The sequence below is a fragment of the Cyclopterus lumpus genome, chromosome 6 (genome assembly GCF_009769545.1).
Source record: "Cyclopterus lumpus isolate fCycLum1 chromosome 6, fCycLum1.pri, whole genome shotgun sequence".
NCBI classification, from domain to species: Eukaryota; Metazoa; Chordata; class Actinopteri; order Perciformes; family Cyclopteridae; genus Cyclopterus; species Cyclopterus lumpus.
Genome location: NC_046971.1, coordinates 8310834 through 8380241, shown reverse-complemented (window position 1 = coordinate 8380241; position 69408 = coordinate 8310834). Strand labels below are relative to the sequence as shown.

General features: G+C 40.5%; 8 protein-coding genes across 14 annotated transcripts in view; 3 read left to right on the top strand and 5 right to left on the bottom strand.

The window, feature by feature from the left end:
- tasor2 (transcription activation suppressor family member 2) overlaps window positions 1-11081 on the bottom strand; it is a 19625-nt gene extending 8544 nt beyond the window's left edge. The window contains exons 1-17 of one of the 3 annotated variants that reach the window (XM_034535260.1): window positions 10627-11081; window positions 10195-10343; window positions 9970-10065; window positions 9809-9881; window positions 8403-8494; window positions 8167-8304; window positions 7888-8021; window positions 7781-7797; window positions 7447-7546; window positions 7237-7331; window positions 6998-7104; window positions 6503-6575; window positions 6296-6367; window positions 4057-6204; window positions 2918-3671; window positions 2264-2711; window positions 1895-2029 (exon numbers count right to left, since the gene is read on the bottom strand). In XM_034535260.1, the coding sequence (XP_034391151.1) occupies window positions 1895-2029; window positions 2264-2711; window positions 2918-3671; window positions 4057-6204; window positions 6296-6367; window positions 6503-6575; window positions 6998-7104; window positions 7237-7331; window positions 7447-7546; window positions 7781-7797; window positions 7888-8021; window positions 8167-8304; window positions 8403-8494; window positions 9809-9881; window positions 9970-10065; window positions 10195-10343; window positions 10627-10660 (4665 nt within the window). In that variant the 5' untranslated portion in view covers window positions 10661-11081. Of the gene's footprint in view, window positions 1-1894; window positions 2030-2263; window positions 2712-2917; window positions 3672-4056; window positions 6205-6295; window positions 6368-6502; window positions 6576-6997; window positions 7105-7236; window positions 7332-7446; window positions 7547-7780; window positions 7798-7887; window positions 8022-8166; window positions 8305-8402; window positions 8495-9808; window positions 9882-9969; window positions 10066-10194; window positions 10344-10449; window positions 10599-10626 lie in introns of those variants that run through there. The other 2 variants (XM_034535259.1, XM_034535261.1) reach the window with 2 other exon arrangements.
- Window positions 11082-12675: 1594 nt separating this feature from the next.
- On the top strand, window positions 12676-19149 carry LOC117732361 (ankyrin repeat and SOCS box protein 13-like). 2 transcript variants are annotated; one of them, XM_034535263.1, is made up of 6 exons: window positions 12676-13680; window positions 14653-14852; window positions 14930-15080; window positions 15727-15861; window positions 16496-16687; window positions 18104-19149. In XM_034535263.1, exons 1-6 carry the CDS (start codon window positions 13638-13640, stop codon window positions 18283-18285), a joined length of 903 nt encoding a protein of 300 aa, XP_034391154.1. In that variant the 5' UTR covers window positions 12676-13637; the 3' UTR covers window positions 18286-19149. The 2 variants fall into 2 exon arrangements, with proteins under 2 accessions (XP_034391154.1, XP_034391153.1); XM_034535262.1 differs by having other exon boundaries at window positions 16475-16687.
- A 1772-nt stretch (window positions 19150-20921) lies between these two features.
- Window positions 20922-27788, bottom strand: LOC117732120 (neuroepithelial cell-transforming gene 1 protein-like). The gene is made up of 12 exons (XM_034534829.1): window positions 27477-27788; window positions 26248-26314; window positions 25948-26007; window positions 25199-25306; window positions 24926-25093; window positions 24753-24815; window positions 24562-24658; window positions 23734-23810; window positions 23384-23641; window positions 23050-23220; window positions 22772-22958; window positions 20922-22140 (listed from the first exon to the last, which is right to left on the bottom strand). The coding sequence occupies exons 1-12, from the start codon at window positions 27623-27625 to the stop codon at window positions 21806-21808; spliced, it is 1740 nt and encodes a 579-aa protein (XP_034390720.1). The 5' UTR covers window positions 27626-27788; the 3' UTR covers window positions 20922-21805.
- Window positions 27789-44897: 17109 nt separating this feature from the next.
- LOC117731974 (extensin-like) lies at window positions 44898-50913 on the bottom strand. Its single transcript, XM_034534557.1, has 9 exons — window positions 50734-50913; window positions 47844-49824; window positions 47634-47748; window positions 46776-46956; window positions 46646-46660; window positions 46358-46468; window positions 46204-46274; window positions 45242-45377; window positions 44898-45135 (listed from the first exon to the last, which is right to left on the bottom strand). Exons 1-9 carry the CDS (start codon window positions 50809-50811, stop codon window positions 45112-45114), a joined length of 2712 nt encoding a protein of 903 aa, XP_034390448.1. The 5' UTR covers window positions 50812-50913; the 3' UTR covers window positions 44898-45111.
- Window positions 50914-51605: 692 nt separating this feature from the next.
- slc35b4 (solute carrier family 35 member B4) lies at window positions 51606-56331 on the bottom strand. The gene is made up of 10 exons (XM_034536031.1): window positions 56084-56331; window positions 55229-55342; window positions 55032-55134; window positions 54875-54924; window positions 54679-54760; window positions 54434-54494; window positions 54035-54144; window positions 53829-53904; window positions 53598-53673; window positions 51606-53042 (listed from the first exon to the last, which is right to left on the bottom strand). The coding sequence occupies exons 1-10, from the start codon at window positions 56158-56160 to the stop codon at window positions 52793-52795; spliced, it is 999 nt and encodes a 332-aa protein (XP_034391922.1). The 5' UTR covers window positions 56161-56331; the 3' UTR covers window positions 51606-52792.
- A 4435-nt stretch (window positions 56332-60766) lies between these two features.
- Window positions 60767-63164, top strand: golt1bb (golgi transport 1Bb). The gene is made up of 5 exons (XM_034535076.1): window positions 60767-60944; window positions 61447-61538; window positions 61630-61808; window positions 61899-61980; window positions 62598-63164. The coding sequence occupies exons 1-5, from the start codon at window positions 60920-60922 to the stop codon at window positions 62634-62636; spliced, it is 417 nt and encodes a 138-aa protein (XP_034390967.1). The 5' UTR covers window positions 60767-60919; the 3' UTR covers window positions 62637-63164.
- A 316-nt stretch (window positions 63165-63480) lies between these two features.
- Window positions 63481-65541, top strand: LOC117732630 (spexin-like). 2 transcript variants are annotated; one of them, XM_034535682.1, is made up of 6 exons: window positions 63481-63676; window positions 64134-64205; window positions 64301-64346; window positions 64433-64489; window positions 65220-65303; window positions 65375-65541. In XM_034535682.1, the coding sequence occupies exons 2-6, from the start codon at window positions 64143-64145 to the stop codon at window positions 65419-65421; spliced, it is 297 nt and encodes a 98-aa protein (XP_034391573.1). In that variant the 5' UTR covers window positions 63481-63676; window positions 64134-64142; the 3' UTR covers window positions 65422-65541. The 2 variants fall into 2 exon arrangements, with proteins under 2 accessions (XP_034391573.1, XP_034391572.1); XM_034535681.1 differs by having other exon boundaries at window positions 64430-64489.
- A 702-nt stretch (window positions 65542-66243) lies between these two features.
- The window catches only part of ldhbb (lactate dehydrogenase Bb), a 7025-nt gene continuing 3860 nt past the window's right edge, over window positions 66244-69408 (bottom strand). For 2 of the 3 annotated variants that reach the window (XM_034534755.1, XM_034534756.1), the window contains 6 exons: window positions 68597-68714; window positions 68322-68495; window positions 68047-68220; window positions 67824-67941; window positions 67251-67374; window positions 66244-66692 (listed from right to left, as the gene is read on the bottom strand). In XM_034534755.1, coding sequence (XP_034390646.1) covers window positions 66525-66692; window positions 67251-67374; window positions 67824-67941; window positions 68047-68220; window positions 68322-68495; window positions 68597-68714 — 876 coding nt within the window. In that variant the 3' untranslated portion in view covers window positions 66244-66524. Of the gene's footprint in view, window positions 66693-67250; window positions 67375-67823; window positions 67942-68046; window positions 68221-68321; window positions 68496-68596; window positions 69388-69408 lie in introns of all 3 variants that reach the window. The other variant, XM_034534757.1, reaches the window with a different exon arrangement.

Genomic DNA, 69408 nt, shown 5'->3' with positions numbered 1-69408 from the left:
CTGCCATACATGCGGATGCATCAGTGATAATCAAAGTACCCAGTTTGGCATTAAATTTCCTTGCTTTTCTGTCCACTTATCCATTTTATACCCACCAATCACACAGAGCCCTGATACAATAAATAAGATATATACAGGCATTCCTTTTTCAGTTGGTTAAATCCGAGTAGCAATCATACAGTACATCAGCACCATGGTATGCACAGTCCATCTGGAAAATGTGTGCATCACCAGAGTGCGGCACAAGACAGACATGTCAGGCACTGCACAGGGCTCTTGGAAATGAGTACACAAACTTCAATACTCTTTCTAGAGCAGGCCTGGCCAACCCGCGGCTCGCGAGCCTCATGCGGCTCTTTAACTAGTTTCATGCGGCTCTTCAGGAGCTGTCACATGACATGCGTCAAAAATGCTTGGCTGGCGCTGTCATTCACTCCCCCTACAGCTAGATGGCACACTGACCATGTAAGCCTGTTTGAGTGACGTCAAACGAGCGACGAGAGAATCTTTGGTGTGACATCATTTGTGTTGTAAACAATTTCCGTCAAGTTACCTCTTGAAATGACAGGGAAAAAAAGCACAGCCAAACGAAAATATGAAGAAGAACACAGGACGTTTTTGCCAGAGTGGGAGAGTTTATATTTTTTTGTTAAACGTAATGGCATGCCGATCTGCCTTATATGTCACGCAGCATTAGCGCATTTCAAAGCTTCAAATCTTCAGCGTCACTTCAGCTCACTCCACCCTAACATCGAACAGGAATTTCCAAAAGGGACTGAACTTCGCAAGAACAAGTTGGTCGCTTTGAAAAGCCAGGCAGAAAAGCAGGTGCAGTTTTTCCAAAAATGTACGAAACACTCGGAGACCGTAACGCTTGCATCATATCAGCTGGCTTGGAACATAGCACGGGCTAAAAAGCCACACAACGAAGGGGACTTCATTAAAAAATGCCTCATTGACGCCTTTGAAATCTTGGCTCCTGGAGACGATTTGAAGAGGATTGTTCAAGATAAGGAATGCCAGAAGTCTCACTAAGCAGCATAGTAAGAGAAAGATGTTATTGAAAATTATTCTATTATTGTTTGTGGACTTGCTTGAACTGAGAGTTTGTGTGTGTGTGAGACAGTGCACACGTTAACTGTTGAAAATTACTGATATTATCATGTTGGTGTGGTTATTTTCATTAGATCTGGCTGAGCAGAGGTCTGTGTATGCGTGCATACATGATTAAAAGATGATGTTCATGTGTACCCATGTGTATGATGTGGCTCTTTGCAGTAACACAGAAAAAAAAGTGGCTCTTAGTCTCTGACTAGTTGGCCACCCCTGTTCTAGAGTATGGTTTGTACAGTGCAAACCATTGGGGGCATCAGAAGATGGGATGGACATCCATTAGATTACCCATTGGGTAAGATTAAGGATAAAATATGTGATTGGATATCTCTGAAGCATCAACTGCAGATAATCTATTTCTGCTCTTCCATGAGTATGCATTGATGATTGAGGTGTTTGCTTGGGAGCTGTGTTGTCAGGGACAATAGTTATTGGAAGGGTCTCCCATTGCCAATTGACCCATGTCTCTAGGCCAGAAAAGGAGTGATTTGAACACCCTTATGAGAAAGCCAAAATAGGACATAGCCACCGTATCCAGAATATGGAAAATGGGCTACGCCCCGGAGAAAAGTCTTTAGAGGATTGCCTATCAGCTGGGGCTGGACCGTGCCTCAGTTCCCCCCTCCCCCATAAAAATAGGAAGGGCCTTTTGTTTAGGGGTCACCACCCAGACAGAAAGGAATGGTATAGTACATGGGTCGTTTGGCAGCAGGCAAATGTGAAGGCCTTGTCTAGTTGATCACTAACCACTGAAACCAGCAATCAGTATGTGGAATGTCACCTTTGGTGGAAGGGGTTGAGGCAGAATAGCACCAACTATACATAGTTGGGCACATCTCTCAGGTCCTGGATAGAAGCTTGACTCTCCTTGGCTGATGTCATCCAGGGGGCTTGCCTTGTGGTAATGCCTTGTATGCTGATGAGAATAAAAGGAAAGCCACCATTATGTTTGTTCTTATGTGCCAAATAGCTTTTCAGAGTGTTTATATCAGATGGTGGTACAGTAGAACCTGGTAGATTGTCAATCAAAGTATCCATTACTGCAAACAAAACATATCATGTAATTGTTTTATATTCAAAATACCATTGGACAAAAACATGAAATGCATAATAGTTTGTCTTTAATGTAACATTACGATTGGATCCCAACCTGTATTGCATTTGCCTCCTGTGGTCCCACAGATGACTTGAGTGCGTTTAATATTTCACTTGCTTCTTTCCGATCAATGGACGCAAAAGTCTCTTTTCTTTTTGCTTGTGGATCTGGACTGACAATCTCTGCATTGGTGTTTCTTAGTGACAAATCCAAAATCCCCGATCCTTGGTCCAACATAGAGTCTTCTTTTTTGCTGAAGTCCAAAATCTTTGAAATCGAAGTGTCTGTAATACTCGGGAAAGGTGCAAATGAATTGGCCTTGAGCTCAAACGGAGCTTGAGCCGATGCCATTTCAATGGACAAAGAATCACTCTCTTCTGAAAATGGGGATGAGTCAAGATTAAAGAACCTGGATGTTGACCGGCTGTAGAACAGACCTATCCACATGTGGACGATGAGCCGCACCTCTTCACTGGTGTCTTGCATGGAGAAATCCCAAGGGCTATCAAAGATGTGAAATGCACAACAATTAGCTCTTTCAGTTGAGTAAGTGATGATCATCACATCTCAACTTTACCACATATTGACAGCATGACCATTGTCAACTAGATAAACAAGTATAGCACTAAAATGATGTGAAGTCTAAAGATACATTTTTTACTATTATGTTGAGATTCCTTGTATAAATAAGTAATACAATGTACATACCCATGTAAAGCTCGGACGATAGTTCTATCCTTAGAGTCATTTGAAAACTTGCTGTCCAGATCAAAGTCATAGTTTTCTTTCCATTGCTTTGTGACTTGGATAGATCCATCCTTGTTAACAAAGGTGCGGGAGTGTCTGAACTTTCTTCTGCGCACCAAGTGTTTTTTCAGGTATTCTGGAGTTCTGTGGTTTTGTTCACTACTGTCTTCCTTTCCGACAGAAGGAGGTAGAGTTTTAATTTCATTGCCATACATTGTATGGTGATGGCGCAGCAGTCTAGTAGAACCACTTAAAGGGGATACCTGGAAAGGTGTACCTGGCAAACCCAACAGTAGAGAGGAAGACGGGGGCAATGAGTAAGCATGTTCTTTAGATACCAAACCAACCCATTCACTGACTTCCACAAGATGGTTTGGTGAAGTAGACTCAAGAGGCCGCATGGGTCTAGCAGCAGGCTGTCTAAGCAGAGAATGAAGAACTGACTCTTGCTCAGCACTGGTATGATCTTTCGAAAGGTCACACTTCTTCAAACTTGTCTCAGTTTTTCTTTCAAGTGCTGGGTCTGGTTGTGGTGGAACCTGGTCATTATTGGCACTGAGTGCCAAGTCAGCAAGTAAGCTCAAAGCATCTGTAGATGAGCAAGCACTGTTAATTTTTTTCTTAACAGTCTTCCTGACAGAATTAGCCCTAGTACACTCTTTGAATTTGTGTTTTTCACTGGCAATACAAGTTGGGGTTTGAAAATGCAACCACCCTGTGAAGACAAAACAGAGGAGAGAAAAGAGAATGAAAATAAAAGTAGCACATTGAAAGCATTTGAAATATACTAATGTATTACTATCAGGAAACTGTCACCAACTTGTAAACTATGTCATCGTTTCAAACAAAAGGGATTGGTTGAAAAAGCCAATAACGCCACATTTGGGTGCAGATGTATAGGATAGGCAAAATGTAGCACAAGCCAGAAGAAAGCAACATTAAATGAAGAACTTGCAAAGACTTAGCAAAGCAAAGCAATGCTAAGGACAGATGCAGAGGTAACAGATCCAAGAAAAGGGTCACTTAGTTTTGATGGCATGCTCAATACCGAGATGTTACAAATCATAAGAATCATGCAGAAATGTATAGATATGACTTACATTTCTGTTTAACATATTCCGTAGAGATGCCTTGATGCTTTTTGAGCGTTTTAATCCTTCCCCTTCGCGGAAAGATTGGTGGAGGCCTGTGTATGATTTGAAGTTGTTTGTCTAAAACAGTTTGCTCTTGTTGAATATCTCGACCGTCGGTTTTCGGTATCTTATCTACTGTCTCTCTAGGGGTCAGTCCTAATGCATATGCAAAAATAGGGTCAACTGAAAGCATCTTTGAAACTTCCTTGACACACACATTGGTATCCTGGACACTTGTAATTGTATAATTACTCTTCAGGTTCCTAGCTTGTAAGTCAACTTTGCCCTTCTTGAGACAGGGTTCAGTGTCTTGGGCAGTATCTGCAGTCGTTTCCTCTGAGACGAGGAGATCAGTTTTTCTCTTTCCTCGTAGAAGAACTGATTTTAATTTACTCAACAGAAATTCACCCTTTTTTGCAATCTTTCCCGGGGAGAGGGTATCAGTGTGTTTTTCTTTAACTGCTTCCGAGGGAGGAGTTGCTGTGCCATCAGTCCTTGAAAAATGCTCACTACTCTCTGAATTCAAAATCAATGAACCCTTGCCATCATCTGACGGTACTAAAATGCTGTGTCCAGGAATAACATTGTTGACAACACGTTGAAGATGGTTCCCTCCATCCTTGGATGTTGTGGCCTCTGTTTTGCCCACTGCTGTCTCCTGAGTAGGATCGGACTCTTGCACTATTTCATCCGAGTCATTCACAAAGGTATCAATCAACATTTTTTCAAGACACTGTTCATCTTTTGTAGATTGAAGTTTATCCTTTAAAAACTTAATCTGATCAGCAAAATCTACAGAGCCATGAGGAACCAAAATTCTTCCACATTCGCTGATGACCGGCTTTAAGTCCCAGCGCTCCGTTTTCTTCCTCAGAGGATAAGCTTCAATGTCCATAGAAATTGTGCTTTCCAAGCTCTGCTGTCCAGGGTCTGTTTTTTTCTCATCTGGTACTGCTAATCCAATAGAAGCCGAGTTTACCTTTTCATTTATTGATAGTTGTCTAAATTTGCACATTCGCATTTGTACTTTCCTTCGATCAACATTGGAAGGAGGACTGAACTTAGGGTGGCCTGATGATCCCTTTGCCCGGAATTCCTTCCGACTCTTCAAGTTGTCATCCTCCACTGGTATTTGTAAACTGGGAGTTTCAACGCAAGCTTTAGATACCTTCTTCCGACTTTTGTAATGTCCCCTGCGTCCCCTCCGTTTGTTTTTTGTGAACCCGGGACAATCCAAAAACTTTTTGGGTGCAACATTCACCTCCTTCCGACAGTTCACTTCTTCTGTTTGTAATTTGGCTGTTGAAAAAACAGAAAGCTGAAAGTAATTTTGCTTTGTGGCAGACACAGTACTAATCATACTTAAACCCTCATTAGTGATAGTTTGCTCTGCTGAAGTAATGCTGACAATCAGCTCTGCAGGAAGGTCATCTGATGTAGAAGGAGTCAGGAGATTTTTTGCCCCCATGTCATCAGTTTTATTTAGCACGCTCAGCTCAGATTTGGCAGTGTCTTTGCTTGTATCTCCAACTTGCACATCATCTGGTACAACATTTTGTGGCACAGTTATGAAGTCAACTTGTGATTCTGTGTTTGTTATACAACTGTCCACAGGTGTTTCACTGTTTACAGGAGATATCTGGACTGTCAACTGGTCTTCTGACTCCATGCTAACAGATTTGTCTGGTTGCTCCTCAGGAGATGAGAGACAGATGTAGACATCATCATCAAGGTCTTCCATTCTCTCCTCTTGTCCAGCTGCCAGGATTTCTGAAGCCTTGGACACTGGCAGTTGAAAAGAGTCTGGTTTGTTCAGGTATGACCTGAAGCTCTGCCATGCCTTGTTAGTCCACTCCGGAGATGAGTAGAGGTGCTTGTGAGCATCCGGCACATCATACTGATCAGGAAAGATGCTGACTTCTCTTGTGGGACTTGATGCCAACCCAGGATTGATCAGTGCTGCGTAAGTCTGCATATGCTGCGCCAAGACTTCACAGAATTCTTCACTTGGGTCAAAAGGTGTTTTCTCAACTTCGGCCTCTGCATAACTTAGCACTGGTAGAACCTGCCGGATTTCAGATGACATGGCAAACTTTCTCTCTCGAAATTTAGTGTCTGTGAAAAATGTAGAAAGTGTACCTGTTAAATCTTTGCTTTGTATTTATAAAAAATATCAACATCCACTGTTAACATATGCTGTAATCACCTCTCTGTATGACTTGTGAGTTTGGAAACACAAACATGCCCTGCAGGACATCAGTAGCACTGGACCCAGTATCTGAAAAAACAAAGCAAAAATGTCTCAATGTAGCCGATATGAAGCTGAATCGTGTTTGTTAAAAAGAGATAGAAATCAACAAGTTTTTTTGTGTAACTGACAGCATAGTGCTCCGTCATAATTTTAATATCTTACCATCATATTTGAGGAAATGGGAGGAGTGCAACAGGATGAGAAAACCACCATCATTCAGCTGAATAGTGAGAGCCTGTGGGTGAATGAGCATTTTTGTCAGTTTTTGGATGTTAGATAGCAAGTAAATTCAACAAAAACATTATAACGTAGCACAATAAAAAAAATAAAAATTTTTAAAAAGACTGCGGAAGCTAAAGACTACAAACTAGACAGAGAAAATGATGAACAATTTAAAGAATCAATTCATAGTTTGTCAATATTTGATAAAAAACACCAATCATTTGCTCATAACAATTGTGTTAATGTTAGGGTTTGTCTTGTTTTCTGCATTTGATATCAGTTTAAATGGTATACTTTTGGTTGCTCACTTTTAGACAAACCGAATAAAACACAACTTTGAGCTCTAATAATTGTGACGCATATTTGTGACTATTTTTTTTATGGAATGACTGAATAAGCACTGCAATGTCTGGATGACTATAAACAAAAACTCACAAGATCTTTCTCCTTGATCTCCCGCAGAAGTAAAGAGAGAGAGTGGGTTTCCTCAACCTCAGAAGACACCAACTCACACAGACTGAAGTATAAGCCATCCAGAAAGACTAAAAGACATAAGAAAGAGCCAAACTCATTAATGAAATGTTCAATACATCAAAGAATTGTGTTGAGACATTCCTTGAAGATGTAACTCTTGTGAAATATGGCTAATTTTTTTCAATTTTCTCATAGCACACCTTCTCCATAAAAGCAGGTTTCAAAGACCGCCCTTGGCAGCAGCTGTCGCAGATTCAACATGGAAATGACTCTGCGTATTTCAACAATGGGTGGCCTTAAATGGAAAGACAAGACAACGCACAGACAATAGGTACAAAATAAACAAAATGATATAAGACATTCAAGAATAAAAAAATGTGTGCATTTCCTATGTGCACATCTTAACTTACAGTACGGCAGGAATCAAGGCCCCTGCTGTAGATCGCAGCCCAACCTCATAGACCTGCGGGCCTATTTGAAGCTGACCCCTCCACGGAAAGTATTGACAAACTGGGGGAAGAAAAAATGAAATAAAACAATTATATAACAGTTTTTACTTTGTCAGTAAATGGATATTGGTGTAAGAATATTGTTTTAAAATATTGCAATGTATCTATTCACTAGACAGTAGCTGTATATGAGCTGTTTATTGTGCCAAACCTCTTGGAAGTGCTATTGTATTTCTTTTTGACAGCAATATGTATGGCGAAACACTAGGTTTGCCTTTAATTACATGTTACTTACCGATTTTTTTCTCCTCACTGAAAAGAGAAATCAAGAAACAATTAATCAACCTGACTTAAATTCCATTTCATACAAATTGAACATAGTTGAGTTGCTGAAGTGAGTACCTTTTCTCCTGTGATGCTTCGAGTGTTGCTTTGGTATCCGTATATGAAAATGACACAATGGCAATAGGACAGGCAGCGCTGGGAGATTGAGTCGTCACATTTCTTCCATCATCTAGCAGCTCATACATGTAATACTGCAGGGATACAACAAGACACACTTGAGCTGCCTGGTGTCTATGCCCATGCTTTGCTTATCAACATTTAGATGTGTCAACATACTGACTGCTAAGAAAGACAAATTGCATGTTTTTCCATCACTAGCTAAATGCCTCTATTTACCTGAGTTCTCTCAAAGGCAAGAAAAGAGCTAGTTTTGGAAGATACTGAGGGCAACTGTTCGGACACATGACAGTCAAACCCCACAGTGGGCGCAGTGAAGTTCTGGGTGTAGTTCTCTAAAACCCTTTTAACTCTACCCTGTTGATAACAACAAAAGGACAATGATGTTGTTCATTAATTGTTTAGTTTTTTTTTGTAAAAACACAATGACAACTATTTATTTCTCTCCCCAATACCTTTGTCAGCCTGATGATGGCAACGTATCCAGACTTCCCATGATACCAGCGGTTAAGATCCAGACAGTCAGAGTACATTGATATGTAAACACCTGAGTAAACACAAAAAAAACTTAACTTAATGAGAGTTAAATTATAATAATTAATTCATAACTTCAACGTGCCTTTCCAAATAACTGAATGTCCTACAGCAGCAACGCCACACCCTGAAAGACAAATGTGTCACAGCTGTCAAGGACACACCACACCATTAACATCTGAATAGCCTCACCCACTGCAAGTTGAACGTGAACTCAAAACAATGTTACATTAAGCCATTATGAATACATTCTCTTCACAAGAGATTTTAAGATAAAAAAAGTCCAGGAGTGAAAACTTTGATACTTTAGACAAAAGACAAAAGTTTACTCGCACTAATAATCAAGCTTTTAATTCTTAGTTCCCAGAAGGCAAATCAACAAACTGTATTGATTCCACAAGGAGAAAGTGTAATCTCCCAACAGCAGACAGTACCTCTAATGGTCACCAGATGATAGGATTTTAATAAGTTACTTTCACTACTTTGGATGTATCTTGGTGAGGACTTTATTAAAATACATTGACATATGAATGCGCATAAATAAGAAACCTGACAATGAGTCCATTCAGTGAAGTTTTCACAGGTTGCAAGTCTAAATGTAGGAGTCTTAACAAAGAGTCAAACATAAAACCTGCTTTGGCAGGATGTGTTTGACTCAATAAACGCGTCTGTTATGTGAAGGTATTTGAGGAAGTCTCTCATAGTGAGTAGCATTGCAATTAGCACAGGAACTTAAACAGAGAAGAAGAGGCAAGGATGAGAAGTGCAACATAACAACCCATAGCAAGGAAACATTTAAAATGTGAAGTTATAAAGCAAAACATCATAGAAATTATGTTACAATTAAATTAGAGCTATGTTACAAGGAAACAGCTACAGGGAAACCAACAATAAATGCTGAATTCCTATCATGTGCACCAACATTTAGTTTCCGTTTCCCAGCAGATATTCTTCCACTTTCATTTTTATACATTCAAACAGCCATTTAACTTGCTTTCACTTTCAAAGGCACTAGTGAACCAGACTCTCAACATGGACCTTGCCTTAGCTCGATCTACATTCCAGATACTTTGGACAGGCTGCATGCATGAATAAGGCCATCAAGGTAATATATTTTTAATCAAGTAACTAGTAAGTAAACCATGTAATATTTTACAACAACTGTTGTTTAGACCTCTAGGTCTCCACTTGGTCTTTCCTGCATTGTAATATGACCTCTAGGTTGGTCGTGTCAGAGCTCTCCGGACTAAGATGTCGCTGTGACCTCACTACGGGTTTACATAGAGGCAGTATGAGAGGAGGAAAAACTTAAATCACCATTATTTACCTTTCGAAGGATCTCCAAGAGTTGTACATGTGCTGTTTCCAGGGAGCACACCAATTTCACTTAGTGCATTCGCCTTCAAACAAATACAAATGAGCATAATCACTGGGATTTGTTTGAGCATGATGGTTTTCTCATGTGTACCAGCGTTTCAGTGTTTTTACCTGGTTGGTATCTTCAAACAGCAAAAACCCATAAGATTCCTTCAGGTCCTCCTCTGAATAACCTACTTCTCTTCTCTTTTCTCGGAAAGCATTATACTGATAAAAGAGAAGAAAGAAGAGACCAGTTTGAAAGCTGGAACACCCTCTGACACTAATAATTAAAAAAGGTGAACATATTTAATGACGTCTAAATATTGGTGAATGAGGAATAAGATTTGGACTGACCTTTTCTTCAAGTGCTGGATTTTGTACCAAGACAGCAGACTTGTACCTGAAAGATTGTTTTGACTCCTCGTACAAATACGCATTTTTAAGTGGAGCCAAAATACTGCTTTGAAAGACGTCACATTGTTCTGAGACAGGTACTAAAACACCTGGAAGAATACACAAAAAAATACAATCATTAGCATTACAGCAAAATCGCGTTTTCGCTTTTCTTCAAAAAAGGGAAAAGTTTCACAAGCCTAGGACTTTGTGTACCGTGACACACGACACCGAATGCACGCTTCCTTCTTTTAGTCTCATCATACATAATCCCACAAACAGTTTGGGGGCAAATACATATTCGATGCACGTTTATTGTTAATCTTAAAGTGAAAGTTACACGCGGAGAGGCGAAGAAGAAAAAAAAAAAAAAAAAAAAAAGAAGCTCGTCACCTTTACTCGAGGTACCACCATTCCCACTTTCCATTGCAATACTTATGAAATCTGTCGTTCTCCCTTCGGCCTACGTTGAAAACAGTTGTCTCTGTTGTTGAACATTACAGAAGACATATGCAGTCCCATGAATCCTGCGTCCGGGAAACCTTTCGAAGTAACTTGAGCTTTCGCCGCAATTTCCACTGACATATTAATGCGACAACCAGGAAGTTACAGAACATAAGCCCCAGTCTGAAAGCGGAGAAAGAAAAACATCCACTTAAATCCACTCATATCGGGTAATACGTCCTTTTAATTAGGACAGATCCTCGGTCTTCACACGGTGGTGGTCCGCGGGTGAACAGTCCCGTATCGAAATAGAAACAGAAACCTATCGAGGGGAAACCTCCATCTTGAAAGTCTCCACCAAACTGGTCGTGTTAGTGAAGCTAGCTGCGCTTGCGGTTCTCTGCTCCTGCGTGTGTGTGTGCGTGTGGGTGTGTTGTCCTCTTCTCAGTGAATAATTAATTATTGCTAGCTATAAAACGAACTGACATCGAACCAAAAGACAACCTGTGTTTCTACCCGTAACGTAAACAGCCTGTTAGGTTATGGTTATGGTTTGGATTACACAAGAAATATACAGTGTGGACATTGTTTTTGTGTGTGGTGTAACTCTAGAGCTTGTGGGTGAAGTTGTAGTCCGAGCTAACTGCTAACACACGTTTTCCAACACTCACACTGAGGCAGCACCAAACTTAGTTTAATTTCTGTATTTATAGAAAGAAACCATGAGCCGACAGCATTTGGATTTGATGACCATTCTTCCGGTGTTTGTCATTAAGCGCTCACTAACTTGGTAGGAGGTTATTGTTCGGTGACCCAATGTCCCAGTTTGTCCTGAGTGTCCAGAGTCCAGACTATAAAAACATCAGAAATGCCCCTGCCAGGAACAACATGTCCTTTTTTTCACCAAGATTAGAATGATGTTTACCATGTTCTGCTATATAGCAATAAACAATAGCACACCTACACAAGTGTGCGTACATGAATGGTCACCCCTGGTTTAATGGCCTTTAAAACGCCATTAGACAATGTTTTTAATGTTTTAAATTGGTGCGTAATATGAAATGGTTTACTATTGCTAAACCAAGTGAAAACCAGGAAGACCCCTAATTATGAATCTCTTTGCAGCTTTATGCAATATTTATGCAATATATACATGGTGTTGGTCTCTTTATGGTGTATGGTTGAGTCTTGTGGCTCTCACTGCGAAAACCATAAACTGAGTAGATGTCGTCTCTGTGATATCACCCGTAGGGGTCTGAGGAACCTTGTGAAGTTTAAAGTAGGTGGCTGTTGTCATCAGAGGAGACAGCAAGCTACGGCAACAACAGTCACTCAAAGCGGCCACGCCCTCATTTATACATTTGTATAATTCACATGGGTGAGTGTAATAAGAAACCATCCCCCTTCAGTTGTCAAGAATGAGGATATAGCTGTAGACAGACAAACAGGTTTTTCTTTGTGCCAGTCTGTAAACAGTATTTTCTCTGCTTCAACGGAGATCAATTCGCTTTCAGAGCCAGCCTCAAGTGGTCATTTGAGGAACTGCAATATTTGGCACTTCACTGTTGGTTTAATTTCTCAGCACCTGGAGGAAAACATGGATTCCATGGACTTGCAATCCATGTTTGCCTTTTGATTTTTGTATTGCAATAAAAAAAAAATAACAATGACCCCCAAAGAGTCACGACGGGAATTATTTTTCTGAACTGCTTTTGTGTTGCTTCTGGATATTTTCTCATTCCATAGGAACATTTAGTGTGTTGGTACAGTCCATGCTGCCAGTTCAGAGAAACACTCTCCAGATACAAGGGTAATGTTTGTTGGCAGATTGATGTCAGAACAACCTGGAGCTGAAAAAGCCCAAAATTGAGGAGCCCCCCAACACTACCCGCCCCTCACCATACTGTGCACTGTGTCTGCGGTGGAGACCTTCAGGTTTCTGGGATCCACAAACTCCCAGGACCTGAAGTGGGCCTCCAACATCAACACCATCCGGAAAAAGGCCCAGCAAAGGTTGTACTTCCTGCGCCAACTCAGGAAGTGCTGATCCTGTTCTACTCCGCCATCATCCAGTCTGTTCTCTGTTCTTCAATTACTGTGTTGTTTGGATCGGCCACTAAACAGGACACGGACAGATGACAACGGATAGTCAGGTCTGCAGAGTGTAACAGGAGTCAAATTCCATGTATGTGCCCACATACGTGGCCAATAAAGCTGATTCTGATTCTGATTTGTATAAAATTGTAAAAATGACACTTTCCCAACATGAAGTCATGTAGATGCTGCTGTTGAAATGCAAATATCACAACCAGTACAAATCCACAGCCACACAGCACATCATGGATTAGCAAGTGTAACATAGCTAGCTGGAGTTAGCCACGTTAACCACAAAATGAACAAACACACACAAAGCATTCATACCTTTGCACTTGAAAACATCGTCTGTACAGTTTTGTTTCATGTTGCTTTAGCTAGTCGAAAGCTTTATATTAATTGGTTAACTCATAGGTAGCCACAATGTAAGTAACTAGTTGTGCTAACGTTAGTTAGTTAGTTAAGCTCAAGTTTCATGCGGTTCTCATGTCCATGCACCAGCAACCGGTGGGAGGCGAGTAAATACATTTTCTTCTTCTAATTTCTTCTGCATTATTAAATATAAATACACTTTTTAAATTTTTTTATTATTGGTATTTATTACTTTCTATTTTCAGTTAATTATTTTTACTTGAATGTGGGAAACCGTCTCCCTATTTTTCAAACACCCAGTCGCCTACATATCCCAGAGTTCAAAGCCCTCGTTTGTTTGGACTGGACCTGAGCTGCTCTCACTGAGCACCCGGCGGCCCTGCGTGTTTTACGATAATGCTGGCAGTCTCTCTCCTCTTGCATCAAAATGAAGAGCATGTCTGGCTGAAGCTTCGTGGTTAACGGAAAAAGAAAAGAAAAAACGGTAACATGAGATGGAGATCACTCGGACCAGACCGTCCTTGTATGGAGAAATCGGTAAGTAGCTTACAGTTTGTGACCAGCAGTAACCCAGTGGGCTAAGCGAAGGACCGGATGGGGCTGGTACACTCATGGCTGGTAGCTGCAGTAGTGATATTAGCGTCACGGTGGCTGTCTGTTCAGCTAGTGAGGTGAATGAGAGCTAACTACTAGCACGCTCTCTTAAAGTGTGAAGGCATGACGGAAAGCTGTAAGCTCGTTGCGCAGGCCAGCAGGAACTGAAGTGCAGTTATATCGGCTCTTTCACAGCAAATGTAACATACTTAAAGATGTATATTCATCGACTGTATGATCAATGGAGCCAATAACACACACACACACACACACCTTACGATGCAATGCAATACAACACACCAGTGCTGTAGCTCGTGATGGTTTGTATTATGCCCCTTTTCTGTGCCAGGTAATGTAGCTAGATGAACATGTAAAACATTTTTGATAGGATGAAGACTTAAATATATCAGAATCAGAACTGATTATTGCCAAGTGCGTTACACCTACAAGGAATTTGACTTAGTGAAAGGTGCATAACAATAAACAAAAACAAAAAACCGTGCAATAACATAATACATCGTTTAAAAATATGAAAATGTACAATATAAATATGTGAAACAAACATAAATGTACGTTAAAACAAGTGTATTATCAAAGTGGCAAGTGTATTTTAATCTAAGAAAAAAAAGAAGATGTGCGAACAAGTCTTGGCGTGAAGGCAGATTGCAGCCAATCACCTTCTCAGAAGAGTGAATGACAGCTGCAGTCAATGTCATTTTGTTCTCATGTTTATCACAAATTCTAAGAAAAGCTAATTGTGGATTATTTTTAGGCTAAATAATAACAAGTCATATTTAAGCTTTATGACTGAATTAACTTGACTAGAGTTCATCATAAGTCAACATGCAGACATCCAGATAATGTACGCAACATGAATAGAAAGGCTCAGTATTGTTTGGCTTCACATATTTGCAGCTCATGGGCTTGGATTCTGGACAGACCGGTCAGCAGTGCATGAGGCCGCTGCACAGGGCAGGGCCCTTCAGTTGCAGCAGCTGATCGAGGGAGGCGCAGCAGTTAATATTGTGGCAATCGACTCCATCACCCCCCTGCATGAGGCGTGTATACAGGGACAGACCCAATGCGTCAGACTGCTGCTGGACGCTGGCGCACAGGTGAGATGGCGTCAGAGATGTCGATGGCTTCCATCATCCGTGCATGATTGACTGTATTATGGCTCTATGTCTTCCAGGTAGATGCTCGTAACATCGATGCAAGCACACCGCTGTGTGATGCCTGTGCAGCAGGTAGCCTTGAATGTGTCAAGCTGCTGTTGGAGTATGGAGCAACAGTTAATCCTCCACTGTTTACCTTCTCACCGCTTCATGAGGCTTGCATGGGAGGTGCGTCTCGTTGTATACAACAAAACTGGCTTAGTTTCATCAGCCAACCCTGTTTCCAAACAGTGTTTGTACTGGGTCAATGCAGCTGAGAAGTGGGGGAACTAATTATGTTTTGCGGAAAAGTGAAGAAAACCTTCATCAAAGCAGGCTGTAACCTCATGACGTTTACCAGTGTTCTTCCTAAATAGTGCTGGGAGCCCATTTAGCTCGAGGCTAATTTAAAAACATAATACAGTACCAGAACTCTTGATTATTAATTAAAAGCCTTTCAAGATGTACCAATGAATCAGAAACCAATTGCCCAATTTCCTGGAAGCCTACGGGACAAAAGTAAACTGTATATGCTGTCCTCGGAATTGGAACGCACTCGAATGATTGAAGCATTGCTTTGAAAATGAAAGGGATGAGTAAGAAGAAAGCTTGAAAGTGAAACTCCGGACAAAATCTATTCATGCTGAACAACAGCTTTGATACTCTGTGAAGGAAACCACAAAATACAGCCACCTTTTACAGCCTACAAGAATTGAGTGTTGGTATACTCAAGAGACCATTTTTAGTTGGAGTACGATATCTACATGAACTTCTCTTTTTTACTTTATTTTTTACTATATTTACTTTACTATATTTTTCCTGTCTCTCACAATAGGAAATTCTGATTGTGTTCAGCTCATGATTGATCAAGGAGCTTTTATGGAGGCCCATGACTGCCACTATGGGACACCGCTACATTTAGCCTGCGCAATGCAACATTATGACTGCGCTAAAGTTCTCCTAAGTGGAGGTGAGTTCAGGGTTGTCTTCTGCACACCACAGCTGGGTCAAATGTAATATGTTTGGGTCAAAACCGGGATATGGACCTTTCACAATTTGAATGTCATGTTTTGGTTGTCACTAGTGCTTTTATATATTTTTTATTTCAAGGCAACAACATATTTTAAAGATGTTTTGTTCAGTCATTAGGAGAAGAGTATCTTGCTTTATCAATTAACCACTTTTAAAAAAGTGTATTTCATTATGTAACTGTAATCTGATAAAAGATGTTTAAGATTTAGCATATTATAGTAACCGGCTTATTACCATAACACAGTCAAGTGTTACTATATGACAATATTTGTTACTGAAAGATGAGGTTTATTTTTGTTAATAATTATTTTGTAAATTAAACATTTACTGATGTTTGTTGAGATTTTAATAGTATACAAAATAGTAATTGTATCTATTTAAAAATATTGTTATGTGTTTTGATGGGTAACTACATAACTCTGTGTAGCACCCGCTGATAATTATGTTCCTTTATGAAATGGTTATTGATTATAATGCATTTGCAGTTAGCTTAAAAAACTAAATTGGCTACAAACCAGAAGTATTATTATTATTTATTTTTTTTCATACAGTTTTGTCTTACTTTCCCAAAGGAGCAAATGTGAATGCTGCCAAGCTACATGAGACGGCCCTTCATCATGCAGCCAAATCCAAGAGCATTAACTTGATTGATCTACTTGTGGAGTTTGGGGGGAACGTGTATGCCAGAGATAACCTGAACAAAAAACCCATCCACTACACCAGTCAGGGATCCACCCCCTATCTCTGCCTCGAGTTTTATGAGAGTAAGTGAGCATCCTGTGACTGTCCCTTTATACAGTATGGGCTATAAGTAGTTAGACTGTGACACAATCTTTCTAATTTTGCCTATTTACACAACTGCAATGGATTTTAAATAACGCATCTATATTTACACAGTGCCCCACATTTTCAGAGGCTCAGAAGTAATTGGACAATTGGCTTACAAATGGTTTGATGGCCAGGTGTGGCCTGTCGTTATTTCATGACAAATTAAGCAGATAAAAAGGTTCTCAGTACAGATGGACAATGACCCAAAACATACTGTGAAAACAGACCAAGAGCTTCTCAAACTCTGCATTTGGTGATGACTATGGGTGGAAGACTTCAGGCAGTCATTGACCACAAAGGATTTTCCTCCCAATTATTAAAAATCATCATTATATTAATTGTTATGTTAGTTTGTCCAATTACTTCTGAGCCTCTGAAAATGTGGGGGACTGTGAAAATGGTTGTAATTCCTAAACGGTTAACACAATGGTTTTGTAGACTGAACAAACTTGTCAAGAAGGCCAGCAGTGTGCTGGGGTGTCCACTGGATACGGTGGAGGTGGTGGGAGACAGGAGGATGATGGCTAAGCTATCATCCCTGATGAACAACACCTCCCACCCCATGCAGGACACTCTGGCAGGTCTGTACAGCTCCTTCAGCCACCGGCTGCTTCACCCCCCGGTGTGTGGAGGATGAAGGAGAGGTACCACAAGTCCTTCCTTCCTGCTGCGGTCTAGCTGCACAACCAGCTGAGCTCCCAGTAGACCACAACACACTTCAATTACTTCATTCACTCCAACCGGTGCAATATCAATACACTGAAAATAGACATATTTATTCTGCCTGTGTGTAAATATTATTGTATATATTATTCAGTTACTGTAGATTATTTACTGTTTTTATTGACTGTTTACTGCCTATTGTTTATTTTTTTATTTAAACCTTTAATTAACCAGGTGAGTCCCATTGAGATTAAAAATCTCTTTTTCGAGGGTGACCTGCCAAGACAGGCAGCAGCATAAGAAACAGTTACAAACAAAAAAACACAGAACAAGACAAGTTAAAAGAAAGTAAAAGTTAAGAGACAGTGACATAACCAAGTTAATTTAAGAAACATTGACATTTTTGGGAACCTGCCTTTATATCACTTCTTTGATCTTACTATGTCTTGTGTGCACTTTACCCCTTTGCTGCTGTGGTCCTGTAAATGTCCCCCCTGCGGGACTAATAAAGGATTATTTTATCTAATCTTATCTTCTATCCATTGAATTAAAGCTGGAAGTCTACAGTTCAACCACATATTGACTGCATCATTTCATATCTGTGTCGAGGACAAAAAGAAACATTGTCACAGTCCAAATACTTATGGCCTTGACTGTAGATCATCTCATCTCTGTTTCCTCTTCCGTAGATACCCCTCTGAGTCTACAACAGATCAGCAGAGTGGCTGTGAGAGGGGCCCTCGGCATAAGAGCACAGGAAGTGGTTTCCAAACTGAACTTGCCCAATCGCATCATATGTTTCCTGTCTCACATGCCACCTCCAGTTATTGAAATTGAATCTCCTGTGAGAAACATCAGATGCAGCTCTTAAATGGTTAAATGTAGACCAGTTATGTTTGTGGATCACTCTCCGGAAAGTCATATGACAGGATGTTGATTTTGGCAGCAGAACTACAGCACAGATCAAATATCAAAACATTTCCAAACTGGAGAGATTTCATAACTTAAATAATAAGACTGTTTTGCTCAAGCAAATTTGGCACCGTTGATACCATCATCTTATCATGATGTTCTGGCCAACCTGTCACCTGTAAACAACTGCCTGCTTACACATCCACTGGAGTTATGTTTAAGTCCAGCATTTACTTTAATTTAAACCCTTTGTTTGGAAAAGAATGTCTGTTCCTGGGGGTAAAGTGAGATGAGACTCAACCATACAGTCTACACGAAGGACAAAAAACTAACGACTAGCTATTAAAGGTAAACACACCGGTGATATATTACCAGTAATCAATTTGCCCTCAAACACAGACTCTCCTTTTAGCTCTTTGCACTTGTTGCGTCACTTCCACCTTTAGCCCCGTTTTACGACATCTGTTAACGCGACCTCGCATAACTTCACCCTGAGCAGAGTCAGTCACACCTTTGTGGGTGTGGTGGGCCCTAAACAATGCATTCCCAGAAACAACTTTGGCAACAGAACAATTTCACAGTACATGGAATCATTAGAATCAGTGTTATTTTTAAAAGTATTGCTTAATGGAGCTTGAAATACAGAAATGAACCTGGCTTGATCATCATGATCTTGTAATACTTAACCAGAAGAAACAGGATTATTTATCTCTGTATATATTATCTAACTATTTTTCATGTAAATTTGTAAATAATATAGATGGCTCCACCTCTTTAAATGTGTGTAAATAAAAAGACCACTCCTGGACTATTTTAAAAATAATTCTCCAGTGTTGTGTCTTCTGTTGTAGCTGAACTACGAGTATCAAAATGGGTAGCTGGAAGCTTTAATGAAAAGAGATTTCTCTAAAAACTCTAATTTGAGGATTCAGGCGTTAAACACAGTACTTTAACGTCAAGCTAATATATAACATCTGCTAGACTGCTGCTCAGTCTTAGCTCGCTGCTACTTCCTGTTCAACCGCACTAACTACTCCAACCACACTAGTTCCTATTCATACAATGACTTCCTGCTTTTAACTTAGGGGAATGGATGAAGTCCCTCAAGGGCTAAGGGCACCTGTTGCTTTTATAGCACTTAAATTATTGTTTCTAGTTGATAATGAACTACAAACATTCAGGGTATTTTAAACAACAGATTACTTGGGCATGACTTGTGCAAATTATTTTGAAAGCAAAAAAGAAAGACAGAAACATTCGGTGGAGGTGTTGAAAATCCTAAAAGCGTTCATATTCCTGAGCTTGTCATTTGATCCTACCTGAATCACAGCCACCAGCTGTCTCCGCTGACCACCTAAGCAGGTGTTAGGTTTGTAGGAGAGGCCTCAGGATAGCAGCAGATGTGTGTCTTTGGGGAACCACTGAGCTAATGCTTACCAAAACTAATAATCAGGGGCAATGGTAAAACAATTCCAGGTGATTTTACATGAACTGTTACCTTTTAAAACCCGCAGAGACTGCATTTGGCAGCAGTCAACTGTACATCCAACAGTGTCTTACTTCAGCAGAAAACAACATTTTTGAGGAAGATGCTATGAGGTTGTTAAGAAGCTGTTATTGTTGGTGGCTCACAATGAGCTATACATCCTGAAAATATGGGAGAGGCCCTTCTCAGTCAAATAGGAAGTGATATGGCATGCAAATGAGTTTGTGGCAGGATCAGCAGGAAGAAGAGGAGTAGGAAAATAGAACCGCCAGGTAGCTCATGTAAAAGGAACCGTTGAAATGCACAGGCTGCTCTGGCCATGTTTGTTGAACTTAATGACCCTGATCTTTCTCCAGAAACCTGCACCCCAAATGCAGTCTGGTGAACGAGATAAATATAATCATCCATCTCTTTTTTTCTCGGAGCTGTTCACACAAGAGGATGATCAAAGTTTGTCTTCTAGGACAGAATTCATTTCCTGTTTCGGTTCCTCAACTGCTTTTATGTCTGAAAAAAACTGCAGTCATTTTTTTTGCCGGTATGAATTTTCCTGCATAAACAAGTCTGAGGAAGTCGTGTGATAAAGTAGATAGATAGATAGATACTTTATTCATCCCCAGGGGGAAATTTGTTTGAAGCAGCATCAAGCAAGGTTACAATATATACAATACAATAAAATAAGAATTAAGAATTCAAATAATAAAAGGACATAACAAAAATACAAATTGAAGTGTATACAGTGTATCTAAATGTATATAAAGTAAGTACATCTGCTTTTCTTAGCGAGCCACTCAGATGTTAGTACAAACTGAAACGTAAGATGTTCAGCGATAGTTTACTTATGTAAACATAGTTTTGCAAACGCCTGAAAGTAGCTCTGTTAAACTAATTTCAAAGCCGCTCTACTCAAAATCCTTTGGGCCAAAAACAAGCTTGATTGGTATTGAGGGCGGATCATGTATGAACAAGTCTCTCCAAGCAATGTTTACTGAAGATAAGGAAAAGAGTGTTTAATGTTTTTAGACATATCAATTGGTCTTTACAACAGTATTATTCAGAAATGAAAATGTAACCAAACTACATGACGGATTTCAAGACATTAAGCGAAAAAGAGCACAAAACAAGAGTTTTTCTCAGCTGCTGTTTATTTGACAAATGTTGCAACAAAGTGTTGATCAACTCCGTCAACAGTATAAACAAAGTGACTGAGGGGTCCAAGTACAACTGAGAGGATGTTTTTGAGTTCCAATACCCATACTACTGTTTATATGCCAGAAAAAGATCAAGCCAATACATATTACGTCAAATGCAGTATGTGACAAATACCAAGCTGCAATGTTGTGATAAAAACAGTATGTTGCAGTTGCAACAGCAAGTTTTTTCTAAGGGCAGCTGATATGTATGCATTTTGGAACACTGAATATCTCTGTCTATCATACTCCGGAATCTTTTAAAGTACAAATATGTTTTTTCTTTTTCCATTTAACAACTTTTCTCTGAATATAGCCCTTATTAATGTTTTTCTCAGAAATCTAAACTTCTCTCCACCAAAGGCTTCCTGCACAGATCACAGTGGCTTAGTTCCTTGATCCCTTATCTTAGCACAATAGCACTTACAACTGCATACATCTATAATATAGACAAATTGACTGCAGCGAAAAAGAGAACGAGGTTCAGTGTTGACACTGGAAGGAACGTTGAAAGTAAATTTGAAGTGGTAAAACAGCTATTTAAATGAAAGTATACATAACACCATGATTCTACACACAATTAACTGATATAAACACACATTTCAGTAACACTGACACATTTTTTTTGGTAAACTAATTACACTTTGTAAAGACAAATATTTGACAATACAGTTTGGACGGAAATGATTGGAAAGACATTTTCAGTGCAGCTAGAATGGTAAAGTAAAAGCATAAAAATAGTGGTTGCTGAAAATTCACTGACAGACACAAGACAAAACTGGATCTGCTGCCGGGTTAAATGTCTACACTCCAGTCTCCTTCCTCTTTAGTGAGCCTTGTAACTTCTGGTCCAATCTGGTTTTGGAGAGCGTCTGGGGCCTGAGTTTAGGGCCAAAGACCGGCGGGCAATTCTCGTCTGTCTCCTCGTCAGAAATGGTGACTGAGATAGTGGAGGAGCGACGCTTGACTCTGACGGCGTGTCCCTGCTTAACTCTGGGAGGAGCCCCCTGTTGTTGGGGGCCCATTGCAGTGCGGAGACAGTTGAGCCACTGCTGCTTGTGGTAGACATCGTTGACATGCAGGGTGTGGGACTGGCCGTGGGAGGGATCCAGAGAGCTCACGCGAAAAACGTTCTTAGCTAGAGGGACACAGAACGAAAAGAGATACAGTCTACTGAACAACAAGCAGTGGGATACAAAACTGTTTATTTCTTGCTATTAGGATTACAAACTCTGATCCTGCAGCTGGACTTATTCTTTCATGTAGTTGTTTTTTTTCAACAAAAAAAAGAAAAATCATATCACAAAAACTTGCGTTTTGCTGAGCTTTTTTGTGATATGATATGTCTAACACCAAACAAAAAAAGGTACTTTCGTGAAGGCTATTTTGCTCGTGTACATATGATTGTGGATATGTAACAGATTATTTATTTATTCTTATACTACTTAGAACTAGTTAAGAGTGCTTATGGAACATATTGAAGACGCCTGTTGCCAATTCTCCCAGCAGGAGATGTGGCTTCAGCATTTCTATTGGCCGTGTGAATGCAAACAGAAAGAAGCTGTGTACTTCCTCGGGGAAATGCTTATTTTCTACCCTACTTCCACATTAAGGCAACAACTACTATATTACTGCAAATTATATTTAAATTAATTGTTTAGTCAATAAAAAGTAAGCACTCACTTATGTCAACCACTTAATTAATGGGTGACACAACAAGCCTCGGCCACACTTCGCCAGCAGGCGGAGCTCAACTTAACTCAACCCACCTTTCTCTCCATTGTTGAAAGCCCCCCTGAAGGAGCCCCCCATGCGGCTCTCTCCATCATGCAGGTCCTCGAGAGCCAAATCCCGAACTGGGATGGGTTGTCGATAGACCTGGAAGCAGCTCCTGTCGTTCCGGGTCACTGGTCGGGTCAGAACCAACAGCTCAGAGAAGAGGAACACATGCAGCCTCTGTGAAGAAACACATACATATATAAAATGACACAACACAGACAAAATGTATGTGGATGGTAATAATAAAGAGAGTAATCCTAATTCTCACCGAGCCACTTTTGTTCCGCAGCTCGCCGTGACATAGTAGGATCTTACAGTCATCGATGAGAGGGTCCCGCTGTTTATCATCCAGATACTCCAGTTTGTCGATATAATACTGACACTCAGACTCCCCTTTTCTCACATTGATCTCAGACAGAATCTCCTGGATTATTGTAATCTGGATTAATTAAAGAAAGACAGACCAGTTGGTTATTTGGCAAAACACACAAGACTACATAATCAGTGAAATAATAGCGTAATATGATATTTATCAGATATGGCAGTGAAATCTAAAAGGAACAACACTGTGACTGCAAAGGCATGTCATTTGGATAACGTACAGCTCTCTCCAGACTGGGTACGTCTGAGTGATCAGGAGCAGTGTGTTTGAGGATCTCTCGCAGCAGCAGTGGGTATTTCACCAGGCGTGACCGTGGGATGTCTAGGAAGCTCCAAAGATCCAGCTTCCTGCTGAAGGGCGACTCCAGGCAGCGCTGCAGGAAGTCCTGGACCCGTCTGTCCTGCTTTTTCTGGTCCAGCAGGGCTTTGGCCGCGAGCTGATTGCTACAATAGCCTTTGTAAGCGTTCAGACCAGGCAGCTGAAAAGATGCAATAAAAGTAAAGACTTTTTTGCATTCTGAAATGGTCCATTTCTGAAGCCAATGTGTGTACGGTCAAAATCAACACACACCCAGTCAATAACTATCTGTCCAATATGAGCTACTGTTCCATCGGGGCCAGTTCCCTCCGTCAGTTTCATCAGTAAATCTGCAAATTATTTAAAAAAGCACACACACAGTCAGAAACACTTCAAGAATCTTTTAAAGCTGGGGTAGGCATTTATTATTAAGCCGTTTATTTTTGTCATCGTCGGGCAAAATGTCCATAATAATCTTTCACCACATTATAATTCAAGTGTTATCAAACCCGGGTAAGCTGTTTTATTGAAAAGGCAAAAAACAACACCACCAGAACTTTAAATTAAAGCACTGATCCTCTAGCTGTCCTAAGCCCCTCCCACTAGACCAGCACAAGCATAATGCCAGCGCTACTAGAAAATAATTTTAAACATCATCCTGATGCCGCTATATAGTGCCAGTTCTATGAGTTTCCGTGAGCTAGCCGCAGCCAGCTACGGTTAGCAAAAGGTTAAACTATTAGCAACATTTTCTCTCCAATTTCTTCCCGTGCTGGTATAACAACTATTCCTGCAGGATATTCCATCGTTGAATCAGGCTTTTACCGAAAGAACATGCACACAAATCTGCATTTGTAGAACAGCCAATAGGAACGCCCTCTCCCTGAAATGACCTCTGATAGGCCAAGTCTTTGGTCACGTGATATATTTTGTAACGCAAGAAAGCAGAGCCAAGCCGAGGTGCAGAAGTCTAGATTTCTGCCAGACCACAATTATATGCTGAAAGGTTATTATGGATCTTTTTTCCAATGAAGCCAAAAGTAAACGGCCGACCCCAACTTTAACGCAGTTTAAGTCCAAGAATGTTTGGTGGTAATTTACCCTCATGTAAGGGGATGTATGCATCCAGGTCCCCGAATATGTGAGCCAGTTCCTCCTCTGTCATGATGGAGAGTTTCAGCATTGGATCATGGTATGCCTAATTGTGAGAAAGCAGCATTATGAGCACAAAATAAAATGTGTAAAAAGGGAGCACACATTTTTTTTTTTATGTATTTGTGGCTTTTCTAAACCTTCCGTGCAAGTTGGAGATCCTCTATGAGATCCTGCTCTCCCCTGTAAAGCTCATGAATTGCCTGAAGAAGAAACACAATAGAAACCACAGCAGGAGCAGTTAGTTTTTTATGCCCTCCATACTTTTAACACGACTGTGCTGTAAAACTTTGAAAAGACTAAACTGCAGAACCTCTTGTCTCTTGATCTCTTTGATGGAGAATGTGTTCTTCTGATGGACATCCAGTGTCTCCGACCACAGCGTGCTGTTTCTGCGTTTAGTGGGAGTGGGACCTGCCGCCTTGCTGCCAGCTCTGAGGGACATCCCTGGTGACTTGCTGTCACCACGCAATGACATTGACTTAAGAGAAAGAGAAGAAGATTATTTAATAACACAGATTTTACTCATTTAAATTTCTACAATGTGAATTAGTAGGAGGGATTGCCAGAATAATATGGCATTTACCTGAATGGTCTGACCAAAGCGCCGCACTGCTCCATTCTTTGAAGGAGATATCAAGTTGACGAGGGATGACACTTTAGCCAGAGGTCGGACACGCTTGTTACTGGGTTCCTGGGGAATCAAGGAAATAAACTTCAGTTTAACTTGATTGTATTGATGTGTGGACTGTAGCATTGAATAGTTGGGCATTGTTTAATACTAGGCTGTCAATCACACGTTGTGAATTAAACTTTTTTCAACTAATTTTGTTTAAAGCCTATTAAAGCATGCTGTTCTGCAGTCGCCGAAATTAGATGACAGATCTACCCATTCCTTTTATTACTTATATTATATTTGCTGTATTATAAAAGCACTGCTTTTGTTTGGTGTCATTTATACTAATAAGAAACAACACTAAATACATCAGGAAATACTCACTCTCAATCACCATAGCTTTCATGGAGGCTTAATGCCACGGTATCAAAATGGACATGTAAATTGTTGATGTTGTTTAGAAAAGGTATTAAACCACTTTTGCACAGCCCAGAGACTGTGATAATACTGAAGGATAATGTGGAACGGATTTTCTGTCACCATTATCATTTCCTCAGACACTTGTGCCAGTGAAAGGCGGGTTGGGATTATCAACACACAAGAGCACTCATGGCTGTCTGTGGTGAGTACCTGAGTCATGCAGAGGGATTACAGTTTGTTGTGAGGACACGTTCAAGGGTGAAACACTAGACTTGACAGGAAGCTGCCATGACTCTCACCTTGAGGTCGAAGCTGGACAGACTGACTGTGTCATCCTCCTTCTCTTTGCGCTTTCTCTTCTGTAGCAACATAAGAATACAAACTGGTTACTTTTACAAGTCTGTTGAAAATTCCAACAACACATTTGCAGCAACATTTCTGATACAAATGTTATGGCAAAAATATTTGAACGTTTTAGTGATACATTAAGAAAATATGAATAAACAGTCACGTATGGCTTTAACGGATCATACTGTATGTGCGTGGATGTGAACACCGCAATCTAACATGATGGTGTTGTGTTTTCAACATAAACTCACTAGGCTGAAGTCCCACGGAGTGCCAGGAGTGAGAAAGGTGAAGGAGCTGCCTCTCTGCAGAGGAGGTCTGCAGGAAATGGGACAAATAAGCATTGGTCAAGCACAATGACAACAAGTTTATATCGACTTCAATGCAAAGAGACTCCCTACTACTCTGCCGAGGATGTTTCTTTGTCTTCTATTTATAAAAAGAGAAACATAATCTGATCATACGTGCGGGCATTAGCGGCTGAAATACACCTCAAGAGAGTATTCATTACTAGCTAATAATCATGCACAGGTGCAGCACAGGTTTAACTATGCAAACATGGCTTGTTTATGACAACTGTGTATACCATGACATACATACAGTATAATAAAGGCAGAGAAATCCTGAAAATACTAACTCCACGGTTTCCCAGTGTCTGCAGTATAGACAAAACTGATCAAAATGATATCTGCAGATATTAAAGGTATTCTGATATTACATATTTGTGCGTCTAACTTGCTCTACTATTGATTATAATGCTGAAAAGCTTCGTCAACAGAAAAGTGACTGGTGATCAAGAAATTTATCATGCAAGAATGCCACATTTACAATTCAGCATTAGCTTTTAAATTGTGCTTTCCCCCCTCTTTTTCCCATCATTTTAAATTGAATATCATTGAGTTTTAGAGTTTTGGTTAAAAAAAATACAATCATTATGAAGACAATTTTTGGGGGATTTCAGAAACCGTGATGGCCATTTATTAACATTTTATAGACTAAACAATTACTCAAAATGTACTTTCTTAATCCACAAATGAATCAATAACACAAGTAATAATTAGTTACAGCCATAATTTATCATATTTTCATTGTTAGTTAGAATTGTAGTTATTATGTTTGTATTCAGAAATTAACGTTAATCTGCAGATTTTCTCGGTTTGATGAAAAATAAACAAGACATCTAAAAACAGTCGTTCATTATGTTATAACTTAAATTTAGTTTATCTTGCCACCACACGGAGTTTACGCACAGCAAGTCGTGGTGACAACATCAAAGTAACGCTCTCTGGATTCCGAGTTGCACCTGAACGCACCTTGTGCCAGTTACGATAACAGCCCTGCCCGTCGCAGTGGCTAACCAACGTTAGCTCGCAATGTGCTGAAGTCGTATTACTTAGTTAACAACAAGAGCTGCCAAATAAATACATACATCAATAATGAGATATGACGATACCACATGTATCTGACGATATCCACTTACTTCTTTGAGTTGTTTCTCTGGAGTGTATGAGGGGACGGCTCGGCGGCGCTAATGACGCTGGTGGTGGACGATCTCGATGACGTCCTGCGAAGTTTCTGTTTTTTCTTCCCCCCCGTCCTTCCTGCTCTCACTTCTTCATTTTCTTCCATTTTGCAGGAGGCTTCGTGTCGAGATCAGTTGTATCGAGACGTATTTATGGCGAAGCGAACAAAAAAAAAAAGTACAGATGTATGAAAACTGTCCCGATGTGTACAAAGAAAACAGAGCAGAGCACACACCACGGCGGAAGTTTGAATACGGCGGCTTCATCGAAATGGACCAATCAGGAGAGGGCTCAGAGCTCCGTTGCTCGGATACCATGAGGTAGGAGTGGTCAGTGAAACGAAAAGGACCTTGAATGTAGCATACATCATACCAGCGGGGGATAATGAAAAACAAGCCAACCTTAAAACGTACAATAATTTATACACAATAATGATAACATAATAATAGTAAACAACACATTTACACATTTAATTCAGTGTGTAAACTTGGTAACATTTTGGTCCATTTTAAATATTTATAAACAGATTTATAAACATATTATATACAGTCTATGATATTAATGAATACATTTTTTGCTCCAATGATTTTTGATAATACGTATATAAATAGAAACGAAATTGGCAATGCAACAGTGATATTTATGCATTTTAGACTATGAGCTTGTAATAGTTTGACCTATCTTAGCGGTTGTTTGTTTTTGTTGTCCGAATATTATGTATGCATATATCGTTCCTCATACTGTCCAGTAGACTAAATAGCAGCTATAGTTTTGTGTTTGCTTACCATTTATTACATTTGTTGTCTTTGTTTCACTGTTTTGCATCAGTTTTGTTTACTCCTTTTGTATATTTAAAGCTACTCATTTATTGTATGCGTCAACACAACTAGTAAACACATTAGATTATCATTATAACAATTCAGCTGCCATATGTAGTCTGTGTAGTAGATGTTCCCCTAAAGGCAACACACAACAAACACTGGGCTGGCTGGGCTCCGTGAGTGGTAGAAAATAGGTCAATGGGAGGTGACATCTGATTTTTGCCCCATATATGAATGTCAGTGTATGGGAGTCAAATAGATGGCTCAAGTGAGAAGAGGCAGTTATAGAAGTTTATAACATGTCTCATTTCAATATTTAGATGTGTTTATGGGTAAATATTAAGATTATTGTTATCATATACATATTTTATCAGAAAGGCTGTACAAGTAAAATGTCAAATACTGGAGGAAAACTATGATGTCACTAATTCGCTACAAATTATTGGCGTTTTATTAAACACAACATGTAAGGTAAAAAAGACATATTTTTGTTGCCTCCATATGAGGATCAGGATTAGATCTTATGTTTCAGAGGGCCTGTTTGACCGTATCCACCAGTCAAATAGGTCCCGGTGAGCTCTTCAGACTCCACATATGACCTACATATGACATTAATGTGGCCATCCATTCCACTGAATCAACATACCTATCAGTCACATGAAATATTGTGGTATATGACTGCTATGGTGTCTTCATCAAGTCAGGGGGAAGAGGGTATTTTGAAATGACTCAGTACAATAAGACTGTACCAAATATAATATTGTATTAATATGTATTGTACAGAAACCATACAAATAGTAGTATTGTGCATTTGTAGTTGAATGGGATAAACACAATTCAACAAACACATGGATATGTTAAACAATCTCACCTTGGGGTCCATGTAGCTGCTGTGGAGTCAATCTACTTTCAATGTATTAAATCAAATTCATTGTATCATTTTTTTATTTAGCATCCAGACTTCATTTTCTAACTGACAAAACTGTCTTACCAAAAGGTGAATACGGGCCATTCAGTAGCTGTTCTGAGATTTTCAGTACAATCCATCTTATCTTGTAAACCAATGTGGACTACTACATGACAACTGGGCAAACTCCTATTTATGATCAAAAGCTCTAAAACAGAAACTAAATAGACTTGTGGAAAAAGATGGAACTTTCACTCTCAACTTGGATGTATTTTTTACATGTTATTAATGTGCTAATAAACATAGACATAGAATAAAACCCGCCTGCAGCTGGAAAGAAACTGTTCTTGTAGCGTGAGGTCTTGGTTCTGATGGACCGCAGCCTCCTGCCAGAAGGAAGGGACTCGAACAGTTTGTGTCCAGGGTGAGAGCGGTCTGCTACAATCTTACTCGCCCGCTTCAGGATCCTGGAAGCAAACAAGTCATGGAGGGACGGCGGATTGCAGTCAATCACCCTCTCAGCAGAGCGGATGATACGCTGCAGTCTGCCCTTGTCCTTGGCAGTGGCTGCAGCGTACCAGACGGTAATGGAGGAGCAGAGGATGGATTCAATGATGGCGGTGTAGAAGTGCATCAACATGGTCTTTGGCAGGTTGAACTTCTACAGCTGCCTCAGGAAGAACATCCTCTGCTGAGCTTTCTTGGTGATGGAGATCTGAGGTCCTGGGTGATGGTGTAGCCCAGGAAAAGGAAGGACTCCACAGCGTTGAGGCTGAAAGGTGCGGGGGACCATCTCCACTGTCTTTAGAGCGTTAACCTCTACGTTGTTTTACCAGATGGTCAGTCTTGAGTGCTCATAATGAAATAAAGTGACCTATTCATCTGTGACAGTTGCTGTGAGATTTATTAAGGACCCAACACACCCTAAATATTTACTGTGTGGTTTTATTCACTGAATACAAGTTAATTACTGTATTTTTATAAATATATTAAATAACCTTTGATTGCCTCAAAACTATTTAAAGTAGCAGTCACTCATTTATGTGATACATTCTAAACAATACATTTCCTAATGAATTGTTGTAAAATACAAAAATAATAATGTGATGGAAACCATGAAGTTAGGTGGTCCAGGCTACAATGTCTCTGGTTATTTCTGAGTCACTTCAGCTGTATTCATTTACATGGCATGGAGGAGCATTTGCACTCTGCCGTCCTTCAGCACGAAGAGCTTAAACCTCAGCTGTGCATGAGGAAAACACCCTCTATGTTTCCATCTGATGGAGAAAATGCACTCATACCTGGTTACTGTGTTTTCATAGAAACGGCCCGAACAAATCAAAATGAAAATAAAAGGGAAATTACAGGCAGAGAGCAGTTAGTGATCATTGAGAGGGATTATTGTTCTATGAATCTATACACAGTTTTCTTTCCAGGAAAATCATACTCCTTTGTCTTTAAACAAAGCTAATGGTTTCAGAATGTATCAATGCAAGTGAATTCATGAATAAAGTAAGTTTGAGTCAGACACACAGGGGGGAAAGGAGTTAACAAGAGGCAGGAAACCAGCTGTGACCAGTTATTGAATGAAGAGTAATTTATACAAATGTGACCTACTTTGTGGCATTATAAAAACATCTCATATTTCAGTTTATGAATGTATAGCGTCTGTACATGCTGATAATCCACCTCCCAGAACACTGATTTCATATGGTGCTAGAGACTGGGTACAAACATCTACGTCACCAAATGAAATCAGTTTCCGAGTGCAGTCCTCTGATTTTAAAGACAGCGCATTGTGCTTGAGACATGCAATACAAGACATGTTGGATACAGAAAAAGAGAATCTTTGATATTGTGTCATGTGGTGAGCTTCTTGCTGCAAATTGGATGCAGATGTAGGTCGGAGGTGTTGTTTGAAGAGGGAGGTTGCCCTGCGTCTGCTCCTCTCGCTGCACGACGGCCCATTCTTTTCTGTACACATGACATCTATTGCTTCTGTCCATCCGGGGAGAGGGATCCTCCTCTGTTGCTCTCCTGAAGGTTTATTCCCTTTTTTCCCTGTCAAAGGTTATTTTTGGGGAGTTTTTCCTGATCCGATGTGAGGTCCTGGGACAGGGATGTTGTATGTGTACAGATTGTAAAGCCCTCTGAGGCAAATTTGCAATTTGTGATATTGGGCTATACAAAATAAACTGAATTGAATTGAATTGAATTGAATTCTACAAACGAACAGCAGAGGGTGTGGTATCATTGAAAGCCAGAGCCGACCCAGTGACCCAGTGGTGGAAGGAAAGTTAGAGTGAACCTCATGAAGTTCAAAGGGATATTTTTGGAGAGGCAAGCAGAAGAAGAAGAAGAAGAAGAAGAAGAAGAAGAAGAAGAAGAAGAAGAAGAAGAAGAAGAAGAAGAAATGTGCAGGTATTGCAAAGAAACAGCTGCAGGAAATAGCGAAGAAGTAGATACAAATGCATTATGGTCGGAGCTATAGAAATTCTGTTGACATTAAATGTTCAACATAAAGGTACCGGGTCTCGCAGGTCTAATAATAATGCTATGACTCATGTTTGTTTCCAGATGGCTTCATTTGAACAGGAGCTGAAGGGGGTGAAGGTTTATCTTATGACACACTATTCATCACACCTCCTCTTCCCCTTCCTTCACACCACATTCATGGGCCAAATCCTATCGAAATAAACATAAAAACGACATGCAGAGACATAAAAATACAGGATAAATCTTGTGTCCATTCAAGGAGAAGGTTTGTCGCGGTGCAATCTTTGCCACATGATACCAAAACAACCCTGGATGAGTTAAGTGAAAGAAAATTAAACTCTACCCTCCACTGGGTTTGATGTTAAAGGCTCTGCATCACCAAACTGGGACGATGACTAAGCCCCATGTAAATGAGAGAAGCCTCAAGAGGCATCCAAAGAAACTGTAAGTCATCAATTTATTTCTCATTACTCCTAATATTTTAGTCTGGAGTCATCAAGCGTCCACGAATTCAAAGCCGGACTGAGTCAGTTGAAGACTCATGGAGGAAGATATGAAGGTGACGTGTCTCTCGTTGTATCTTCATGCTCGTATCGCACTGAATGCTCCTCAGCATGCTTAAGTGAGTTCAAGGCTAGGGTGAGCAGAGCAATTAGGCGTAATGGCTGAAGGTATACCCACTATGAATATGTGCGATCATGTGCTCGTGAGGAAGGGAGGAAGGAATGAATTGAGTGGAAAAGGCTCCTATTCATCATGACATAAACATGGAGGCTTGTTGAACCAAGCAAAGGATAATTAACATTCAGGTTCCTGAAGTATTTATTGGAGAATTTGAGTAGTTTTGTGGTTCAGCAGGTGAGGGGAACCCGAGTCAGCCACACCTTTGTGTGACTTAAAACAATTATTTGAAGCATGTACCCTCCAAGGCAACACTTAACGTTTTACAACAAAGCAGAAAAATGACTGCTGGACCATGCTGAGATGATTTACTTCCGAATAAAAGGTTTTTTTGCTCATGTGATATGCAGACATGTATTAACACATCATTGTCAAAGTCTGCTTCCTTCAGGTGAAGTTGAGTAGTTGACATTTTGGGAAATACACTTATTTGGCTTTTTTCCTGAGAGTTATGTAAACACTTTCATACCGTTCTCATATCTGGTAAATATAAAGATGTGGCGAGTGACTGGTTAGCTTAGCTTAGCATAATGACTGGAAACAGAAGGTCGCCTGGGTCTGTCTGAAGCTCTCAAACTAACATTTTTTCTTGTTTGTTTAATCCTTCCAAAATAAAAGTGTAAAAAACACAAGTTGTGGTTTTAGTGAGCGCTACAGGTGCTGGTAGCTGTTTCCCTTGTTTTATGCTAAGCTAAGCTAGCTGGCTGTAGCTTCATTAAATGGACAATGGTATCAGTGGTATCTCAACAAGAAAGCAAAACCCATAGGCTCTAAACATTTGACCACATGGAGAAAACCCAACCCAAACTGTCTTTCACTCCAGGACACTAAACTGAAGAGTCAAGCACCTCCTTGTCCAAATACAGTCTATGATGTCAACACTCAAACTGAGATGTGTGTCAATGTGCCGACACAACTTTACTTAGCAATCAGCCTTGTGACAGAAGAGTCAAAGAAAATATTTCCTGGGCTTTTCATTTTGAAGAAGCGGGCATTCTCTTGTTCAAGAATTCATACATCTGTCTCAGCACGGTGATGGTTATATAAGAAGACAAGTGCATAAGAGAAGCAGAAACTGAACTACGTCTTTTAAAAATATGGAAATAAACATCACCCTACTTGATGTTGGAGGATGAGTAACCAGGGGATTTTAGAGATCTGTCAGTCTGACGTTAATTAGTCCGGCCTCGAGATCAGTGGCTGTGCAGACAAACAAAGATTTCATCACACGCAGGATTTAAATGACAGAATGAGGTTTATATATATATATATATATATATATATATATATATATATATATATATATATAGTTAACACTGCTGCGCACATTGACTGAGAACATGGAGTAAGGCAAAGCTATTTGTAACCACTGTAAACTGGAGTTATCTTATCACCGGAGTACTACGAGCATTAAGTACTGCGCGCATGAAGTACTACGAGCATGAAGTACTACGAGCATGAAGTACATCTTAAAGGCGTTACACAGCATTGAAACAATCAGTGGAGAGAAACTTCGTCAGACTACTGCGGCGTGCAGGAGAACTGTCGATAAACCAACGCAGGAACAATGAACACATGCCTCGGCCAAGTGGAGAGCAGCGGACTGCAGGCCGATTACTGCAGAGGAAGATGTCAGTCTGAGGAGCTTGTATGTATATATATATATATATATATATATATATATATATATATATATATATATATATATATGTATATATATACATCTTGTTGTTCTGAGTTTGTACTCATGGTTGAATGCACTTATTGTAAGTCGCTTTGGATAAGTGTCAGCTAATTTAAATGTAATGTAATGTATATATATGTACTGTATGTATATATATATATGTATATATATGTTTATAGGTATAGATATATACACTCACACACACACGGTCAGGTCATCTGTGAAGTGTATATATTACACACACACGCACGCACGCACACGCACACACACACACACACACACAGACACACGCACACGCACACTCACACACACACAAAAGAATGTTTTTGTCACAGAATGTACTGATCAAGCTTTCAAAGATTCAAATAACTGTTTCTATGGAAACGGTCAGGTCATCTGTGAGGTGTATATATTACACACACACACACACTCACAAAAAATAAAATAATATGAACTGATCAAGCTTTCAAAGATTCAAATAACTGTTACTATGGAAACGGTCAGGTCATTTGTGAGGTGTGGGGGAGGAGCTACATATTTCATATATTTCCTCCACCTCCCGCACCAGCTCTGGCTCGTCCCTAGAGCTCATCTCACCAGGTTCTCTGTTCTGGCTATTCTCTCTCTCTCTCTCTCTCTCTCTCTCTCTCTCTCTCTCTCTCTCTCTCTCTCTCTCTCCCTCTCTCTCTCTCTATACGTCAAGTGGAGAGCAGCGGACTGCAGGCCGATTCCTGTCGTGGAAGATGACGGTCTGAGGAGCGTCCTTAGAAACACAACGAAAGACCGCACGTATGAGCCTCAAGACGCACCGTCGTTTGTATGAAACGGAGCGGACTACAAAGATGGCGGCGGGGTTAGTGTAACTGCTTTATTTTTTCAGAGGCTTTACAGAATAAAAAGTCCCCTGCACAGTAAATTCCAGCTGTGTTTTTTATTTTTTTTGCTAGACCTGTTCGGAATTTATATTCTGTATGTTAACTTGCTGTTGCTCCGGGAGTGCCTGTTATATTGTTCTGATAACATTACTTTAAAATAAAACCGTGCAATACACTAGTTTTTAATTAATTCTTGAATTTTGCGCATAATGCGATTAATCGCAGTTAATCACAGAAAAACATTTGTTCATCTTTGCCCAGCACTAATATATATATATATATATATATAATATATAATATATAATATATAATATATATATATATTAGTATATATATATATATATATATATATATATATACACATATATATATATATAATATATAATATATATATATATATATATATATATATATATATTAGTCCTATACCTGTACCAATATAGGACAGGATCCAGGTGTGGTCATCTGGCGCACACACATATGCAAAACTTAATAAAGACAGAAAGTACTGTACGGACACCAAGATGATTTTGTATAAAGGAAGGATTTTGAGCCTTGAAAAAATCAACCTCACAGACTCACCAAGTGGCACCACATTAATCTGTGAGTGCAGAGTGACAGAGAGAAAGTGTTTCTCCGAGAAGAGACAGCAGGATTACGTCTGAGACTTTGTGCCATTGCATTTGACATCACGACATTGTAACTCGATGAAGAAACCTCCATGCTGGATCTCCTCCTGAAATGATCATATGATTATTTTCCTCCCCCAATCAACACAAAGGTGTTTATCTACTGCATGGAAGACTTGTTAACTTTTTACATTTAATTGCTATACTCAAGGAAAATGCATTTAAAGCCCAACAAGTTTTTCAAGACCCGGCTACAGATGACTGACTGGTTCAAAAATAGACTGAAAGTGAAACTGCTTCGGCACTTTCTGTAACACCACATGCAATTATAAATTATTAAATTGTGAAGCAGCAGGATCATGTAAGTAACACAAGGTAACCTAAATAAATAAACACAAACTACTAACCTGTTGCAAATCATCCGTCACCTACCACACAAAGCTTTATTTCCTCCCTCGAGACATTTTCACACTCTGACTGCTCCGGCTGAAGTGTATTATACTAAACTGTCGGTGCTGTAGTCCTCAGGGTTGTGTGTGTTTCTGTGTGTGTGCAGCAGAGGAGTTATGAGATGGAGATGCCAGAGAGAGCACAGCCCCTCTCCGCTCTCTCTCTCTCTCTCTCTCTCTTTCTCTCTGCTTTTTACAGTCAGCGTGAGCTGTTCATCTAACTGCTTTGCCAGAGTCATTATTGTAACTGTGAGTCAACACCGGCTCCCACACACACACACACACACACACACACACACACACACACACAACAACACTCACACATCTAGATAGTCTGTCCTGTATTGATACATATATTTACAGAAAGTTATGAGGATGTAAATAGCAATAACAGATATTAATGTTTTATAAGCCTTTGAAACACAATCAAACCACACAGGAAATACATTTCTCTCTCTCTCTCTCTCTCTCTCTCTCTCTCTCTCTCTCTCTCTCTCAAACACACATGCAGACATTACACACCCAGCATGACAAAGCAGCCTCTCTCTCGCCAACACCATTAAGCGATTTACTCCATTTACACACTTTATCCACATAATCCTCATTTATTTCCTCCATGCTCTTAAGCGACCAACTGTAAAATGCTGTGAAATTCGTCTCATTTACCCTCATGTATGACTGGATTAGACTCCTGACCTTTAAATGAGAACACTTTGTTTTGTTAAACTAAGCTGTAAGTTCTATCCAACTATTGCCTGAACAATACAGCTTAGACAAACTCTGTAACTTCCTCCATGAATAAAAGCACACACACCGGAAAACTCCCCGGCTGAGGGGAACAGGAAAGATAAAATCGTATCCGTATGGTGATGGCAGGTGAGAGGGCACGACTCAGTGAGCAGGAATGTCACCCTGCATTCCTCTTGTGTGACTGGAAATTAAATAATTGTGCCTCTGTCAAACAGACATAACACACTCATACGATCACCAATCACCCATTATCCGGCACGTGCTTCCTTTTCCAGTATCCGTTCCTATATGGTGAGTCAGCTGACCACACGATGAGTCGCTCCTTTCATCTGTCGGTCCTGAAGATGCCAAAGGAAGTGGCTGTGAGGGCTGAGTCACATCAACTTCTCACCCCCCCAAAAAACCCTCCTCATCATCACTATACAACAACAACATCTACACATTCATCCTACTGTCAGTCATCCAGCATCTTGTACCTGCTACTGCTCTCCCCTCCTCTGACCTCTCAACCTCCTCTCCTTTCCTTTAAGGCGTCCTTCCAGCTGTGTTTGAACCACCGCAGCATTGCGAGGAATGCCTCTCTAGATGTTCACAGTCCCGCAGCCGGCCTCCGCCCGCCACCTAACATCCTAACCTTCCCCGTAAGATCCCCTCACCAGAGGAAAACTCTGCTATAAAGACTCAGATACCAAAAATATCTCTCCTCTCTTCACATTTTCTTCTTCCCTCTCGCTCTCTGTTTGTGTAAATCTGACAACCACAATAAAGACTCTAGCTAAATCGAGACTGCTGAACTGTCAAGTGCTCAGATTAACATCACAGTGTGCGCTGCACTTCGAGCTATATCAAGACGTCGCTTTCGAGCGGAGTGTTAGATAAGAAGATTGATACAACTCTCATATCTGTTTCTTAAATATGAAGCTACATCCAGCAGCTGGTTAGCTTAGCTTAGCACAAGACGGTTAACAACGGTAAAAAGCTACCCTGGCTCCGACCTATAAAGCTCACTGATTAACAAGTTATGTTTGTTTGAACCATAAAGTACAGAGTTGTGGGTTGTGACGTGTCTTGACGTCACAGTGAGGTTGCCAAGCAACCACCACAGACTTCAGGAAGTCACTGCACATTGCTCAGAAAAAAAACACTTGTTTCCACATGTGTTTTTACACCTGCTTCTATTCCATTGCTAAGAAAGCTGCTCCAGCTTCTCATTTAGTCTGTGAAAATGACTGATAGGGTGGGTGAAGGCTAAATGATGGTTGTCACACCAGTGATATGCAGACAAGAGGGACGGGAAGGAGAAAATCTCACATATATGTTGAAAAGAACAATCACTATAGCACCACCAAATAAGGGACAGGATTGCATAACCACAAACTCAATGCCTTCAAAAAGCAACTAAACGCCGCGGTTCTTAACTCTCATACGATATATATGCTCTGTGAGGGTCTGATCTTGTTGAATATTCAACATAGTCAGTGTATTGGGAGATATTTTGTGTTATTTCACAAAACATTGAATAGGTGATAAGGTTACAGCGAGTCGGGCCGCTCACACGCCTCCTTTCCTTGTTGTTTTTATGTTATTTTATCAGACTGCTAACACAGTAACATTTAGTGTGTGAAGATCCCCAAATTATGCCGAAAACATATTTATATATATATATATATATATATATATATATATATATATATATACTGTATTTTTTTTTAAATCCGTCTTCGCTCACGATTAGTGCTAAAACAGCTGTGAGAATTCAGAATGTCAAGGTTGTATTGATTCAAAAAACTGTGCTCACTCAGATGCAAAAAAAAGTCATTCAAATCTGTTTCAGCAAAGCAAAATGACAGACTTAGCTTCAGAGCGATTGTTTCCTGAAAGAGAAGAAATATATCTTTTGAAACTTGTTTACAGGTCAACAAATGAAACTGCAGGTATGACAACACCTGCACACTCTCTAAGTATGATGCATTATTTCGAAAGGTATGTTAGAAATGTTAAATACGATTTTCTTTGTTTCGATAAACTCAAAGCTGGTGACCCTCTATGGCGAAGGATCGTCAAGATGAAAGTGTCAAACTTCACGGCTTCTGCTCTGACTATTGACCAGATAAACGCCTTGGCTGCCTGTTTACCTTCACTGCAGTGTGGGCCCAGAACAGATGATGAGCTGTTTGACCAAATGTGGTGCAAGGAAAGGTTAAATGTGCACAGATTGAGCTCAAGTTCCCAACTGAACATAACCCCACTCTCAGCACTACCAGCTGAAGCAAAGAGTAGGAGTATGAAGAGGAGGAGGAGAAGGAGCAGGGAGATGAGAGGGAGGACATACAGCAGCCAGTTACTGCTGGTGACTCCAGTCCATCCGGAGCACATCAACATAGAGAGCCTGGCCAACACCCAGAATCTCTTCGACTACATGGAGTTTAAGGGGAGGAGGTTTGTGAGAGCCACCTCCTCTGTTCACTCACCTGATGGACAACAGAGTCCGAGCACATGGAGAGTGTCCGACTACAATCTGGAGGGTCGCAAGATCCTGTCTGTGATCTGCACCATGACCACGGACATGAAAATACCCGGCAGCGAAGAGCAAGCAGGAAGGGAGCAGGACGGCCACCTGAACAGAACCTGAAGAAACAGAGGAGCCAGAACATGAGCATTTCTTTTTATTATTAAACCTGTATTTAGTGTATATTGTTTTTGGTCTCTTGGGGTCAGCAGAAACAAGCGCAACATTGACATATAAAGTAAATTAATGATGAACACGTGAGCACAACCGGTGAAGTGTCACTTATACATCCAGCAGACACGTTGCAACATGAGCATTACTTTGCATTTTTATTCATCTGTCATTTGAATATTTACTCTCTTTGTAGTTTTGTTTCAGTCTTCACCAAATCTTGAGGGGAAACAGGTCTGTCTCTTCACCAGTTGGCGTTTAGTTGATCACTTTGTAGTTTGGTACTAGACAGGTCGGTTTTTATCAAAGCTCTTGAGAGTGAAAATGTGTACATTTGAACCAAAACAATGACTTATTAGTTCATCTGGGGACAATGAATATCTGACACAATGCTATACATATTGATACATTTGTTTAAAACAGAGCAGCTTTAAGTTAACTTTGCCTATGAATTTACAATTAATCAATCCAGGAATGCTGTGAAATAAGAAAATCCAGCAGCCTGTTCTTTAATTCATAATAACCAACAACTACTGTTTCTCAAGAAGTTTGGAAAACAGAGCTCACAAAGGACCGTTCTTCCATTTTTGCATGTCATTGCAGTATATTTGTACCTCATTTGATAGTAAAAACTGATCAAACACAGACAAAAACACAGAGACATGCAGAGTAGTGCTATTTTCAAAAGGCATTTTTGTGCACTTCAATGCAACTACACAATGTTTACCAACACTCCACTCCATGATCACAAAAAGCCCCAGATAAATACTGGTGACTCTGTGGCTAATGAGGGAACTTGACATCAGGTCTGGTCTGTTCTGCAGACCACAAAATCTCCTGTTTTATTTTCCTGTTTTTTTTTGTACAGTGAGTGGATGAGGATGTAAGCTGCACACTTTTACTTTTATCCAATCTGTTTGTGGAAATCCTTTGTGACAATATCGGGAATGAGTAGTATAGACTAAAAATAAAAAAGGTAAAACTTGTAATTTTCGCGCACCTTTCACCTGCAATATGTCCATATTTTAGGAATTAATGTACCTTGTTTTCAGTCTGACCATTCAAAATGTAATTTATTCAGGAAGTTTCCATGTTTATGGCACTTTCTCAACCTACATAAACAGCATGAAATCATTTAATTTAACCTCTTGCATGTAAATTGTCCAAATTTGAGTTTTTAACCAAAGTTTCTCGCTGGACACACAGACACACGCAGACACACATCCATGCAAATGCCTACTTCCTCTTCATATAGACCAGGAAATGGTGGACCTAAAATTAGTTGGGGAAAACACTCACATGCTAACAGACACGCAAGTCCTCGATTTAACTGCACTGTGGTTTCCATGAAATTAGGAACAAAGACACGAGAAAGGATAATAAAACTGTTGAAATACATTTTTATACACTTGTACTTTAAATATTTTATACTTCTATTTATTCTAAATTGCAGAGGCAACTATTATGACTTATAACACACATGATCACTTGGTAAAATAAGCTTTAAATACATAGGAGCATATCTAAACGCCTTTATTACAACACAACTACAGGAGTGCTGTCTTCAAAAGACTAACACGTTTGTTGTAAGAGCATAAATAAAAACACTAGGTCATAAAGCAGGAGGTTGTCTATTATTGAACAAGCAGTTTTTAATAATAGGCTGTTTTCAACTGAGAAAGGAGAGGTTTAGGTGATACACAACTTCAAATGCACACCGAGAAACTACTATAAGAATAGGTATAAGATGCAGGGAATAAAAAAAAGAACTAAAAAAGCTAAAATAAGATGAAACGCATGAAATAAAAATCATGACAATCCAGATCAGTTAAAGCTTGCTTAAAAACCCTAAACCCCATGTGCTTTGGCTCAGGTATACAAAAAGGACCAGCAAATGTGGGACATCTTGTTATAAAAACAAAACCCTAAAACTACAGCGGGCAACCCATGCCAATGCCCGATGAATTTTACATCATTGTTTATTTTGTGAGTATTTTAGAGCAATTTTATCATGGACAAAAAATATTATTTTAAGGATAAGTTTTGGAAAAAACTATAAACACAAACATTGTGTTATTTTAACACATCTTTGTGTTATTTTAACACATATTTATGTTGAAATATGTAACACACGTGTTAATTGTGCTGACACACTGACTGTGTTGAAAGCAACACGACACGTGTTGTCCTTAACTAGGTGTGTTAAAAATGAACACATGATGTTTTGAGAGTGCAAAAGTCTCCCAGTTAGTCTGTCGGTGGGACCCTCGTCTGGACTCTGTGAACACGTCCAGATTGTCACCTGTTCACGGAGAATCAAAAGAACACAACTGCTGGCCTCATCTGTCACATGTCTAAAAACTAGCGTTCGCCTCAAACCAGGAAGTGGTAGGACCCCAGACATCAAGAGCTGCCTGTGACTGTGCCTGTGTGTATATGTCCCGTTACGTGTCCTTGCTCATCATTCCCTGGTGGCTACAAAATAAAGTTAAAATTAGACCACAAAACAAAACAAATATAACATTGTACTGCTTCCATGTTATTGCATGAATATTAATTCACCAATAATACTCACAAGGGAACATTATGCATAATGAGTAGTTTTAAGTTATTATTTTATTGTAAGGTGCTTAAGGTAATTGTTGCCAATACTTTTTCTACTTTTGCTCAAGTTACATTTTGAATGCCAGACTTTTTTTTGTTGCTTAAAGGAATATTGTGTACATTGTGAAATGGCTGTACATATAGAATACTTCTTCTGCACAGTGAATTCCCAGTGTAAAATATGCAGTCAAAGTATATGGATTCTTTCAGAGTTATTTCAACGACAAGAGTTATTACTGCCAATTTATCGCCCAGTGTTGAGGAAAATATTCAGAGTCAACATTTTCAGTGTTAAAATATACAGTGTCAAAGTACATTTACTATTTCAGAGTTATTACAACAGCTACAATAAAACGCTCCCCAGTGTTGATGTAATTGTGCACTGCTGTTACAAGACGTAGTGTACTGAAAGTACTCTGTACTCTGGTAAGCTCTGCACCACCTCCTTCTCCTTTTAAACTGACCCCGCGTTTCATCAAAGCGCCATTTTGCACTTCTCGAAAGACTCACTTTTTAAACCAAAATTTGGAATTTCAGCAGAAGAGACCAATTAGAATAACTTTATTAATATAACTTCATATTAAGATCATAGTGTATATTTTGAGTAACACTACTGTAAAAATGTTAACTCTTACCAGAGATGATTTAACATATTACACTATGTTCAGTGAAACTTTATCACTCTATAGATAAGGACTATATGTTCATTGACTTAGTGTTTTAATTGACTCTTTAAGTGTCACATTAACACATTTTACTGTGTACCACTCATTGAGATACAATCTTTTACTGCTGCAACAAAGACTCATATTTACAAGCGAAATGGAAGTCACTGAACTCAACCAGCTGTTTGAAAAATGGCGAATAAGTGACTGAATATCTTGAGTCAATACCAGATGAGGGAGCAGCCGGAAGTTGAGGTTGAGGGACCTCTACTGGGGACATTGTTATTATCTGTATGATGTTGAGCTCCACCAGTGATTCACAGTAAGGATTAAAGACTAAATAACTCATACATGCAGCATAGTGTAAACATAAGAGCAAGAGTAGGAGTCGGTGGACGGCAATAACTCAAACAAATAGAAATGCATGTTTTTCTTTGGTATGCATTCTGACGTTTTTGAGTATTTTGTATTATGTGATCTCACTATATTGTCTAAATCTGCTCAGATTGAATGTGTAATATGGGCAAAGTTAAGGATTTACACTACATACATCTTGCATAATGTCCATTATTTTTATTAAATATTGACATATTTCTGCAAAAACATTGCATTTAAATTTTTCATTCATGTTTTCCCTACATTCAACCTAATATAGTTATAATATGAATAGGAATAAGTAACATTTCTGCCGATTGATGATATACATTAGAAAATCATAATGTAAAGATAATTACTGCCAAATGTATAAGTCTAGATAGTAAAGATGATACATGCCAAAAGGGAAAGTCTCATCACTCATCTCAGACTTCTGGAGATTTCTTAAATTTAGGAGGAATTTTAAGTTGTTTTATTATTTAGTATACTTAGCCTACTTTAATATTTGACATAAATACAGGCCCAGACCTTTACCTGAGTTTGTACATGTTGCTTTATATTGACCAGATAAGCACTAATAAACATGTAGCAACATATTCATCCCGCATATCCACATAATGGAAAAGCACTGTGGCAAAAAGATGCTAACAGTACCTGCATAGGTGCTAGCAAAATGTTACTTTGTGCAACTACATAGATTATGAACCCTATCACAACACAAACAAAAACTCACTAGCAGCCGGAGAAGATCAAAAATAAACTGCACTTTATGCAGACATATGCTGTATATATAGGATACATATATATGATGTCTTACCTTTGTGATCAACGGTTATGTTTGAGGGGTTATCAACGCAGTGAATGGCTTCTCCAATGTCTCTGGATAATTTCTGGCTGGATTCTAACTGTCTGTTTTTTTATGGAGTAGCTGGAGTAGTCTTCCATGTGCTGACACAGTCTATGTCTCCACCCGGTGGCTGAATAGTGGTACTGCATTAAGTTAATGGCTTTCAATACAGGCGAGAGGTGCCCTCATAAACCAATGGGTTATGGTTTTCGGTGAATTGGAACATGGATTCAGGTCTGATAGATTGATTCAGAACGAAGTAAAATAAAACGGTTGTATTTAGATGAAATTAATACTTTGTGACACGTAAATTATATTTAATTAGCCTGACTGCAAATGGCACATAATTGTCCCCAAATGTACCCAGAATGACCCATTTCTAAATTCCACCTTAATGTGCCTGAATTAAAGAATACTATTTATTTTGGGCATGCCATTTAAGCAGGGACCTGAGCCAGAGGCTGAGGGTTTTTACAATTACTTTGTTGTTGTTGCTTAAACAAGAATTTGGCTGGGTGACCTCTCATCTCATCAATGTGGGCGTTTTTAGGACTCTATGCTCTTCATGGTTAATTGTTTTATTACTTTTTTTATTATTATATATGGTTTTGTCTTGACATATAAAGTACATCTTACATTTTTATTGTAATATGACTTATGTGTTGGTATATTGTCTCTCATCTTGAAGGAAGATTAAAGGTAAACCATTACAGTGGTTTATTGTAACCGCAATTATCTTTAAAAAAAAAAAAGTTCCACAACTTCTGTGAATGGTGGAAAATAAAGTGAAGGTTCAGTCTTTTGTCTTAATTATGAAATAAGGAATCCTGGAGAAGAAATTGTGCACTTTAACTCAAACTACATCCAGAAACCACAACAAATATTTTCTCAAACTGCAAAATATAAAAGCCATTATGTGATTCCACAACTAAGATTTATTGAGACTGATTTGTTTTGCATGCACCAGAAAAAATAAAAATAAATATATATACAGAATCAATAACCTCAGTTATGTGGCACTCTTTCCAGATGTATGTGAAGGCTTGAGTCGATTCTCCTGTGATTTGTTTGTTTCCTTGCTGCAGCAGTAAAGCTTCCAGATGTTTCCATCCTCATCAAGTGGTCCACATCAACCTCCAGGGCTCAATTTATTCTACAACGCAGAGGGGAGAAACGGGTCAAAAAAACCACAGACAATAAATCAATGTTAGTGACGGGCCGTGAAGAAGCGGTGGATGCGTGTACATATGGAGTTGCACCTTCTTGGCGTTGTCGACACACTGCATGTAGGCCGAGGCGATGCTGGAGCACGACAGAGTCTTCCCTGTGTTCTCCTTGTAGCATTTCAGAATCTGACTCTGCAAGTCACCACACACCGGCTGGATGTCGAAACGCCTGAGAGACACACGCGAGTATCAAGGTGATCATTGTTAGTTAATACCGTTTTATTTCTCGCAGGTATCCAAGGACCGTGGTTACACCTGCCGCCAACACCCACTGCTTCCATTAAATCCAATGCTGCCATTATAAGTAATTGTAGTAGTCATATATTTCTATTATTACTCTTCATTCTACCATATGCACTGCTGTAGTGGACTCTCCATGGACATAAGGACATAATTAAACAGGACTGGTGTTGTAGCGTGAAGTAAATACTCAACTTTTAGGTTATAGGACTCATGGATATTACACTGATGCTGCTCATGGTAAGTGTGACAGGTTCCCTTTAAGAGAAGCAGCGTAACCATGGTAACGCACCGTCATTCTGGGGATAAAGGGGATGTGATGTCAGTGTGTTGGTTGTTATGTTTTTGGGAGTGTGGATTAAACAGCGAAAGTAATGTGCAGCCAAAAAAGAGACGCTTGCTGACGTAATCCAGGCGCTCCTACACTGCTACTATTATTTTTATAAATACTAAATAATATAAAATTTTAATATTATTATATGTATTTGCATAGCTGTTGTGCCATTATTCTGGACCTGCTTCTGCTATGATCAATTTAACAATTCATATAATTGAATTAAGAATATATCTGAAACATGAATTCTCATTATAATGATGATGATAATAATAATAATAATAATAACCATTTGTCAGTCAGTTCACTCTACAACCTTACTAACTTTAACATAATAGACTGTATCAATGTTTGCATATCAAAACTAGGTTAGTAACACATAATTTTTGCATTTATACAAACACAGTGAATCCAAACTTACGCAAACCGGTTGTGAGTGTCCTCTTTGCCCTTCTGGAAGCTCTCCGCAGTCACTTTGTAAAACGCAGTGCACTGTCAAAAAAGGAAAACAAACGCTAAGCATCACGGTCAAATATTTGTCCTCTGAAAACAGCCGCCTCCAAAATGCTTCTCACCTTTGCCTCAAGTTTTGAGACATGTTTCTTGTAGAGAGCGTCTCGTTTCATCAACTCTTTCTCCCTCTCCTCCAGCTGATGAGCCTGTGTGAGTTTCACATCATCGCGTCTCTACAACCAGCCATATTCACGCAAATAAGACATGCGTACGCTTCGTATTTTGTAGGCCGTGATACTTTTCCCACACAGTGACTTTTTATCTTCATAACCGTCATTTCAGGTGCGATTAGAGCAGAATGAAAGTGACAAAGTGAGTCATGCACGCTTATGAATTCTCTCCCGTCTTACCTTCAGCTCCATCCGCTGAAACAACGCAGGAGGGCAAGAAAGAAAAAAAGAGGCACAATAAGAGGAAAGACTTTCATATTGACGAGAGCGATCCTGACACGTGAACGATTCATGTTCTTCTTGCGCTTACATAGAGCTGAACCATCAGCCTCTCGTCGTCCGTCTTCATTCGCGCCTTCGCGATGGAGTCGGTCAGGTTCTCGCCGTACGCCGCCTTCTCCGCCTCCAGCGTCTTTCTCACCTGCTCCTCCACCTGAGCCCGGGCGGCTGCTTGGGCCTCTGCTTGAGCCCGAGCCCTCATCTCCTCCAGCCTTCACACAGGTCACAGGTCAGAACCTGTCTACTGACAGTGATGCACGCTTCATGTGTTTCATGAGAATGATCAGATTAGTTGATGGACAGACGTGTAATCAAGATGTCCTGCTTTATATGAATGTAAAGTGAATATCTTTTGGTTTTTAATTTCTGATCAACATCTTTATGGGATTTGGGAAATTAAAATGAGCATTTTTCACAATTTTTTCCGACACAAAATGATGAATCAATTAATCAATTGAATCAATTAATCGATTGTAACATAGTTGCACATTTTCGTGCAGTTGCGTTACACCCACAAATATATTTTACACTAATTTTAGAGGGGCAACTAATAATCATTTTAGTTAGTTAATCTGCTGATTCTTTTCTCAAATAGTCAGTAATTGGGTCCTATAAAAAAAAAAAAAGGTGAATATGTGGATCATAACTTTCCCAGAGTTTTTAAATTCCATGTTTTGTTCAACTACAACCAAAATATATTCAATTTACTTTTAAATTAATAACCGTTTCAGCTTTAGCGTGTATATCGAGCATCTTTCTTTACTTACAAAGAAAAATTATTCCCAATTTTCTGTATTTATTTTATCTCATCAGACAAAGACGGGAACACAAACATCGTCCGACACATATAATGAGACAGAAACTCAGTAAAACTGTAATTTGTCCTTACTGTCGCTGCAGCTCCTGCCTCTTCTGGTTGATCTCCTCCTCCAGACTCATCTGCATCTCCTCTTTGATCTTCTGCCTCAACTCTTCCTCCACCACTTGAGGAGGAACGGGTGGAGCTGTAAGTAAACATATTACATTTGTGAGATAATAAAAACACAAGTTGATTTATATCAAACAGTTGCATCAATCTTTATCGTGATGATCAGCTCACCTGCTGCAGGTGGTATTGCTGAGGCAACAACAGGTACTTCATCCTCAACAACAAGGGGCAAAAACACGGTCAGTGTGGGCTCCTCAGCAGGAGGAGATGGAGAGGGTGGAGGTGGTGCTAGATGCTCTACGTGGGGTTCGCCTACAGGTGCATCAGTGGGTATGATTGCCAGCTCCACACAGTGATAGGGTGGGGAGGGCTCCTCAAAAATGAGCTCCGGAACAGGTGGAGGACTTGCTGCCATCGACACCGTCTCCGGAGGAGGAGAGGGAGCTGCGACCGGCTCCGGAGGAGGAGAGGGTGATGCCACCGGCTCCTGAGGTGGAGAGGGTGATGCCACCGGCTCCGGAGGAGGTGGAGAGGGTGATGCCACCGTCTCCGGAGGAGGTGGAGAGGGTGATGCCACCGGCTCCGGAGGAGGTGGAGAGGGTGCTGCCACCGGCTCCGGAGGAGGTGGAGAGGGTGATGCCACCGTCTCCGGAGGAGGGGGAGGAGAGGGTGCTGCCACCGTCTCCGGAGCAGGAGGAGGAGGAGAGGGTGCTGCCACCGTCTCCGGAGCAGGAGGAGGAGGAGAGGGTGCTGCCACCGTCTCCGGAGGAGAAGAAGGAGAGGGTGATGCCACCAGCTCCGGAGGAGAAGGAGTAGAGGGTGCTTCCACCGTCTCCGGAAGAGAAGGAGGAGAGGGTGCTGCCACCGGCTCCGGAGGAGGTGGAGGAGAGGGTGCTGCCACTGTCTCCGGAGGAGGTGGAGGAGAGGGTGCTGCCACTGTCTCCGGAGGAGAAGAAGGAGAGGGTGCTGCCACCGGCTCCGGAGGAGGTGGAGAGGGTGCTGCCACCGTCTCCGGAAGAGAAGGAGGAGAGGGTGCTGCCACCGGCTCCGAAGGAGGTGGAGAGGGTGCTGCCACCGTCTCCGGAAGAGAAGGAGGAGAGGGTGCTGCCACCGGCTCCGGAGGAGGTGGAGGAGAGGGTGCTGCCACCGGCTCCGAAGGAGGTGGAGAGGGTGGCTCGGCAGCTGAAACCAGGACAGGAGGCACTTTAACTGCAGCAGGTGGGACTGCAGGTTCAACAGGAGTCGCCTCCACTGGCGGCGGTAAAGCTAGAGCTTCAACTGGAGCTGAATCAACAGGACATGTTGGTGTTATTAGTTCAACTGGTGTAAATTCAAAAGTGGGTGGAGGTGGAACCGTTCCCACTGGTATCATAACAGGTTCAACAGAGGGAGTTACAGCAGCAGGTTCAACAGTTAGAGGCGTTTCAGAAGGCAGCAGTGAAGCTAACGATTCAGGTGGAGCTACAGACGATTCTACAGGTGGAGGTAGGACAACGGGTTTGAAAACGTGTTCTGCTATCACCGGAGTAGATGGGGTTTCTGGCTCTACGTCAGGTAAGATGAAGGATTCAAGAGGAGGTAGGACTACTGGCTCCCCTGCAGCTGGTGGAGGAGGAGGCAATTCCAGCTCCACATGTGCTTCTACATGTGGAGAAGGTGTAGATGGAGGTGGAGGAGGGGCTGCTACAGAAGGGATGGTTAGAAGTGGAGTTTTGGTTGGGGCTTCAGGCTCCACCGTAGGAGGAAGGGAGTGGAGCTTTACAGGAGGAGGTTCCACTGATAGAGGTGTGGGTGGGGCTTCTTGTGGAGGAGGTGGTGCAGCGGCATCTGAGACAACAGGCTCAATTAGAGGTGGGGTTTTTGGCTCTACAGGTGGAGGCGGAGACGCAGGCCCCACAGAGGTAGGAGGCAGGGAGTGAAACTTTACAGCTGGGGGAGGGACCAGTTTTACAGGAGGAGAAGGTTCCACTGACGGAGGTGTGGGTGGTGTGACGAATGGAGGCAGAAGAGGTGTCAAGTGTTCGACAGAGGGGGCGGGAACTGGAGCGGGTGTTTGTGTTTCAGGTGAGCGGAAATTAGGAGATCCATCCCGTGAGACCCGAGGAACGGCGTTTGAAGACTCTTTCATCCGGTGGATCACTTTATCCGACAGCTGAAGAGGAACAAGACACACATTTATTAATATGTACTCAATCTCTTCTCTTTCTTATGTGTTTCTTTCCCACCTTCTGGCCTCAGCAGCCTCAGTTAGGTTTCTTTTTGTATTTTTGGGCTGTAATGGGTCTGGGAATCCTGTTTTTGCAGCTTTGTTTCTGTCCAGTGTCTACATATGTATTTTAAAAATCAGGAGGAGGAGCTACAGAACAGCTGATATAAGAAAGAAGGAGGCTTCATATTTTGTGTCAGTATCACATTATTATTATTATTATTATTATTATTATTATTATTATTATTATTATTATTATTATTATATGAACTCACATTATTGTTATTTAACAGGAAAACAGTTGGGAAAAGGAAATGTTTTGGCTACTTAGTCCTTAAAAGTTTTCTAGAGGTTGCATGAGGTCACCAATAGTGGTCGATAAGCAAAGTGTCAAAGATTGATGACTGCCTAAAAATAACAAGAGGATTCTTTTCATTCACGGACGTAAATTATTTTGTAAATAAATACAAATATATGCATTCATAATATTTGCAGTTATATTCATTATATAATTGATCAGTTGAACAGATGTAAAAACAATTTGTTTTTTCTTGTAGACCTTGTGACAACCGACTGTGTCCTTTATTTATTTAACACCAACAGCAGAACAGTCTGTGTCGTAAAGAGAGACCCTGACTTTGTGTTGTGACAACCAACATGAGGACGAGATCAATCAATACTTATCGATTACATGTCACAGAATTATAGATTTACCACGATTGCAGATGAAAACAACAACAACAACAACAAGAAAAACACTCGTGCACTCTGCAGCGAGAGTTTTGAAACGGTCTGCACTAAACGTTGCACTTCCTCCCACTTCAAGTCCACGCATCTCCCTGAGCTTTCACTCACCCGAATGCCCTTCACAAAAGTCACTCCTCCGCCTTCAGCATCCTCACGAGAAAGGTGACTCGGGCTGTTCCCCCCCATGCGCACACTGTCACGAGCGGCTGCTTTCTGGAAAATATATAATCCACCACGTTGATCTGCGCTCAGGGAAATAAACTCTACGACCAGCTGCAGCAACGTGCCCTTCCCACTCCGAGTCAACAACAGCTGCTGCTATTGGATGCAGCTGAACAAGGCCTCTCGGGATTGGTCGACTCGCCTCGAGGCCAATGACACGTAAAGGAACATCGTGTCCCAGCGCGCAACGTTTATAAAACTAAATAAACAAATACTCAGATATTTTACTGAAGTAAAAGCAGCAACACAACTATACTCAAGTAAAACTCATGGGTTTAAAATGTTACCTAAAGTACAACAGTATTAGAATCCAAATATACTTTGTACACAAAAATACTCATTATGCATATTGGCCCATTTTATAGTATATTATTGTATCATAATTATAAATGTTGATAGTAACGGTTATTTACTGCTGGGATGCTTAACCTATAACAATACATCATAATGTATTAGTTAATTTCCCTCAGAAATGTAGTAGAGTAGAAGTATAAAGGAATACTAAGTACAGTACTTGAATGAATGTATTTAGTTACTTTTGACAACTTTTTAAACAAGCACTTCTTGTTATGCTTAATTATTTGACAATGTAACTACAAAGACTATAATCTGTATTTATAGTCAGGTTGTCATTTTAATTTCAGCGAGCAGGCAGTGTAAAGAAGTATTGTTCTGTACAATGTGATGTTTTGAGTGTAATGATCGGAGACACCTGAGACAGTTTGACACACGAGAAAAGAAATACAGCAACGACATACTCGCCATAAATTATCCCTCTGTATATTTGTTTCCAAAAAAATACTGATTCAGCTCCTTAAACATTTATAGTAATAAACATTTAAGTAATACAACAGTATTTTGTCTCTTCAGCTTCACATTAGAGTTCATTGTAATCCTAATGATGAACATTAATGAAAATACATATTACAATAATGTCCCAAAAAAAGGAATTTGCATCATGACTTTGCATCTGTGAAAGCTAATGAGGTACTAAAGTGAAAAAATAGGGTTGGTGATATTTTATATTTCACATTTCTAAATGATTCCAGTTTTCTATTTTAACAAGGAGCCAACGCCTCATATAACTTGTTCCTCGTGCTGTAGAGCTCCATCGATTTCCAAAAATTCACAACATGTGCCCTCATTATAATAAACTTGGGCACTGCAGTTTATTTGTTGTCAATTATAAACACCGTCCTGGTGCTGGATATACTCATTAGTGCATCGATTGTGTATTCATCCACGGCTGAAAATAGTCCCAAACAAATGCACTATTTATTCCTGTTTGAGTAACTTTTGCTAGAAACTACAGCTACAGCTGTTATTCAATTATTTAACCTTTCAAACAAAACAATGACAAGACAAGTTTTTAGAGCTGCATTTTTGGGCCTCCTGGGGGCACTACAGTAAGGTTGCAACTAACAATTATTTTCATTATTGATTGATCTGCTGATCTCATTTGATTTATAGAAGATCAGAAACAACAACACAAAGGCCAACAACATTACATTTACTTTAAAAAGGTGCGAAATTCAAAATTGAGAGTATTGCAGCATTTCTGAGTAAATTCTCTTTTTCAAGTGTTTATATAATTATAATTAATTTGGAGTCTCATACCCACCTGATGAATGTAAGTTGAATATCCACTCTCTTTCAACTCTGTGTTTGGTCTCAACCAACTCTGCTAAATGTTCCACTATGTCGACCAGCGGACTGTCGGTCTGCTGTCTTAAATAAAGACTAACGCAAAGAAAATATAGAAGGTCACCAGCCTCATCTTGTGAACTGCGTAAGTGAAAGAGGGATTTACAATGGCTTAAACTGAATGACATAACTGTATAAAATCACTGCAGGATAGTCGAACAATAACAATCTCTAAGTCCAACAGAGACGGTGTTCTAGTCGACCACCAGTCCTTTCCTCTTCCTCCTCCTCTTCTTCGTCTTTAATCTGCCTTCTTCTCCTTGACCTCAGGTCCACGCAGAGCCGCCCGCATGCTGCTCCACACCTCCGTGTACAGCAGAGTGCCCAGGAAGACCACCCCTGTGCCCACCCAGTGCCACTCAGTGAAGGGGTTTTGGAAGTACAGGATGGAGAAGATGAGGCTGAGGAACTTTCTCAGGGTCACCACCAGAGTGACGGTCAGCGAGGCGCACTCGGTGGTCAGAATGAAAACGCCGCGAATGCACACATACCTGGAAAAAAGGGTTAAAGTCTGTAACAAGAGTGTGATAAAATAACCAATAAAGCCCAGCAATTTAAACTAAAGTGTAATTCTTAGACATAAAGTGATAGTTATGTTGCTTTGTCACTCTCACTCACTCACTCACACACACACACACACACACACACACACACACACACACACACACCACCTTTACATAGAAAATAAATAATAAAAAAATAGTTGTATTGTATATATTCTATATATAAAAAAGCTCTGTGATGCTGCAGATGTGAGTTGCGGTTAAGAATCTGACCAAAATTACAAAACCAACTATCGATGCTCGACCTTTAAGACAAACAAACAAAAAAGTATTGAAGATCGATTGCAGCTCTAACTTTTTGACTGAAGCGGTGCGTTTACTTGCAACCCCTCGTCACATGTTGGTCTACTTCACCAGTCGAGAGCAGTAGCAGAAATTAGTTCTCTTTATCATCTCGTGAAGCTTTGGCACCAACGTAATAAAGGTAAGAACTGCACAGAAGATAAATAAATACATTTGTTTCTTTCTTATTTTACAGGATACTGTGTGATGACGTTGATCAGCAGGTAGAGCCACATTAATGGCACATTGAGTCCAACCACAGGAACAACTGTAGGAGCTGAAAGAGAGAGAGAGCAAGAGCAAGCTCTTTATTTACATCTGCGAGTCAAGAGACAAAGCATTGGCTCTCCTGAATATATATATATATATATATATATATATATATATATATATATATATATATATATATATATATATATATATGGCACTCACTGCTCTGACTGAAGTACACGCAGTGGTTGTAGATGTCCGTGGAAAGGAGCAGGAAGCCCGGCAGAGGCAGGAAGTGCTACACAGAGACAGGAAAATGATCAATAGCGGTGGCGCTTGAATGGCTCAAATAAAGCTTGACTTTCTCCCCTGAAGACGTCTGGATCTTGCATGCGGTGTTCTGCGTGTCGGAGCAGAGAGACGCTCACGTTGTAGAAGAGAGCTTCCTTGGAGTGTTTTCCGTACTGCTTGTACAGCGTCTCCTGGAAGATGCCCATCCTCGCAGACATCAGCAGAGCGAAGGTCAGCATGCCGATTCCTAAACGGACAGAAATCAACAACAACAAATAAAAATACTTGTATGACATCATGTTAATGTTGCTGGTTGGTAGGTTTTTATCAAGCAAAAGCTACATTTCCTTTAGCTCAGCAGCTTTTCTCTATTTTATGTGTTTACGATGGAGGTTTTCCTTATTTTATAGATTAATAATTATACAGATTAATCGACAAAAATAACCGATTGTTAAATTGTTAATGAAAATGACTCATTAGTTTCAGCCATGTTCCATCTGACATGATTATAACGTTTTTGGCACCTGAAAACTCACCTATAAGCCAGCGCATGAAGGCATAAACGTTTTGCTCTTCTGATCCCTCATTGGCCACATTCTGCAGAAACAAATTAACAAAATGCATTTTTTTTTTTTTTTTTTATGTACAGGTCAACATTGCATATTTATAGACAAATTGAATGGTGGATTGAAGAAATTACTGCATAAAAAACCCAACACTAAAGACACTCAATCAACAAATGAAAACAAGCATTGTTATATTGTATTATACTGCAACTCACCACTTGTTTGGCAGACATGATGGTGCAGATGAAGATGCCAGCTGAAACTAAAGCGATGGACAGATATTTACTCGCTGAATACCTGCAGGGGAAGAAGAAAGTGAGACACAATCAACCTTAAATCTTTTCAGCCTGCAGACTTGACTTCGTCTAACAAGCTCTGCAGTATCATTGTTGTCGGAGGAAGCAGGCAAACCTTTTCTTCAGGATGACTATTCCCAGAATCATGTTCGCAATTAGAGATCCCTGCAAAGAAACAAGGCATGGATATCACACCGAGGTGGAGGTGGTGTGGGGGGGAACAGGAACAATTCAAAACTGAAGGTGAAAAGCAGACAAACGACAGTTCTTACCGATCTGAAGATCATGTGTAACGGCATGGCGATGTTGAAGTTGAGAGCGTAGTTGTTGATCACACTGACTGTGAAGAACATGGTCACCATGATCACATAGTTTCTGGGGAAAAAAGGGACATAACAGGTTTGTTTTAGCAGCCGTTCTACATATTTTTCTGCCGCAGGAAGTTCGAACCCCACATACGATGTTTTACCTGATCGGGATCGCTGGTTTCTTCCTCCCAAAGTTACTTTCGAAGATCAAACCTTCTAATGCGATGAATAAAAATTGAGCGAAGGTGACGATGTTGCCGCATCCTGGAAACTGTCTGCAGTACAAAACAACAGAAAAGATCCAGATGTAATAAAGTTAGAGGTTGGATTTCAAATGATGAAGTTGCAAAACACAGACTACTTTAAAACAGATTACTTTTTAAACGTATTGCCTCTTTAAAAAGGAGGCAATACGATTACAGTTCTATTGGATAATTAGAACCGTGTATTATAAATTGTTGATAGTTTTGTGTTGTTATTGATTTGGTTGTGTTGTATTAAGATTAGCTGCTTTGTTTTCCTCCATTCAACATTTTTCTTTTGGACTTTTGCGTCCACGATAGTATTGATATATTTGGACACCCAGGACGATTAGACGCTAATGAGGAAAGAGGGATCAAGTGTGCACACATATCAGCAAAGATACAGGTACAATACCAAAAGCAACTTACTATCATTTGAGTCCACACAACTTTCACTTTCACACTTGCCTGAGGAAAATGTTTTAGAGCGAAGCTACAAATAAACTGTATATTCGTCCCCTAACAGCATGTTCCTTTGTTTCCTGCAGAAGTTAATGAGGATCCCATAAAAAATCTAATAGAAATAACCAGTGCCCTCATTTGTAATGTGTACTTTATACTCTCACTTGTCCTTATTCTATTTAAGTAATGAATGTATGAAAAAACCTTCGGGTTGAATAAAGTTGACTCTTATCTTATTTTAAAAATAGCACCAGTGTGGCAGTCAGTATATCCTGAACTTAAACAAGTTAAACTAAGTAGTTTGTCACTGACCTTACGAGCAGCTCCAGAGACACCACATTGCTGCAGCAACCGACAAAAACCAGTGCAATAGCCAAACCAGTACCCATGTTGGTTCACTCGGTGGGAGACGTGTCACTTGATAAAGCAGATTTCCAATCGGTGCATATTTGCAAACACGCAGCGTCTTTTGTATTAAAGATCTTCTGCTTCGACACAAACTCTTGATTCAGCTGAAGACGTCTGAATCTGAGCTTGAAACGCTTCCTCATTGCGAGGGCTCATGGGAGTTGTAGTTCATTTCTGACACCGGGGGGAAAATGGCACGCAGTGTTGTTGATATTATCAGTATGTAAGGCAACATTAGTAAATAAATATATATATTGTTTGGGAAACAATAGTACATGCACATATTGGTGAATTATGCGGGAAATTACGAATAAAAAGAGTGAAATAATGTGTTAACGGCGCATTCACTGCGCAGTTGTGACGCACAGAAACATTTGAACGTAGACCAGTACTGCCTCATAAAATGTGAAGAGAGCTCACTCTGCTTGAATCTCTGGGTACCAGAAACCAAACCGAACAACAGATAACTCTTGGCTGGACTACAGCATTATTATTAAAGGAGGATGTCACTGTCAAAAATAAATACTGCATTCATTCATACTTTAAATAAAAAAAACAACACTAAAGTGGACATAAGCACCAGAAGCTTTCAAAACCAGTTTCAAAAACCGGTTCAGTTTTGAACTAAATCAGACCATGACTTGAGGGGTGTACATTTACATGTAGACACTCAGCTTGTTCATTGTATATTTTAATGACGCATGCTAAATTATGGATCCATCTGTGACCCTAAATGGTCATAGTATATGTTGTTATGTTGTGCAATCTTACATATCACAACGTTTTTAAAAGCACATTGTTTTAAAAAGCAGTGACGGTTACTCATCCGGTTCATCTAACCATTGTCGTCCTCTACCGTCCTCCTGGTTCCTTTGGAGACTTCTTGGAAGAACTAGATGTCCTCCTATCAAACTTCCCAGAAAATGGACCCCCGCTCATCCTTCTGGGTGACTTTAATATCCAGACTGAGAAGTCATGTGACCTGCTACTCTTACTGTCTTCCTTTGCTCTCTCTCTCAGTCCTTCCCCTCCTACTCACAAAGCTGGCAACCACCTTGACTATATTTTCACCAGAAACTGCTCTACAGCTAACCTCACTGTAACTCCACTTCATGTTTCTGACCATTTCTTCATCTCGTACTCTCTCCCACTCTTTGGAACTGACAACCCTCCCACAACGGATTCTGCACCTGTCCGTCGCAACATCCGCACCCTCTCACCCTCCTCTCTGGCCTCCTCTGTTCTGTCAGCCCTCCCTTCAACCGATTCCTTTGCACTTATGCAGCCTAACTTCTCCACTGACACACTTCTCTCTACGCTGTCGTCCTCTCTTGATTCTCTCTGTCCTCTTACGACTCGAAAGGTCCGCAAGTCCTCTCCGGCTCCGTGGCTGTCCAAACCGGTGCGCGCCGAGAGAGCCACTATGCGAGCAGCGGAAAGGAAATGGCGAAAATCCAAACACGCCAGCGACCTGCTTGCCTATCAATCTCTTCTCTCCTCCTTCTCTGCGTCCATCTCTGCAGCCAAAAGTTTGTTCTATCAATCCAGAATCGAATCCTCTTTATCTAACCCTAAAAAAGCTCTTCTCAATTTTTCCAACCTCCTTGACCCCCCTGTTCCCCCCCCCTCCCTCCACCCTTCTACCAAGCCACTTTGTTGACTACTTTACAAAAAAGATAGACGACATACGCTCTTCATTTACTAATCCATCTTCCTCAACTACACCTTCAGTAACTTCACCTTCTTCCGCCTTGTTTTCCTCTTTTATCCCCCTGTCTCCCAATCAAGTTCTTACCTTGGTAACCTCTGCCCGCCCAACCACCTGCCCCCTTGACCCCATCCCTTCTCACCTTCTCCAGTCCATTGCTCCGGACCTTCTTCCCTTTCTCACCCATCTTATTAACACCTCCCTCTCAACCGGCTGTTTCCCTAACTCTCTGAAGGAGCAAGAGTCAACCCTCTCCTGAAGAAACCCACTCTCGACCCATCTGAAGTCAACAACTACAGACCTGTCCTCTCTCCTTCCCTTCCTCTCCAAAACTCTAGAGCGAGCTATCTTTAACCAAGTCTCCTCCTTTCTTCACTGTAACAACCTTCTAGACCCCCACCAGTCCTGGATTCAAGACAGGCCACTCAACAGAGACTGCCCTCCTTGCTGTCTCTGAGCAGCTTCACACTGCTAGAGCAGCCTCTCTCTCTCTGTCCTCATCCTTCTAGACCTTCCGCTGCCTTTGACACAGTTAACCACCAGATCCTCATGTCCTCCCTCCAGGACCTGGGTATCTCAGGCACCGCGCTCTCACTCTTCTCATCCTACCTCACCGACCGCTCTTACCGGGTAACCTGGAGAGGATCTGTGTCTGAGCCTTGGCCTCTGACTACTGGGGTCCCTCAGGGTTCAGTCCTTGGTCCTCTTCTCTTCTCTCTGTACACCAACTCTCTTGGCTCTGTCATTCGCTCGCATGGCTTCTCCTACCACAGCTATGCTGACGACACCCAACTGATCCTCTCGTTTCCCCAATCTGAAACACGGGTAGCAGCACGAATCTCTGCCTGTCTGACCGACATCTCTCAGTGGATGTCCGCTCACCACCTGAAAATTAACCCGGACAAGACTGAACTTCTCCTCCTTCCAGGAAAAGGCTCTCCCACCCACGACCTAACTATTAACTTCAACAACTCAGTGCTGGTTCCGACTCCGACTGCCAGGAACCTCGGAGTGACGCTCGACAGTCAACTCTCCCTGACTGCCAACATTGCCGCAATAACACGCTCCTGTAGGTACATGCTGTACAACATCAGGAGAATACGACCCCTTCTCACTCAGAAGGCGGCACAGGTTCTGATCCAGGCTCTGGTCATCTCACGGCTGGACTATTGCAACTCCCTCTTGGCAGGTCTACCTGCTAATGCCATTCGACCTCTACAGCTCATCCAGAATGCAGCTGCTCGACTGGTCTTCAACCGACCGAAATTTACCCACACTACTCCGCTCCTCCGCGACCTTCACTGGTTACCGGTGGCCGCCCGCATCCGCTTCAAAACATTGGTACTTGCGTACCGTGCTGCGAACAGATCGGGTCCAGTCTACATCCAGGACATGGTCAAACCATACACCCCAGCCCGTTCACTTCGCTCGGCTTCTGCCAATCTGCTTGTAGCTCCTTCACTTCGAGCTAAATCACGACTGTTTGCTGTGCTGGCTCCTCATTGGTGGAACGACAGCAGAAAGTCTCTACATCTTCCGGCGCAAACTAAAAACACATCTTTTTCGACTATACCTTGAATAGGTAGCACTTAAATGCCGTAGTAGCACTTAAATGTCCCTTACCGATAGCACTTTAGTAGCACTTAAATGGCACTACGGATAGTACTTTGTAGTTTAACTTATTGAAGAAATTGTACTTGCTTGATTCTTGTTGTTCTGAGTTTGGACTCACGGTTTTATGCACTTATTGTAAGTCGCTTTGGATAAAAGCGTCAGCTAAATGACATGTAATGTAATGTAATGTAATGTAAAAAAGCATATATATAGACTTTAGACTTAGATTAGACCTTTAGACTTTAAGTCTGTGATCGTTCCCAGTTGGGAAGGACAGTGTGTAGAATTTCATGTGATTGTTGTACATGAATAGGCCAGGATCCAGTTCTCACAATATTTCCACGGTCCCAACTCATAACTGAATGCATAAACCTATGCTGTAATTTACTGTTGGAGATGTTGCCAACTGCATGTATTTAGAAAACACAACAGAAACTGGCAGTTTTATGGGCAGCAGTAGATGTTGTTATGTTAATTAGAGAATTTGTCAACAACAGAATTTCACGTGCAAATGTCATAGATTTGTCCTAGTGACGATAAAACAACTTAACTTGGATTGATAAATGTAATGAGAAAATATACTGTCTTAATGAATACTGGTCTGACTAGATCTTAATATGTTTCTGTTAGGCTGGTTTTAATCCATAGTCTATCTGATGGAACATGTGTCATTATGACCAGTGATAAAGTGATCAGATCTTTGAGTAAGTAAAAGTTGCATAAAAAATGCGTTATACTGTACATTAACATACATGCAGCATTTTTTATGTTGTAGCTGATTATGAGGGAGATATACGGTCAGGTAGCTCATTCTATAATAATGCATCATATTTCTTTAGCTGTCAGATAAAAATAATTCAGGAAAACTGCTGAATCAGGTTTATTGCCAAGTAAGCTTTCCCAGGAATATACATTTGTGTTTTGGGGCATACAAATAAACATAGTAAGGAAAAAAAGGTAAAAAGCAAGTACTGCAAAGTTAAGAAACATACAAATAAAATGTACAATAAAACTGTGAAAATATACATCTATGTATAACGTATGTCTATTTATTTACAAAGAGCTGTACAATTTTGTGCAAAAAGAATGTGCAAAAGTTCACGCCAAAAAGTATGAAGAATAAAAAGTGCGTTAAAGGTGTTAAAGCTGATAACGTTCACAGATCGTTTGTGTGTGACATAACGAGCAGAAACACGATCAGCATGCCGCGCCGTCTACTGCAGCATAGACGATCTTTGGTAGAATACGTGCGTGTCTCCCGACGACGTGGCGCAACAAACCGCTCGCTTCGCCTCCACCGCTGCTACCGTTATACCAGTTAGCCCTAACGGCGTAAAGCAGCAGGTTTGAGCCGTTACGAGCTCTGCGTTGTTTGATTATTATCATAACAATTTTTTTTATCTGCTGCTGCCGCCAAAATGATTTCTCTCACGGATTCTCAAAGTAAGACGTGTCCATGTTTTTGTCCGCGTGTTTGTCGCTGTTTGTGAGTCAAACCCGGTTAGTTAGCCGAACAGATGAGGTTAGCAGCTCCAACACCATTGGCTGAGATCGTAGTTACGTCACGTAGCCGTACGTCACTGGGAAGGGTTTTAAATTACGAAATAACTCAATATACTCGTATACTCACAAATATGCTTCACTTTATATGCGTTCATTATCTTATAATGTATCTATTAAAACTGAATCCATTAATATATTAGTTACTTTCAATTACCTCCATCACTAATATGTTGTTCTGATTTATTGATCGATTAGCCTGTTTCAGCACTAAACACCAAATTAGGAGTTTGTTCTATGGATGACATGATCCATAACAGTGTATGTCATTGGATAGATTGAATTTTCATAGATGCAAATCTTTTATTAAAGTACAATCTCACCAACAGTTCATTTCATGGGACCGGCCGCATGGCCGTTATAAAACCTGATTTGTTTCTCACAGAAATTGGGATGGGGCTGACGGGGTTCGGTGTGTTTTTCCTCTTCTTTGGGATGGTGCTGTTTTTTGATAAAGCTCTCCTCGCCATTGGAAATGTGAGTTGACCAATGATGCTGTTACCACTCTGACCGACGGTCCAACACCTCCCTCACCTCCCTCACCTGCCGCGTTGTCTTCGTTGTGCAGATCCTGTTTGTTTCAGGCCTCTCCTTCGTCATCGGCCTGGAGCGAACGTTCCGGTTCTTCTTCCAGAGGCACAAAGTGAAAGCCACCGGCTTCTTCCTCGGCGGGGTGTTGGTGGTTCTCATCGGCTGGCCGATCATTGGAGTCGTTCTGGAGATCTACGGTTTCTTCCTCTTATTCAGGTCGGCTCAAGCGGAAAGAAAACCAAATCTTGTTGCCGTCGTTGTCCTGAATCAATGTGATTTATTGGCCTCTCTCTCTCTCTCTAACAGAGGGTTCTTCCCAGTGGCGGTGGGCTTCATCAGACGAGTACCTGTGCTCGGGTCCTTGCTTAGTTTACCAGGGATCAGTAAAGTAAGTGTCACATCGAGCAATGAATCGCTGAATGAAAGCCCCTTTAAATGAATGCAGACTAACAAATGATTATTGTCTTTATTATAAATGTTTTGGTCGAGGCGGTGTATTCATATAGCTTGTTGTATTTGACAAACTCATCCAAACTCAAAAGATATTCAGTATGATTTGATAGTAATATTACCAAAAAATAAAGCATAAAATCCTCACATTTTAAAAGCTGTAATCTAATGGTTTTGTTCACAGTTTTGCTTGAAAAAACGATTAATCGATTATCAGAAATAGTTGTAGATTGACTTTCTGTTCTGGTTACCAACTTGTCCATGAATGAACTAACCGTTAAACTTATGTCATGACCAAGATGTCCCATGGAAGCCGACTCACGATAACTAAAGCGATGTGGCAGAGAGACAACAGAGTCTCTGTTGTGTTGAACACTGAGAGTCTATTGGGGTCCAGGATCAGTTCCACAATTATATTAATGTCCCGTTGTGTCTTCAGGGGAAATTTTTTTTCTCCCTTTTTCTTCATCTGAGCTTTAGACCTATTTTGTCTGATTCATTATAAGTTGTAACAAATTGCAGCTTATAAATAACACTGTTTGTCTTCTATTTCAGCTGGTGGATAAAATTGGTGAGAGCAACACAATGGTATAACAGAGGACTGTTTCCGTATCAGAGGAGAGCTTCAATATTTATCATAGTTACTAATAGATACTGTGTACTTTGGTCATTACCACTTCAGAACTGTGATTCCAAACAAAGTGAATTTGTGGATGTTTGACTGACATCATGATGTTTTTGTATCCGAAAGCCAAGATATATATTTTTTGTATTATTATTTGAAAAGCTGGAAGCAGGTCTCCAATTTTGCATCATTCCTGTCTGATACTTATGGACTGATAACTTGGGACCACTGGATTAACTCAGCGGAGAGTCGGGAGCTCTTTGCAGCGTCCTCTCCTCTGGATCGTGTGCCTGAACCCACAGCTTTTTTTTTTTACGAGTCTCTCAATTAATTGTTACTGGAATTTTGTACATTGAAAATAAATAGTGTTGAGCTAAACGTTACTCGGGCAAAGACACCGGAAGAGTTATGGAAAAGGTTTCAGATGCTTTCTATGGAGATGTTTTACTGTAACTTTTGTAAGCGCATACTTGGAATAAAAGTGTCTTTTATACGTTTGTTATAGTTTTTTTTGCAGCAGAGATAAGTTTTATATGCCACCCAGGATAATGAATGATAGCATAAGTACCTTGGATTTGTATACGACATGAATTGCTTTTGGGTATCAACAAAGTACGTGGGAGACAAGTGCAGGACCTGGACTGCTGTGAGGCTCCTCCCCTCCTCCTCAGCCTCGGGCAGGTGTCTCCGCCCACCTACTCTACTGACACGCTGTCATCAAGTTCATTCATAAAAACTCCCCGGTGTCGTCATCACGCGGTGACCTCGTGAAGAGAATCCACTGCTCGTGAGTCTTAAAAAGTGTAAATCTCGTTAACGAGCTCCGACAGTTTCATCAACACCCTCTCGTCAAAGGAAATATGACGTGAGACGCAATTGAGGCACTAATTGGCCTCATCAGTGACGCGTTTAATGAGGGCATTTGATGAGTCGTTTCTATAATGGAGCAGTGACAGAGGAAATCATAGCTTATTTAGCCTGCAGGAGAGCAGTACACATACCATTAACGGTAAGATATTCTACTTAATATTATTATTATTATCATCATTATTGTTGTTATTATTAATAACACTTAGTTGATGTTCGTCAGTGTTGGCAGTTTAACTTTTTTCAGACTTAAAATATCTGAGAAGGCAGATATGTGTAATGTAATGTAAATGTGAGCAGGCGTAACAGTTTATTAATGTGCTCGTCCACAATTATAACTCTGTATAAAACAGATCAGGAACAATATTGTAAAATGCATTTAAAGATGTCAAATGAACGTCTTCATAGGATTTTCTTTTTATAGGCAAGTTTAATTGTTGACAAATACTGTACATTAATAAACACTTAAGATATTATTGTATCTGCTTCTAACAACATTCTATTTAGTTATAAACCATTTATGAAATGGTGGAGTTACTCTTCTATTAGAACTTCTATTGGTGTTTTTTAATTTCTAATCATACTAAATGTCATTACAGAGTTGAACAATGTCTCTAATAGTCACGTTTCTTGTGGTGACCTTGGTCGCTCAGTGTTGGGGAGAACCACAGGTGGGTGAAGGTAGATTTAGTTTCTCCTTGAGCTGAATTCAAACAAACACATTAAGAAATATGAGATAAACAAGAACTTCTGCATCATATTTCAGCGGAGGAACTGGACTCCTCAGGCCATCTTATACCTAAAAGGAGCACGTAAGACTTGGCAGAAGAAGTTTAAAACTCTTGAGTCGTCTGGTTTTGAGCCGTTCTGTCAACTGCATGTTGATGTTTTACAGAAGGACACCGTTCAGTGTTGCGGCGCACCAGCAGAGAGGAAGGGGACACTTTCCATAGAGGTGAGTGTAGTATGTGATGCACGGCAGCTAATTAGGAAAATACATACAAATACTATGTATACATTGGTGCAGTTATTATTTATTTGGCTCTTAAAAGCCTGATCCACTTTCTAGTGACAGACGCATTAAAAAGGGTTTACAACTTGAAACCAACGACCTGGTAAATAAATGACAAGCCGGTAACGACTTCTGAGTTTCTGAGCCTTCATGTTATGACAAGTCTCTCTGGGTGGTGTGGACTTATTTAGCAGCAGACCATAATCCATTTATTATTCACTATTAGGATTAGAACTGCAGACTATTTAGATTATTGTACAAATTTCAGTGCACAGGATTTACTAACTTGACTTAACTTTGGCCCTTAATAAACGACTTAATTAACACGTTATAATGCATTATGTCTGTAAAGTGTTGGGCGCTACTATGACAACAAATTTCCCCTTGGGGATTAATAAAGTATGTATCTATCTATCTATCTCTTAAAGATGGTTTATTACCTTTAAGAAAACAAAAACAATTGACATTTATAGCTGCAGACATGATGAAAAGAAAGATGTTTCACGACTTGGTTACCCAAAAGATGCTCTTGTTAATGGGTACCGATTTGACTGATGTATAAAGTATTCAATATAAACACGTTGTTATGGCATGCCAGTGTTCGGTACCACTTTAAAACGGTTTGACACGAGGACTTTAACTTATTAAACGTCTTTGCCGCGTGTCTCTGCAGGGACTCACAACCAGAGCAGTGATGGAAATGAACTGTCGTTGTCATCCATTCTTCTGGAGCTCCTGCAGCGAGCTGCTGAAGGAGGTAAACACCTCAACAACACAGCAATAGAAATATTGATATCCAAGTCTTTTCAAATCTATTTTCTTCCTCAGGTGGAGGCAATCCAAATAATTCCCAGGATGAACCAGAGCTGATTTAAAAATGTGTGAAGATATTTCTTATCTCATTCTCATATTCATTGTATTTTCTTAAACGTGTTACTTGTCCCTGTTCCGAGTTTACAAACGTGTTAAATAAATACAATTCCCTTGCCTCGTCAGTGTGCCGTGTTCAACATCGAGGGATTTCCTTTCACAGTCGTACAATTTATCTGTTAAGAACAAGAAAGAAGTGGGCGTCAGCTTGGGGCAACAATTAAGTAATTCACACCGCAGTGATTAACACCGTGCTAAACATCACTAAGTCATTCATCATCACACACTGAGTTTGATGGGAAATGGCAGCCTGAACTAGCCGTGACTGAGTCAATCAAAGGTCACCAGCTGAGAAGAGTTTTAATCATCGTTTCCCAGATGAACATTTACATTTCATCGTTATTCCAGACCATTCTTTAAAAAAAGGGCTTTATTTTATTTGTTTACAATGAAGATTCGATAAATGCGAAAGTAAATACCCAATGATCCGTTTCTTTGTGTGCATAACTATAACTATCTGTGCAAGAAAGACCCTCCTATCAATGCAGCCACCATATCAAACCTTTTATTCCAGGATACAGGAAACAAATTTTATCTGGAGTTCATCCATTGACACAATTAATGGATGTGATGATGCGTCCAACACATGTTTTGACTGTAAGGCTGTGAATCAGAAAGTGCACCCACGTTCCCATAAAATCACCTCAGGAGCTTTAATAGTGTTTTAGGATTTGTTTAAATTGTCATTGTAACCTTTAAGATAAAACTTCCAGTGCACCCGTCTGTTTGCTTTACTACTGAATAACCAAACACATGCACTTTACTGATCAAGCAACAACAAACTTGCTTTATTACACACCAAAGCAACATGAGTGACACACACGGTCCCACACAGCCGAGGGCAAATGAGTCAGAGCAGCATTTCACTCGCATGTGAATGTCAAACTGAGTCCTACAGCTAAATCTGATGGGATCAAACTCCCGTAGGCCTGTGAATCTACAGAGGGCTGTGGGTTGGAGGTGTGGAAGTTGACGCTGTGTGTCGGTTAGTGTCTGCAGAGTGATTATACGTCAGGAGGGGAGGGCTACATTGCCCCCTGCTGTTCAATTAGACGTCCTGCAGGTCCTTCTGGATGTCCCACAGTGTGTCGGCACTGGCCTGCAGCTGGGCCACCTCGTCAGTGGTCAGGGTCATGTTGACCACGCTGGCCACACCTCCGCTGTTCAGCACGCAGGGCAGACTCAGAAACACCTCGTCATTGATCCCATACATGCCCTGTACACAACGAACAAGAAATTCAGCAGAAATGTGAATTCTTGACCTTCAATTTGAAACGTCTGAAGCTACAAAGAACCCACAATTGTAACCTGAATGCAAAGGCTTCAAACTTAAGTCATTATTATTGATTTGTTCTTCACACCCGTCTTCAAATGACACCCAGTGAACACAATTATATATACTGTATATATAAAATCTAATACATTTGATGTGCGTATCAATGTTGCTGACCGTGAACTGAACCTTTCTGCATCGAAAACATATTCCACTGATTGTCACTGAGGGCTCAATAACATCAAAAGTGAGCTTGAATAAGCAAAGATGCAATTTATATTTAACATTTTAAATAAGTAATTATCTTGTATTTTAATCAGCTTCTTTTTCAGATTTTTCAGAAAAATCAAAATGCATTAATTTAATCTGGTGACATTCCTTTAAAAAACAAAACAAAAAAACAACATTTTTAATACAAATATATATTTATGCTAAAAAGTAACATAAAAGTACTTCAGGTTCCATCTTAAGTGAAAATGAATGTGTACGAGCAGCCTCTACCTTCACCATGGTGGAAACGGGATGAATCCGTTTCATGTTCCTGATGATGCTTTCCGTCAGGTCAGCGACACTCAGCCCGATGGCCCAGTTGGTGTAACCCTTCAGTTTGATCACCTCGTAGGCACTGAGAGGACAGGACATGTGATGTCAAATATAAGACGACCTCACTACTTCACCGTCCTGTTTTCATACCAATACGATACGAGTTTAAACAAAGTGACAATTGAGGGCAATATGGATCAACTCAACCAATAGTTATCACTTTATCCATTTTGATTATTATAGTACTAGTATTAAACTTAGATAACAAAGTTTAACCAATGTGATATACCATTTACACAAATTATTTACTATACAAGACCCCCAAAGAAGAAAAAAAAGCATGCTGAAAACTATCCACATTTAAGATTATGATTATTTAAGGTCTTGATAAAAGTGTTCAAGTGTTATTATTCCTTTGGATGTGAATAGTATGATTACATAGAGAGGTGTTAGGTGTTAAACGGTATTGATTATCACCCTTTTCTACAAGGCTTATACAAAACACCTATCAGTCAAGGAACTCTGGCCCACCTGTCCACCACCATCTTGTGCGTTTCCATCCAGTTCTCTTCGTCACAGTCAGTGCCGATGTCCGGGTTTAACGTCTGCAGGTTGACTCCCGCCACGTTGGTTCCGCTCCACACGGGCACTAGAGACACATGTTGAAGGAATTGACCTCCATGCATATGCTCCACACATCAGTCTGCTCGATTGTTTGTCAATAACATCATTCGGAGATCCAACCGATCCTCACCGCTGGTGTCCCCATGCTCTCCCAGGATCCAGCCGTTGAAGCTGCTGGGGTGGATTCCCAGTTTGTCGGCCATCAGGAAGCGAAAGCGCGCCGAATCCAAGTTGGTGCCACTGCCGATGACGCGGTGCTGGGGAAGGCCGCTCAGTTTCCAGGTTACGTAAGTCAGCACATCGACTGTTAAGGAGTATTATCATTATTAGAGGGTGCATACTGTATGTCTGTGTGTGTGTGTGTAAGAGAAACAACTGAATGAAGGAATGCACGTTGGAGGGTACCTGGGTTGGAAACCACGATGATGGTGCAGTCGGGGCTGTATCTGATGATCTGAGGGATAATGTGTTTGAAGATGTTGACATTTCGCTGGACGAGGTTCAGCCTGCTCTCTCCTTCCTGCTGACGGACTCCAGCTGTCACCACCACGATGCGGGAGTTAGCTGACACGGAGTAGTCTGAAAGAGGAGGAGTAGATTCGTAGGAGTAGGAACACAATTGTTCAACCACAATGCTTGCCTGTTAGCTGCGCACTACAATGTCTGAGGCATAAACTTGCCTTTGTTTGCGACTATTTTGGCGGTTTTGAGGAAGAGGCTGCCGTGCTGCAGGTCCATCATCTCTCCCTTCAGCTTGTCCTCCATCACGTCCACCAGGGCCAGTTCATCAGCCAGCTCCTGCACACATCAGGCAAGAATACAGTACACCAATCTACCTTTTGGAGTAGTTGGAGTTCCCAGTTTAAATAACCTTAACTGAGAGGTTCAGCTGTTTGTTTTAGGGACTCAATATATACCCGACATACTATTGTAGCATGGTCTCCACCTGGTACAGCCAAAGGTCATTCTAAACCACAGTTTTCTGCATATATGATCTCCCATAAGGCCACAATACAAGTTGCTTTTTTTTTTTTTTTTTTACACATTATTATTATTTATTATAAATGAAATATACTTTTATTGCAGGATCCCCTTAAGACTGGATACATATATAATTGTCAACAAATCAAATATAAATCAATATTTACCAGCTTTGCATACAGTACAATGTCTCATTGGGGTTCCATCAATAAGGTCAAATTACTACCAATACTGCCGTGCAGTAATTTCAGTCATTGTGTTAAATTTTATTTCAATGGTCATATACATAGAAGTAAGTACATGAAATGTGAGCTCTAACCTATCCTCAGCATTTAGGAGGAGTGGAGCAACGTCAGTGTCTTGCTCAAGGACAGTTTGACATGCAAACAGTAGGAAGCAGGGATCGAACCGCCGACCTTCTGGGAGGACGGCCACTCTACCCACTGAGCTACAGTCGCCCCTTTTGGTGATGAATACATTGTCACCACCCCTGAAGGACAGTGAAGGGATA

Coding starts and splice junctions, on each gene's coding strand:
- LOC117732361 (XM_034535262.1), top strand. CDS start 13,638: ATGGAGATCACTCGGACCAGACCGTCCTTGTATGGAGAAATCG. Junction 14,853..14,929: donor TGCTGGACGCTGGCGCACAG/GTGAGATGGCGT, acceptor TATGTCTTCCAG/GTAGATGCTCGTAACATCGA. Junction 15,081..15,726: donor TCATGAGGCTTGCATGGGAG/GTGCGTCTCGTT, acceptor CTCTCACAATAG/GAAATTCTGATTGTGTTCAG.
- LOC117732120 (XM_034534829.1), bottom strand. CDS start 27,625: ATGGAAGAAAATGAAGAAGTGAGAGCAGGAAGGACGGGGGGGAAGAAA. Junction 25,094..25,198: donor GCTTTGGTCAGACCATTCAG/GTAAATGCCATA, acceptor CTTTCTCTTAAG/TCAATGTCATTGCGTGGTGA. Junction 23,642..23,733: donor GACAGATAGTTATTGACTGG/GTGTGTGTTGAT, acceptor GCATCTTTTCAG/CTGCCTGGTCTGAACGCTTA.
- LOC117731974 (XM_034534557.1), bottom strand. CDS start 50,811: ATGGGGGGGAACAGCCCGAGTCACCTTTCTCGTGAGGATGCTGAAGGC. Junction 49,825..50,733: donor CTTTTGTGAAGGGCATTCGG/GTGAGTGAAAGC, acceptor GTTCCTCTTCAG/CTGTCGGATAAAGTGATCCA. Junction 46,275..46,357: donor TCTCAAAACTTGAGGCAAAG/GTGAGAAGCATT, acceptor CTTTTTTGACAG/TGCACTGCGTTTTACAAAGT.
- slc35b4 (XM_034536031.1), bottom strand. CDS start 56,160: ATGGGTACTGGTTTGGCTATTGCACTGGTTTTTGTCGGTTGCTGCAGC. Junction 54,495..54,678: donor TCATGTCTGCCAAACAAGTG/GTGAGTTGCAGT, acceptor TTGTTTCTGCAG/AATGTGGCCAATGAGGGATC. Junction 53,674..53,828: donor CGTGTACTTCAGTCAGAGCA/GTGAGTGCCATA, acceptor TCTCTCTTTCAG/CTCCTACAGTTGTTCCTGTG.
- golt1bb (XM_034535076.1), top strand. CDS start 60,920: ATGATTTCTCTCACGGATTCTCAAA. Junction 60,945..61,446: donor TTCTCTCACGGATTCTCAAA/GTAAGACGTGTC, acceptor TGTTTCTCACAG/AAATTGGGATGGGGCTGACG. Junction 61,809..61,898: donor GGTTTCTTCCTCTTATTCAG/GTCGGCTCAAGC, acceptor TCTCTCTAACAG/AGGGTTCTTCCCAGTGGCGG.
- LOC117732630 (XM_034535681.1), top strand. CDS start 64,143: ATGTCTCTAATAGTCACGTTTCTTGTGGTGACCTTGGTCGCTCAGTGT. Junction 64,490..65,219: donor AGGGGACACTTTCCATAGAG/GTGAGTGTAGTA, acceptor GTGTCTCTGCAG/GGACTCACAACCAGAGCAGT. Junction 65,304..65,374: donor GCAGCGAGCTGCTGAAGGAG/GTAAACACCTCA, acceptor TTTCTTCCTCAG/GTGGAGGCAATCCAAATAAT.